This window comes from Mytilus californianus, unplaced genomic scaffold (genome assembly GCF_021869535.1).
Source record: "Mytilus californianus isolate M0D057914Y unplaced genomic scaffold, xbMytCali1.0.p SCAF_6, whole genome shotgun sequence".
In the NCBI taxonomy this organism is placed as follows: Eukaryota; Metazoa; Mollusca; class Bivalvia; order Mytilida; family Mytilidae; genus Mytilus; species Mytilus californianus.
In genome coordinates this window covers 7,928,488-7,989,435 of record NW_026262712.1, presented here as the reverse complement: position 1 = coordinate 7,989,435, position 60,948 = coordinate 7,928,488, and the positions used below count along the sequence as shown (strand labels likewise).

At 32.0% G+C, this 60,948-nt stretch overlaps 1 protein-coding gene and 1 long non-coding RNA gene across 4 annotated transcripts; one reads left to right on the top strand and one right to left on the bottom strand.

The window, feature by feature from the left end:
- Positions 1-1,136: 1,136 nt before the first annotated feature.
- Positions 1,137-16,128, top strand: LOC127706927 (uncharacterized). The gene is made up of 3 exons (XR_007984642.1): positions 1,137-1,324; positions 14,053-14,227; positions 16,011-16,128. It is a non-coding gene; the product is annotated as an uncharacterized LOC127706927 (long non-coding RNA).
- A 9,752-nt stretch (positions 16,129-25,880) lies between these two features.
- On the bottom strand, positions 25,881-38,165 carry LOC127706898 (uncharacterized). Of its 3 annotated transcripts, XM_052211624.1 has the most exons (8): positions 37,966-38,165; positions 37,350-37,577; positions 32,721-32,912; positions 31,756-31,842; positions 28,988-29,787; positions 28,309-28,507; positions 27,618-27,734; positions 25,881-26,821 (listed from the first exon to the last, which is right to left on the bottom strand). In XM_052211624.1, exons 1-8 carry the CDS (start codon positions 37,985-37,987, stop codon positions 26,025-26,027), a joined length of 2,442 nt encoding a protein of 813 aa, XP_052067584.1. In that variant the 5' UTR covers positions 37,988-38,165; the 3' UTR covers positions 25,881-26,024. The 3 variants fall into 3 exon arrangements, with proteins under 3 accessions (XP_052067584.1, XP_052067585.1, XP_052067586.1); XM_052211625.1 differs by lacking the exon at positions 37,350-37,577; XM_052211626.1 differs by lacking the exon at positions 37,350-37,577 and having other exon boundaries at positions 38,053-38,165.
- Positions 38,166-60,948: the final 22,783 nt, after the last annotated feature.

Sequence of the window (60,948 nt, the reverse complement as noted above, 5' to 3'; positions counted from 1 at the left end):
TGTGTTCTTCCAATTAAAAAAAAAAAAAAAAAAAAAAAAAATTCCAAATTGTTGACGCTATCTAGTCATTTAAGTTGAATTTGTAATACGACAACACTATGGCAATAATCTTATATCTAGATACGTAAAATATGAATGAAGTACTTATAACGATAAAGCAAGCGTTTGGGAAGCGCAGCTTATCCTAAATTGCCATTTGACGTATTTGCAAACATGAAATAGTGTCTGACAGACTCAATACACACACACACACACACACACACACACACACTCATACACACACACACACACAGAGAGAGAGAGAGAGAGAGAGAGAAGTTACAAATAATGATTGAGTAGAAGGTTATAACATAATACTTTGTTCTTAATAATTTCATCAGAGATACGTGTGACAATATTTTGAAATTTAGTAGTATATTGAACTATCCAAGATATCGGCAAAAGCTGTCTGACATATCCGGGATTCAATAACAAGTGTAACCAATACAAATGGACGGACTGACAAAAAAATCATATGTAATTGTAATATATCATCCGTTCTATGTTCCACTAGTAGTTAGGTGTAATACCACCAAATCAGAGTACGTCACATCCGGTTGCATATGTAAAAGGGTCGAAAAAAAATTAGTCCATTGAATATGACAGCTATAGGAAATTAATCTTATGTAGGTAAAACATTCTTAGTCATCACCATATATCTTGGGTGTTTCAAAGCACCATAATTTTTTTATTTTGTGTTTCTATAGAATAGTTTGGAAACTTGAGGTTACATGGTTACTAAAGCTTGTAAATTTTATTGGTTAACTTCCAGTGATGGTTATTTTATTATATGCAATGACATATTATGTGAAATTTCGTCTATAATACTGGACAGGATAAAACTTTACTCATGCCATGTATTTTTTTATTTGAAACAAAGATATATTTGCACATTTTTTTGAAAAGTGCCAATTTAAGAAAAGCTAAAAGAGGAAAATCAATGGTGGTATTACACCTATAAGTTTCCCTATATAAAGTAAATATAAATACAGATTGTATACTTTTTTTCCGACTGAATGAGCTGCAATGAGAAAATTGTCAATTTAAAGCCTAAACTCGGTTTTTAAAATTCATATGGGTACAATTTCATCTTTCATTGAATAAATATCCATTATGATGTAATATAATTTAAAATTAAATTGTGTTGATATAAAAGCCGAGTGATTGAGGTTTATGGGTCTTATTAGTTGAATTAAATATAAAGAAAGCCTTGCTTTGACGAAAATGGGAGTAAGAATATGGTTTTGTATGTGTTTATTTGCACTCTGCGTACCACTGGTATCATGTAAGTATAATTCTTTATCTTATTGTATTATTCCCCTATTCTATATTGCATATTCGGAGGCATTTTGGTTGAAAAATATCAAATAGTTGTCTACTTTTTTCAAGGTTATAAAGACATCATACTTAACGGTTTTTTTTTTGCCAATTATTCGATTCCTCATCTCCACCATCCAGAAAAATAGACCACAACATTTTAAATTAATTATAGTGTGTATTACTGATTTATGTCTGAACGTTTTTTCTTTATCATGTGTTAATATCTTTCATATCGAGTCAATAAAGCAAAACATGTACCTGTAATGGAGCAAATTAAGTATTTAAAAAATGTCAAATATGTTATCTTTATTTGGCGACGTTAAATATGACATGAATAAAATGAATTAGTGCGTGTAAACACAGCCTAACACAGTAGCTTAACATTTAAAACTTCGACACAAAACTGCGTCATAGGTTTGGTTTGTTTTGTCTTCATCTGATTTCTTTTGGCTTGTTTTCTTCGATTTGTCTTGAAGCTTTTTTATTTGAAACCACGATTCAAAAGTGTGCAATTTATTTGTTTTGACCTGCTTGCATCTGCTCCATTGTGTCGATTTGTCGTTAAATCTGTTATAGTGTAATGTTTATACATAAACGAATAATGCTCTATCAGCTACTTAATAATAATATTCTGACACCGTGACATTATATGTGTAGTCCACAAACCCGTAATATATCTTGTCGACTACAGTCGTCATTTTGTTATTAGCCGTGTAGTTGTTTGGAGTTATGAAAACATGTCCATAGATCTGTGTTGAAATATTTACGACTTGAATGCATCAAAGAAACGTAAACAATGAAGTAAAATACTGCACGGCGTCTGATACAATTGACTAAGATACTTGTTCGTGCAGTTGTACTGCTATTAACTACATTTGTACCTACCATTTATATTTATAAACAAGCCACACATTAGGAATAAACACAACAGTTATAAACCATTCTTCGAGTTGCCGACAAAATGAACCCATCTTTTACTCTCAATCGATTTATGACTTTGGAACAGCGGTGGAACTTTTTAAACAAGAGGGCCACTTCTGTCTAATAACCTGGGTTATAAAATGTAGATTATAATCAGATTTTTTATTCAATAAATGCATTTCATGTCTTAACAACAAAACACATGAAGTACTCTTAACAATAATGCACGTGTGTTTTATGCAAAGCATATCCTAAATCGTACTTTGAATGTGTCTGCATAGTTTTCGACAGACCAGTAAATGTACACACGCCACAGCATCCCATTGTTTAGAACCTAATAAAGTAGAATATTGTTTTAAATAATATTACATAATTGTGTGACCTTATTTTGAAATTTATCATCATATCGAAATATCCAAGATATCTTCAAAAGGTGTTCGACACATTCAAAACTATTGACCTGCCTATTATATATGAAGACATTCTGTCTTTTTGATTTAATGAAAAGTGTTATCAAAATATTTGTTTGACAGATGGACCAAAACAATTATACTGTAATTGTAATAGACCTGGGTTAAACAGGTACCTTCCTTATCTAACGTTCATGTTGATACTGATTTTATTTGACTTTCCAACAGAATGAGCAATGGGAAATTTATCAATAGTATAGCCTAAGACCGGTTTTTAAACTTCATTTGTGTACACTATCTTTAATTGAAGATAGATCAATTATTATGCCAGGTAATTAAAAATTATATTTTGTTGATATAAACGCCGGGTGATTGAGGTTTACAGCTCTTATAAGTTGAACTGAGCATGATGAAATCCTTGCATGGGAGTAAGAATCTGGTTTTTCCTGAATGTATTACCTCACAGCGTATCACTGGTATTACATATGTATAATTCTATATTGTATTGTAATATTTCTAGTATATTCTATATTTAATATTCTTATAAAAAAAAATATGAAGATGTAGTATGGTTGCAAATGAGACAACTATCGATCAAAGATTTAATTACGTGGATGTAAGTAACCATACGGCCTTCTACAATGAGAACATCCATATCGTATAGTCACATGTAAAACGCTCCGACATTGAAAGATGAAACAATTCAATTGAGAAATCTAACGGTATAATGCATAACAAAACAATTACTTTAAACACATATGATAGACATGAACCAACGGCAACCACAGAACTACAGGCTCCTGACTTGCATGGGACAGACACACAAAGTGGGGGGATTGTGTAAATCACTTTAGTTGAAAATAATATTTGTTTCTTCCTGCCTTCTATCTTTATTGGTGTAAAACGATTTTCCCATAACCCTACATTATATCCAGGTTGTATCAAGTTAAATATATATCAAACCCTAGATAAAAGATGCTTATTACATCATCATGTTATAGCAGAGATAAATTCACCATATATCATACTTCAGATTCGTGCGTACTGACAGATTCCAATATTTGGTGAATCTTTCACAACTAATTTAAAAACTCATATTATTGAAGATGTTTTTATTAATGATACGCATCGAAAACAACAATGGTACTGACAGTATTTGGTCATATAACTGATAGACTATTAGTTGACAGGAAGTTGTCAAAAATGTAAATATGCTAACACAAATACCGAATTCATCCAAAATCATAAGATCTATAGTTGTATGTTGTACGTATACGAACAGGATATTATGGTTTTTTTTAAACAATCATTAAATCAGTCAACACCAAAATGATTATGAAACAGGATATTTTTATGTTTGTTTCGTCTCAGGTTATCCTTGATTGACGAGACAGTTAACAACATGCATTGATTTACTAGGCAGTTTGCTTTGTGGAAAGTTATGAAGAAGTGTCAGAGTTGTAACATGAGTCTCACAATAAAAATAGTGTCTGTAAAATGAAAAGACTATTATGTAAAAATAATTTAATATTTAAACACAATATTACCATATTTATATAAAGAGTATAAAATTACTTTGCAGATTGTTCTGTTCTTTTGTATATGCGCAAAATTGTCATCTAATTTTGATCTCAAGAAGTCAAATGACTGGAATATGAAACTTTATAATTTAAATAATGCATTCCAATTTAAATTAAATATTATAGTCTTATAAGCCGAAGTGTAAATTTCACTTTGTCATACATATGTCCGGGTGTTTTTATAATATATCGATCAATGATAATACAATTCATTTGTTAATTAAACTTACGCTAACTCTACGCATTATTTTCTTTTTATTACAATGTTTAAAATCAGTCAACAAAAAAGTAAATTATACAACAGGATATACTTAGATGTGTTTTTCCTCGTGTCAGTTTTTCTTAATTGATGAGACAGTTAACAATATGTATTTCTTTCCCAGACGATTTTCTTTGTCGAATCCTACGGAGAAGTGTCATATCTTGAATATGAGTCTCCAACATAATTAAAAGTATCTGTAAAATAAAAGAACTGACAAGTACAAATAATTTATTATTTAAACATTATAATACCATAATTTATATAAGGAGTATGGAATTACTTTATAAATTATTCTGCTCTCTATTATATACGCAAACCTGTCATCTCATTTTGATCGTTAGAGGTAAAACGGCTTGAACATGACAACATATCATCTAAATAATGTAATTTTGAATGAAATGAAATATCATCGTTTGATAAGCTGAAGTGAAATACTGCTTTTTCATACAAATGTCCGGGTGTTGGTATGATATTACAATCATTTAAATTGCAATACACGTCTTAACCAAATACTCTAACTCTACGTAAATGTAAGCATAATTTTAGTTACCTAAGAAGGAAATTATGCATGTTATATTCTTCTAATTGAGAGAAAAAAAATGATTGCAGTAGAACTTTAGCTTGTGTATCCGATGTCATGGTAAAATCCTTTAATATATCACTGGGAATACATTTGCTTTAACTATATTCCACGCACAAAGAAGATACATGTGTACTTCTAAAAAGTCCTAATTGGAAGGATATTGTTTTGGTACATGTGTGACTTTTTCTTGAGCGTGGATATCTTTCAAATCTTTCAGATTGATGCATTCTCTCGGTATCTTTTATTTCAGAACATGCATTGAATGACAAGGACCATGTTGTTTTGGAATGTAGATAATTCAATTTAATGTTCGGCATTTGTAAACATAGATTTTGTCATTTTGATTTGGTATGACATGCACATTTCCGATAATTTTATCTTAAACATATTTTTTTTTAGTATATATAAACATTTTCTGTTTGTAAATTATGTGTCGTTTTTTTTAAGGTACTGTTACCAAAAAAAATCCGCTAATTAAATAATTCAGGCTCCTGTCCAGCCTGTAGTACCGAAAATGTTATGAGCAGAAATTACGAAGTCAACGTTTTAGTATAGGAAACATTGAAGATACCTTGACTAGACGTTCAAAACACATGTGCACATTTACTATATTGTAGTTAAATAATACATTTTAAGGTTAATATAATTATGTCAAGCCATTATAAGGAGTTTTAGAGTATTTAATTTGTGTATTTAGTTCTGTATAGAAATATGAAAAGATAGAAAATTGTTTTTGCCACAGCTTGACGCTGTCATGTAACAACATAAAACAAAAATGAAATCAAGGGTATTCGACAATTCTAAAAGCAAACTCATTATGATATACATTCTGATATACAATCAACTGTTCTATACACTGATATATCGGCGGATGTATTTTAACAAACGGTATTATGAAACCAGAGATGCTATTATAGAATATATGCAGTAAGTTTGCATGCATCTGTGTTAACAGTTATGTAGACATTATGATATGGTTTTGTTGTTTGCCAATCGGGAAATACATAAACAGAAAACAATCGGAACTTCAATGTACTACCCCTGACAGTAGGATTATCGTATAACCAAATGATGATTTTGTCCCAGGTTGATCCCATTTGGCCCATTTGCAGAGGAGAACATTTTTTGTAAAACGAACGACAACAAAGACGATAGATGACGCAAGGCGAGTGATTCTGCATACTATAAACTAAAATAATTTGCATTTAGATTAGTCCGTGTAAATGAAACTTTTGGAACCTTTTTTGCGACGTGTCTTCAATTCAAAAGTTACTTTGCTGCATATCAATGAATGCTCTTGATATTCAATGTTTGGATCTGTCTTAATTATCTACTTATATTTATGGAGACTCGGCGTGTTCATAAAAGTAAACAGCAAGTAGAAAAAAAATTTCTGAAAGCTTTCCCATATAACATCGCAAACACATTATACCAAATTCCTGTAATCTGCTGTCCGTATCGATTGGTACATTAGATAAGAAATGTCAATGGCATGAGGTCGATCTGGTTTTATTAGTATTTTGTCATCATTGATACTTGACAGAACGTTTTTTCATGAGACATCATCGTGTATCAAAATCTCAGTGTTTGTAGAGGAAGTAACTTTATGCTAATGAATTTTCCGCCGACTGTTTTATATACCACTTACACATGACTTAGCACCAAAAGTAAGCACTGATTTGGTTTGAAATATTCTTGAAGTTTTGTATATTTTTATTATTTTACTTTTTTATACAAAGCAGCTCGTTCGCTATTCCCGTGACTAGTGTGACGTTTTGGATTTCAATTAGCGTAATCTATGTGTAACTGGTAAATTATTAAGTCCATCATTTCGTAACCCACAAATTACTTAAAATCTGTACTAAATTCTTTCATATATACAACGATTCGGTTTGCTAGTTTGGCTGAAACTGCAAACAAGTTATGTAAGACGGAATAGTACATCCTAAATTGTATGGTGATGTTGTTTACTGAGCCCGGAAATTTATATACGATTCTGGTAAACTGATCAATCCTTCAAATGACTGAATTTAAAATGTTACCAATTCATCAACACTGTACTTTAATCTTTGTATATCACATTCTTTATGCGCCTGTCCCGAGTCTGTATTTCAGTGGTTGACGTTGGTTCATCTGTCGTATTTGTCTTTCGTAAATTGTTTTGTTATAAATTAGACCGTTATTTTTCTTAATTTAATTGTATCATATTTTTCATGACGGAGCCTTCTATAGCCGACTACACGGTATGAGCTTTTCTAATTGCAGAAGGCCGTACGGTTGCCTATACTTGCCAACATTCACTTTATTTGAACTTTGGTGGATAGTTGTCTCATTAGCAATCATACTACATCTCCACATTTTATATTGTTTTTAATGTCATGTTAAACCGAGAAGTAGCATAAACACATAGACATGCTTTTAATCCGGATGACCTGTATAACATGTACATTTTTTGTTTGTTTTCAAGATAGTCGAAAACAGAAATTTATTTTGCTATTTTAGTTAGCTGGAAAAAATTATCACTGCCTCCATCAAATCACAGCTATGTTCAACTGACGTAGTAAAAAATAAAGAGAGTAACATATACCAAAGAGAAAGCAAACTTATCAGTCGAAAATAAACTTACAACACGATGGCAATGGAGAAAAAAAGGACCAAATGCAGACAAACAACCGTATACAAAAGACTATATAGAAAACTAAAAACTGAGCAACATGTAGTCCATCAAAAATCTGGGATGATCTAAGGTACTCCAGAAGAATACGCAAATCCAGTTATACGTGCGACAGTGATCTGTTTCTAATTTTACATTATGTTTGTCTGTAAACTCGGACATACTGTTGATAATAACCACTATAAACATTACTGATATTTTTTTTTTTTTTTTTATATTGTATGGTTGTTGCATTGCTTTTAACCCTACCCAAATGAGTGTTTGTTTTTCCAAAAAATGTTGAAATATAATAGCAAACTTGTTTCCTCCAGTCATGTACATTTCAAATTCCTAGAATTCCCAATATTACTGAGGGGGTCAAATCAACTATTATCTAACAAAAAAAGAAGCATCACTTTTTAATAGCATACCTTCGTTACGGCATTTAATCTTAATCAGTTACAAAGCTGAATATGACATTAGATTAAATATAAGAATGACATACATTAAACCATATCACGTATACACCTGCTGACGTACCTTTAAAAACAATGCATCATTGTCGTAATGTTTTCCGATAGAAAAAAATAAATGAATTTTGTATCACAGGTAATATTTATTTAATTTATACAAAACTTTCAATTTTTTAAATTATTGATGTTTTTTTATGGATTTTTAAAGTTGTATTGTACATGAAATATGCAATACACCGAATAAGTATTGTAAATTAGAAAATAATAATTGCAGAAAAAAAAGCAAATCCTTCTACACACTTCAAACACAGATGTTCTCCGTGTACTATCTCAGATCACGTGTAAGGATTTAAACAGTAGAAAACTGATGTTTGGAATGAATGCAACTCTAAATTAACTTGCAAATGCCTTCTTTAAAAGAATGCAAAGCGTTAAACATACAAAATAAGAATTGACACATGAAGTTCTATGCCACCAAAAGGGAACTTAAATCAGCTAAATTCGTCTAAAGTCTGTATTGCTTCGGGGAGTCAGGACCTTGATTTCTAAATAATTGCTTAATGAATCAAAGGAAATTTTTACAAGCGCTGTACGCTGACTATTGAGTTGATTATACTACAGGGCTACTATCAGTCTACCAGAAGTGGTATCGACTCATTTGTAGTATGCAAATCAACTATTAACTCATTCTCCCGGAAGCTATTATCAGTCTACCTCGCATGCAATTAAAGAAAACGACAATGTATATAATTTTCTAGTAATTTGAAAATACTGTAAAACAGAATTATTCCAACTTCTCTTTTGCATCAGTTTGAGTGATTAAATAAATTGCAATTATCGTTTATTATATAATTGATTCTTATATACATATTTTCGTGCATTTACTTTAAATCAACGTATAACGGATTATCTGATAATTTCAATGTTGTTGTTAAATTGATGAGGTACTTAACTTACCAGAAAGAATAGGTTTTGTAGTTTGATACTGTCTAATATTTTCATTAGTAGATTTTTCAAAAGAAATTCCACCCCCTGATTAAACTGCTCAACAATCTTCTTTAATCTTTTATTTAATCAAGAACAAATATTATTTTAGCTTGCATTATTAACCAACTGAAAGGTGGGTTTAAATATTAAGCTGACACAACAAAACATGGCACCCAACTTAAATGGCAGTTTTTTTACTTAAAATACAATGGTTGGTATCGTTCGAAAAAGGAATTATGGGGGATACCGTAAATGTTTCTAAGTATGTGCGACCTGTCCATCTTTATTTATGTTAAGGTATTACAGATATTTGACATCATTTGGTAACGATATTGATCAACATCTCCTCTTCATTTATACATCTTAAATATTTGTGTTGCAGTGAGTTAACATCAATTAGGTCCTTAATACACCGTTTATGGATTGATCATCTTGGTAAAATGTAATATGCCGGTGAAAATACACCCGTCAGAAATATACGCTTAAGTAAACACAATATTTCGTTTATATTAAAACCCGAAGATTCACGTTTAAATATTCAGCCATTTAAAACTAGATACATTCCTAGTCCTGATGGAAATGAAAGTAAAAGTTTTCGTTTGTTTGTGTGTTTTACTGCAAAGCAAAAAAAAAAAGCATCGTGTAAGTATTTCTGTCTAATGCATGTTTTCCCCTAAACTAAACATAATTGTGAGATCCAGGTCATCCAAATTCTGGTGGATAGTGGAACATTACCAATCATACCAATTATTCTTATTTAATATTTAAGGAATATTGAAGGTAACTTTTTAAGGGATTATACATCAATTACATGTACTTTTTGACTGGTGTATATTGAAAAACGACTTCATAAATTACAGATTCAAGTGAAGTTTCACCCCCATTTTTCGGTGGGGTTCGTGTTGCTCAGTCTTTAGTTTTCTATGTCGTGTTTTGTGCACTTTTGTTTGTCTGTTGGTTGTTTTTTTTCAAAACATTATGATAGTAAATAAACATGCTCAATATTAAATCTATAAGCTAAATCGTGTGTTCCGTCTAGATGTATTGAAAGTACACTGTAGAGATAACAATAGTTTAATTATACGATGAAATCAATTGGTCCGTGTCGTACACCATGCCGGAACTTACTCTTTTACACCAATATACAGCACTAATAAAGACTGTTATACACAGGTTTGGTTTAAGTGGTATGTGTTTTATCACACACTCTACACCATGTTGTAAATTAATGAACGATGAATAATTGTTTTTTTTTATATACAATTGTTGCTACATTCATCAAAAAATTGTTTTCATTAAAAATTAAAGCTGTGAGATTTTCTATCAACCTGAAAACATTTGTTTATATTGACTGCACTAACGATATTAACGTATTAAGATGAACACTTTATAAAAATAATAGATTGTTTTGCATTGCAATATGTATAAATTGTCATTCAATAAAGTGTATATGAAGGATTCCTATTGTATCTAAAGCCAAACGCAGATGAAAACATGTATGTTTGTAGTGGTATGTATGTTCATTTTCTGAAAAAAAAATCTGTTTTAAATGAAGTTAATGATACCTCTATTTACACTTTTGTTTGAGATAAAACAAGTAGATAGTGCAATATTTTATATACACTATAGGGATAGAAATAGTTTATTTTCAAGATTGGATAGATTGGTCTGTTTCGTATATCATGCAACTTGCGTCTTTATACCAATATATGTGAAATGCTTTTATTCAAAAACCTACACCACGTAGAAGTGAACAAAACAATGACAAGTTCCTCGATTGTCTAACAGTATAAGTATAGACGTATGATATAATTATATATGTGAGGGTCTATACAATTATCTGTTTCTCCAAAATATTCAGTAACAAGTAAGCTTTTTTTTTTGACGTCTTATAAAACAAAACTAGAATGACACAAGAATGAGATAGAATAATGAAAAGAGTGACAATGTTCTCATCCACGGAACACAAATTCCAACACCCCCTCCTCCCCCCCCCCCCCTCCCCACCAAAACAAAAGATAAAATAGAAGGGAATACTTACAATCTATAAGTTCATACATATGAACTTATCCGGTGTATACATTCCAAAATGGCAGCCACACTTTTAAATGTTCTTACATGCTCGAAATTCCACTCTACCACAGTCTGAGCTTTAAATAGAGATAGTCCACCGAAAAAAACATTAATTTTTTGAAACTGTAAATAGCGGTATTTCGCTTGTGGCTTTTTTCGGTCCTATGTTATACCGTGATTCTAATGATGTATTTTTAATCAACTTTTAGTAAATGAAACATGATTTTAAAGTTTTTCATCCGAAGTTGTTAAACTTTGGGATATAAGTAATAACCAAAAGAGCTCCTTAATGAAATGTTATTATCCTAGATATCTTAGATAGTTATCATTCGTTTACTAAAAAGGGTTTGTAACAATTGACAGTAAATATACTGAACAAAGTATGCACGATATAAATTTACGCTTACATCAGCATATTATGCTGTTAATATCAAACCTATGCACGGTAATTGCATCATTCAAACACAGTTAAACAAAATCCCGGTAATGACAAAATGGAAGAACAAGTCTGTTAGGGTATGTGCATTCTACTTTACGACATACTACTTGCAGCATTGGAGTACTTTTGCGTAATGCATTATATTCGCATATTCTGCAGCAGTTAAGGAAGTATTTTTGAGACGGCTGACTACCCTTAGTTTTCTTATAAAATCAACAACATATACGACTCTAAGATAGTTGTGTCAATGACATCATACCACATGTTCTTATTTTTTGTTCAAGGACTATTAATTACAAACACGTGTAATTTGTAATAGATGTATGTAGGCGTTAGCCCGAATGGGTGTATCTGATTTACACAAATATCCTATATTCATTGTAGAATGATAGTTTTCAATAATTAAGGAAGATGGTCTTTTGATGATTTGACAATTTGTTTTTGAAAGGCGTGATAAATGCAGGGTTTCCAATTCATTGAACGACATCTTGTTGTAAATTGAGATACGAACTCCTAACGAAATGTTTAAAATGACGTTTCACAATTCTTGTTATAAGTCGTTTTTTCTTCTTCATCAAGGGGACATCGTTTATATCGAATCAATACAAATCTTGTATGGGTAATGAGGGTAGACACTGTTTAAAGAAGAGGTCATGTTTTGTACGTTAACAGGAAATTATAGAAATTACAAAAAAGTTGAAATAAATATAAGAAGATGTGGTATAAGTGCCAATGAGACATCTCTCCATCAAAGTCAAAATTTGTAAAAGTAAACCATTATGGGTCTAAGAACAGCATTCAACACCGAACAACAAGCTATAAAAAGCCCCAAAACTAAATGACTAGTGTAACCATTCAAACAGGAAAACCAATGGTCTTATCTATATAGAAAGACGAGAAACGAGAAGCACTTATAAACAACAGTAACAAACGACAACCACTGAACATCAGGTTCCTGACTTAAAACAAGTACAAATAAATGCAGCGGGTTTAAACGTTTTAATAGACGCAAACCTTTATCCTACCTGCAACAATAGTGTAACATTACAAAATAGAACGACACGCGCTAAAATAGAAGTTGAAAAGGCTTAACTAAATCAAAATACATATTAACAAAACCAAGTGAACACACACTGAACGAATACATTTGATCTATGACACAAGGTAAATACAAAATCAATAAAACAAGAGGGTTGGATGTTAAACAATAAAAAAAGACAACCATAACATTGGACAAAATGCAGGCAAATAAAATAACGTACACATGTAAATTAAATATTTTTTCTGCAAGGTACATGTATACATAGAGTACGGAAATATTACATAATAACTAATTTTGTTGTTCATACTACTAGTACAAAAGTGAACATTTATAGTTATACCAAACACTTAGTGACAAATGTATATCTGAATTGGACGACGAAGATAATGACACAAAGATAAAGAAACAACACGGGAATACAATCAACCATTTTGTTTTAAAGATTTTGTAAAGAAGATCGACTTTTGAAATCACGATACACAAATTGCGTCATTGGTTTGTGTTTGTTGTTTTGATCTGATTTGTTGTGCGTTATATTTGCTTTTCAATAATCTAAGACCTTTGATATTAAACACAAAAATGTTAAAAATAAGAAAATAGACTCAAAATAGGAAAAATACTTGTAGTTCTAAGTTAAGTTCTGTACTCCAATAAAGGTGTAAGCTTATTTGTAATAACATTCCTTAAAGCTTTCTTTTCAATAAGAGTTTGAATTTAAGAGTATAATATATAAAACTGTTGATTCGTCATAATGGTATGTCATCAAAATTAGAAAGAATACAAAATTGTTTTGAGAATGCACCAATGCATTAAAACGTTTGTTCGGTTATAGATGTAGGTATCCCATTTTGACACTAACATGTATATTGTTAATGATTTTGAATAGAGAACAAAGAATACTTAATAACCTTCTTGTTTTTACTAATCAGATGATCAAAGACTTTTAATGAATGAGACACAGACTTTGCTTTGATTTCAATTATGTCACATTAAGTGAGAAATTTAATTCATTATATTGCTCTAGGTTTTAAATTGGTCTCCGTTAGCAGTTTTATAACCTGTAATTTGGGGAATTCCCATTTTTAAAAATTAGCTGAACTAATTCTTGTTCTTTGATTCAGTTAAACATGTTTAACAATTTAAAGAAATACAGCGATCGCGAGTTACGTAAGGCTGTTAGCTAATGTCGTGTCTTGATCCCATTTAGTGTTTTGTAGTATAAAATTGTTTATGAAATGATAAGGATAATAATCATGACATTTTTTTTCAGCTTTCTCAAGCAAAGTATTGTATTCAACCTACAATGCAATTATGGAATTCGATCTTGATACACGCAATGTGACTAAACTGTTAGAGCCTGGAAGTAATCGTGTGTTTGCCATGGACTATGATTACAAACACAGATTCATTTATTTTCCAAGATACGATACCCATGACATCGTTCGGTAGGTAAACGTTTATTCTGATGACGCAAATAGTAAGGAAAACATAGATTGATAATGTTAAATTCACGTATGATGGATAGCATAGACATTTTATATTGATTTATGCAAGTATCTATATACCCATTTACCACAACGTTAAACGAACAATCTTAGATTTGGTCTTAAAGTATCAAAATTCATTTTTAACAGAGTTATTAATATTGAATATTTCTGACATGTAAACATTGCATTGACAAATTGTTTGGCTTCCAGTTGCTTCATTCGGGGTTTAAGTCTACAAATACTGATTGGCTTTGTATAGTGCATGCATCATCTTTCGTTCATAATTTGTATTTTTGTGTTCCTTTGTCATAAGACCGGCAAAATAGCAAAACTCTACGGAAATCGCTATTTTGCCGGAGCCGGTAAAAAACACCTGAGATGCTATATTGCCGGAGCCGGTAAAAATGCACCTAAATTAACCGACATAATATACTAAGAGTATACTTTTCCCAGAAAAGAACTTATTTTACATTTTATTATTAAGTACAAATGAAATCAGACATGTCAGTGTTGGATGATGCAGTCTAATAGTTGTTTTTATACACACGATTCTTAACTACAAACTTAAGAGACGGTTCAATATTATGAATACAGAGACGAAATGCGGACAATCTTAATTGATGTGGAAAGATTTTGCATTCATTGTTTTACAATATTGCTCTCATTTGTATTATACAATCCATACTGACATAAAAAAAAAGATATATGATGCAGCCATAATGATTTACATACTAAAGTGCAAATACGGTCAAATAATTTCATGAATGTTGGCATACGAGTCAACATTAGGTATCGAAACTAATGGAATTTTTCTACGTATCAATATATTGAACAAAGAAAGGACATGCTGGACAAAAGTGTGTAGTCATACTGTTCAAATATTGCTGCCATTCGTGTGATACAATATACAATCCATACTGACATAAAACAATTATTGAATTATTATGCAGCTATATAGATTTACTTAATAAAGTCCAAATATTGACATCTTTAGATGATACGGTCAAACAATTTTGATATACGAGTCAGCCTGTGGTATAAAAACTACTGAAATTTTGTAACGTATCAATATATTGAACACAATGAGGACATGAAAAACAGTGCTCTTACATGAGAAATTGTTTGGTTAAACGGTGAAAGCTTCAAAAACATATAAAAACTGTTCGATAGCATATGCAAACTATCTACGCGACATCTTTTAACATAAAAATACAGCGCATGATAAAAATTAGGCGGAAGAAAGAAAACAGAATAATCAGGACAAAAGCAAAAGGTCTTTTCGCGGAAAAGTGGAAAGACTTAATAATCAGAACAAACACAAAAGGGGATTCTACGGAAAAGTGAATAGACTTAATAATCAGAACAGAAACAAACGGTCTTTCCACGGAAAAGTGAAAAGAACTAAAAATGTGCTTACATATCAAGTATCTTAAAAACATATATTTTTTTCTTAAAATATGTCGAATTTTGCCATCAAAATAGTCGTGGGAAAATCCCCAAGAAAACATTTTTCTTAAAACATCATCAACTTTCAAAGTTTGTTATTAAATGTTTAGTTTTAACACACATTGAAATGAATGATTACATTTAATTTAGAGGATTTTGAGAAAAAGGTTATAAGTGGGATAATTCGTCTCTGTGTGTGTAATATGAATCAGACAGTAGAGACTTTTGTTATAAAATACAAGTTCCGTTAATGAATCATTTTAATATCAATAACTTTTTTTTATGATTTATATAGATTTGCATATCCCTCAACGAACAGAACATTACATACAGTTGTCCAGACTGATCCATATCCAATAGGACTAGCTGTTGATTCAACCAATGAGCATTTCTACTTTGTTGTTATTGCTGCTACTGACACACTTTCAAGATGTAATCTAGATGGAAGCAATTTGACTTTGTTAACTTTTATTAGTGCTCCATATGTGGTACGACTTGATGTTACAAACAGGTATTAAGCTTTATGTTAATAAAAATTGAGAAAGTATGACTGAATGATGTAAACCGAACGATACAGTTGTCTTTTTAAGTCAGAAATTACTCAAGAAACTAATAGCATAATGAATTCTTAACTAAATATATATGAATGGTTATAACGTTATATTTTGTGCTATGACATCGAACCATTTAACAATAATTTTCCTCCTATGTCCATATAAGGCATATCATATAAGGAACCAAATCAGACAAGGAGTGGTGATAATTATTATTCTTGTAAAAGACAATAACAAATTATAGGTAATTATAGGATTTATTTGGCGAATGAAGAAAATTTAAATTATAACAAAAAGCATTTCGATATAACAAAAACCAAATTATAATTTCATTGCTTACAAGGAACCCTCTAGGCGAATAGTTCGTACATGTTATTTCAAACTTCTCTCCACATAAGAATGTCACTTCTGTATATTTAAAAGTAATAAACGATCATACAATTCATGGAGATAATTGTCACTTTTAAGCGCCACTTTTGGACTACTTCATTGCGGTCAGTTTTTATGGGTGGAGGAAGCCGGAGTGCTTAATGTGCTGAAAATTTTCTGGATGTTCATTGTTTAGCAGTAAGACTTCCTGATATACTGAAATTTAACAGTAACAGAGTCATTACAGTAAACGTGTATGTGTTCTATCTTAGTTACGAATATACATTTTATTAATCCCAATTAGACTCCTTCGTCCAAACTAAAAAAGAATGTTTAATACCAAATGGCTCATCGTGCATTGTTAATGTACCAGATCACATGTTTCTGATATCAGTTCAAGAATTTACAGGCGAACCAGAGAAAGTGAACATACTATCATAGTGTAAGATCTTTCAAGATTATGCTTGAATGTTATGTATACAAATCAGACATGACATTATATTTAATTGTTAAAGTAATACAGATAATTTTTAGAATCCTATAATAGAAAAACGAATGCTTTTTGTCTGGTCATAGATATTTTTCTATTTTCGTTCATTTACATATTGAAAACATTCTCAGTATTAAAATAAGAGAGTTAAACCAGTAGTATTAATCAGTTTTGCTTGACTTTGAACAGGCTTTTATTACCTGCCAATTATTTTGAATCAGTAATGTGAATATTGATTTGAAATGTCGGTTGTTGTGTGTTTTGTGTCACTCTTCTGTTTATGTTTGTTCCTATTTCCTACTATAACACATTCGTTTCGTATAAGGGCGAGAGTTGATCGCTTTCAAAACACATTTGGGCTAAACCTATCCTCCAAGTGGTTATTCAAAATAGAGAACCCTTATTTAGAAGTTGTCGTTTGTTTACTGTCTGTCGTATGTGTTTCTGTAATTAAATACACCGCCGATGCATGTTAATAGCTATTACGTACTTGGATATAATACGGTTACAACACTTTCGGAATTAAAAAAGTTATGTAGTTACAACTTTACTAGACGTGGTACATATCGACGCTAAATGAAACTGAAATGTATAGACGCGTATGAAGATGTCCATCTATTTTCAAGTATACGATTTAATGTACTCTGTGGTATAATAAGGTAATTCTGTTTAAGGTGGCTGGGTGGTATAAATATCTAATATAGGATTTGGCTAATTTTTTTTATAAATGAACTTTATCATATGTTAAGTGGAAAAGTAAAATAAAAAAATGGGTTCACCGTCTAGTTAATTGTTTTTGAAGGATTCAAGTTTACTGGTTTTCATTTAAGATTACTATAGAAATGATAGGGAAATGAATGCAAAGCTACCTTTTTTGAAGAATTTCGCATGAAACCTAATATAGGATTTTTTAATGTTTGTGTTTTTTCTGTTGCTGAAATAGTCTTTCTAAATAATAAAAAATAAAATCAACAAGTCACCGTCTAGTTAAGACAAAAAATGAATATTATTAAAAATAATGGTCATTTTTTCAATGGGGGAGATAACTCTGTCTTTTACAATTTTTTTCTAATCATTTGGAACCATATATAACAGACCTGGTTATAGAAACTTGTTATACCTTCTATACATGTAAGACCATATATAGTATTATATAACATTTTCAAACAATTGCAGTTGATTTGCATATTGGTTGCCATGGCAACCATCAGTCAAAATGGAAAATCACTAATTTTTGGCAAATTTTTTAATGTTCAGTTCAAATTCAAGACCATACAATTTGAAAAATGAGCAGACAGTATCAATCATAATAAGAGGTGTGTTTGTTTTAAGAACCTGCATGGGCAAATAGTTCTTAGTTTGTCTGAAGTTCTCTTGCTGAATACCACTGGTTTCAGTGGATAATATTAGCTATTCTCGCTTGATTGTAATGAAACTTGGACAGCTGAAAAGTAAAGGCAGTGCTTACTTACTTATGGGTTTTTTAATGACCGTGACTGGCTATGAAGCCCTGGCACAGTCGGTCATAATGGCAGTTGGAAGGAGACTGTTGATTTAATAGTAAATAGTTGAAAAGGTCAATGTCACTGTTACTAAAAATAGAAATGTAGGAACACTGATATCTTAATGTAACTAGATGTCTTTTGCATTACATATACTAGTGAAAGGTATTAAGAAGTGGATTTCGTCTATTGCATATTGGGTCAGTCTGTTAAAGAATAATGTTAGGAAAAAGATACATAATACACCAATAAGCACATTCATATAAGTTAAAGTCTTCATTTTGTTGCAATGCATACTATTTCAATTACTACACCATTCTAGTAATGTAGTACTCCAACAGTTTTTTAATGGGTCAAGGGATCATCTGTTGCAGATTTCTATTATACTGACTTTTTTTAAAACAAGAGTGCACACGCTGAAATGTCTCGTCTTCTTTATTAATCATTGATATTATGTTGATAGTCCTAAATATAAAGCTTTACTACAACTATCACATAAACTTAACATGATCCAAGAAAATGAGGTCAAGGTCATATAAACCAAACAAGAAATACATGTACACCTTTCAATACACTAAATATAGTTGACCTATTGCTTATTGTTTCTAAGAAACAGACTTAACCAAGAAAACTAATTATTGACCAATGAACCATGAAAATGAGGTCAAGGTCAGATGGACCATGCCAGGCAGACATAGTTGACCTATAGCTATTGCTTATAGTTTAAGAAAAACAGACCAAAACACAAAAACTTAACTATAACCACTGAACCATGAAAATGAGGTCAAGGTCAGTTGACACCTGCCAGTTGGACATGTACACCTTACAGTCTTTCCATACACCGAATATACTAGACCTATTGCTTATAGTATCTGAGATATGGACTTGACCACCAAAACTTAACCTTGTTCACTGATCCATGAAATGAGGTCGAGGTCAAATGAAAACTTTCTGACGGGCATGAGGACCTTTCAAGGTACGCACATACCAAATATATCCTATTACTCATAATAAGAGAGAAATTAACATTACAAAAAATCTTAACTTTTTTTTCAAGGAGTCACTGAACCATGAAAATGAGGTCAAGGACAATGTACATGTGACAGACGGAAACTTCGTAACATAAGGCATCTATATACAAAGTATGAAGCATCAAGGTCTTCCACCTAAAATATTAAGCTTTTAAGAAGTAAGTTAACACCGCCGTTGCCGCCGACGCCGCGGATCACTATCCCTATGTCGAGATTTCTGCGATAAAAATCTCAGGGTCGACAAAAAACCTAGAGACTCACTCAGACACCTGACTTACACTGATTATTCAGTTTACAAGACAATATATCATCTGCAATAAAGGCCACACCCCAGGGACCTCCACCATTAGTATTCCAATTTTGATGAAACTTTGCAAGCAGGTAGAACTTGTAATACTGATCCTTTATGCAATTTTTGTTGTTAGTGGCATTGAACTAGCTGTCAGTAACTGCGAGTACTCTCAGATCAGTAATAAGTGTCTTTTTGTTGTTGGGATATACAAGTAACCGACCACGTTCACTTTGTGTTTTTGTAGGATGTATTTCTATTTGTAACCATCTTTTGAGTTAAGCCTTTTTCAACTGATTTTTATAGTTCGTTCTTATGTCGTGCTGTTACACCACTATCCTAGGTTAGGGGGGGGGGGGGGGGGGGGGGGGGGTTGTGATCCCGCTAATATGTTTAACCCCGCCACATTCTGTATCTTTGTGCCTGTCCCAAGTCAGGAGCCTGTAATTCAGTGGTTGTCGTTTGTTGATGTGTTACATATTTGTTTTTCGTTTATTTTTTGTACATAAATTAGGCCGTTAGTTTTCTCGTTTGAATTATTTGACATTTGTCATTTCAGGGCCTTTTATAGCTGACTATGCGGTATGTGCTTTGCTCATTGTTGAAGGCCGTACGGTGACCTATAGTTGTTAATTTCTGTGTCATTTGGTCTCTTGTGGAGAGTTGTCTCATTGGCAATCATACAACATCTTCTTTTTTATATATATATAGTTAAACAGAAGTTGTCCATCTGAAAAATCTACAGTCGTCATCATGATCTTATTGACTGCTATGAATTATCTGTTTCCAAAATGACTAATGAGCTAATCTTGTCATAGATGTTTTCTCCTTGCCGTACATGACCTTCATTGATCAGCACGACATGTGTCTTGCAAAAAACAGGAACTGCTCATCCTTCCAGAGCATCTAACTTAGAGACTGGTATGTCCCCTACCACTGGCATATTGGATGAGCAAATATATAGTTTTTGGTTAGAGACTGGTATGTCCCCAAACTCTGGCATGTTGGATGAGCAAATATATAGTTTTGTGTTTGAGACTGGTATGTCCCCTACCTATGGCATGTTGGATGAGCAAAAATGTTTTTGGTAAGAGACTGGTATGTACCCTACCACTGACATGTTGGATGAGCAAAAAAGGTTTTGGTTAGAGACTGGTATGTCCCCTACCACTGGCATGTTGGATGAGCAAAAATATAGTTTTTAGTTAGAGACTGGTATGTCCCCTACCTCTGGCATGTTGGATGAGCAAATATATAGTTTTTGGTTAGGGACTGGTATGTCCCCTACCACTGGCATGTTGGATAAGCAAATATATAGATTTTGGTAAAAGACTGGTATGTCCCCTACCTCTGGCATGTTGGATGAGCAAAAATGTTTTTGGTTAGAGACTGGTATGTCCCCTACCACTGGCATGTTGGATGAGCAAATATATAGTTTTTGGTTAGACTGGTATGTCCCCTACCTCTGGCATGTTGGATGAGCAAAAATGTTTTTGGTTAGAGACTGGTATGTCCCCTACCACTGGCATCTTGGATGGGCAAATATATAGTTTTTGGTTAGAGACTGGTATGTCCCCTACCTCTGGCATGTTGGATGAGCAAATATATAGATTTTGGTTAGAGACTGGTATGTTCCCTACCTCTAACATGTTGGATGAGCAAAAATGTTTTTGGTTAGAGACTGGTATGTCCCCTACCACTGGCATGTTGGATGAGCAAATATATAGTTTTTGGTTAGACTGGTATGTCCCCTACCTCTGGCATGTTGGATGAGCAAAAATGTTTTTGGTTAGAGACTGGTATGTCCCCTACCACTGACATGTTGGATGAACAAAAATGTTTTTGGTTAGAGACTGGTATGTCCCCTACAACTGGCATGTTGGATGAGCAAATATATAGTTTTTGGTTAGAGACTGGTATGTCCCCTACCACTGACATGTTGGATGAGCAAAAATGTTGTATTTGGTAAGAGACTGGTATGTCCCCTACCACTGGCATGTTGGATGAGCAAATATATAGTTTTTGGTTAGAGACTGGTATGTCCCCTACCACTGGCATGTTGGATGAGCAAATATATAGTTTTTGGTTAGAGACTGGTATGTCCCCTACCACTGACATGTTGGATGAGCAAAAATGTTTTTTGGTTAGAGACTGGTATGTCCCCTACCACTGGCATGTTGGATGAGCAAAAATGTTTTTGGTTAGAGACTGGTATGTCCCCTACCTCTGGCATGTTAGGATGAGCAAAAATGTTTTTGGTTAGAGACTGGTATGTCCCCTACCTCTGGCATGTTGGATGAGCAAAAATGTTTTTGGCTAGGGACTGGTATGTCCCCTACCACTGGCATGTTGGATGAGCAAATATATAGTTTTTGGTTAGAGACTGGTATGTCCCCTACCTCTGGCATGTTGGGATGAGCAAAAATGTTTTTGGTTAGAGACTGGTATGTCCCCTACCTCTGGCATGTTGGATGAGCAAAAATGTTTTTTGTTAGAAACTGGTATGTCCCCTACCACTGGCATGTTGGATGAGCAAATATATAGATTTTGGTTAGAGACTGGTATGTCCCCTACCTCTAACATGTTGGATGAGCAAAAATGTTTTTTGGTTAGAGACTGGTATGTCCCCTACCACTGGCATGTTGGATGAGCAAATATATAGTTTTTGGTTAGACTGGTATGTCCCCTACCTCTGGCATGTTGGATGAGCAAAAATGTTTTTGGTTAGAGACTGGTATGTCCCCTACCACTGACATGTTGGATGAGCAAAAATGTTTTTGGTTAGAGACTGGTATGTCCCCTACCACTGGCATGTTGGATGAGCAAATATATAGTTTTTGGTTAGAGACTGGTATGTCCCCTACCACTGACATGTTGGATGAGCAAAAATAATGTATTTGGTAAGAGACTGGTATGTCCCCTACCACTGGCATGTTGGATGAGCAAATATATAGTTTTTGGTTAGAGACTGGTATGTCCCCTACCACTGACATGTTGGATGAGCAAAAATGTTTTTTGGTTAGAGACTGGTATGTCCCCTACCACTGGCATGTTGGATGAGCAAAAATGTTTTTGGTTAGAGACTGGTATGTCCCCTACCTCTGGCATGTTGGGATGAGCAAAAATGTTTTTGGTTAGAGACTGGTATGTCCCCTACCTCTGGCATGTTGGATGAGCAAAAATGTTTTTGGCTAGAGACTGGTATGTCCCCTACCACTGGCATGTTGGATGAGCAAATATATAGTTTTTGGTTAGAGACTGGTATGTCCCCTACCTCTGGCATGTTGGATGAGCAAAAATGTTTTTTGTTAGAAACTGGTATGTCCCCTACCACTGGCATGTTGGATGAGCAAATATATAGTTTTTGGTTAGAATGGTATGTCCCCTACCTCTGGCATGTTGGATGAGCAAAAACGTTTTTGGTTAGAGACTGGTATGTCCCCTACCTTTGGCAAGTTGGATGAGCAAAAATGTTTTTGGTTAGAGACTGGTATGTCCCCTACCACTGGCATGTTGGATGAGCAAATATATAGTTTTTGGTTAGACTGGTATGTCCCCTACCTCTGGTATGTGCGATGAGCAAAAATGTTTTTGGTTAGAGACTGGTATGTCCCCTACCACTGGCATGTTGGATGAGCAAATATATAGTTTTTGGTTAGACTGGTATGTCCCCAACCTCTGGCATGTTGGATGAGCAAAAACGTTTTTGGTTAGAGACTGGTATGTCCCCTACCTTTGGCATGTTGGATGAGCAAAAATGTTTTTGGTTAGAGACTGGTATGTCCCCTACCACTGGCATGTTGGATGAGCAATTATATAGTTTTTGGTTAGACTGGTATGTCCCCTACCTCTGGCATGTTGGATGAGCAAAAATGTTTTTGGTTAGAGACTGGTATGTCCCCTACCACTGGCATGTTGGATGAGCAAAAATGTTGTTTTTGGTTAGAGACTGGTATGTCCCCTACCACTGGCATGTTGGATGAGCAAATATATAGTTTTTGGTTAGAGACTGGTATGTCCCCTACCACTGACATGTTGGATGAGCAAAAATGTTTTTTGGTTAGAGACTGGTATGTCCCCTACCACTGGCATGTTGGATGAGCAAATATATAGTTTTTGGTTAGACTGGTATGTCCCCTACCTCTGGCATGTTGGATGAGCAAAAATGTTTTTGGTAAGAGACTGGTATGTACCCTACCACTGACATGTTGGATGAGCAAAAATGTTTTTGGTTAGAGACTGGTATGTCCCCTACCACTGGCATGTTGGATGAGCAAATATATAGTTTTTGGTTAGCGACTGGTATGTCCCCTACCACTGACATGTTGGATGAGCAAAAATGTTGTATTTGGTAAGAGACTGGTATGTCCCCTACCACTGGCATGTTGGATGAGCAAATATATAGTTTTTGGTTAGAGACTGGTATGTCCCCTACCACTGACATGTTGGATGAGCAAAAATGTTTTTTGGTTAGAGACTGGTATGTCCCCTACCACTGGCATGTTGTATGAGCAAAAATGTTTTTGGTTAGAGACTGGTATGTCCCCTACCTCTGGCATGTTGGGATGAGCAAAAATGTTTTTGGTTAGAGACTGGTATGTCCCCTACCTCTGGCATGTTGGATGAGCAAAAATGTTTTTGGTTAGAGACTGGTATGTCCCCTACCACTGGCATGTTGGATGAGCAAATATATAGTTTTTGGTTAGAGACTGGTATGTCCCCTATCTCTGGCATGTTGGGATGAGCAAAAATGATTTTGGTTAGAGACTGGTATGTCCCCTACCTCTGGCATGTTGGATGAGCAAAAATGTTTTTTGTTAGAAACTGGTATGTCCCCTACCACTGGCATGTTGGATGAGCAAATATATCGTTTTTGGTTAGAATGGTATGTCCCCTACCTCTGGCATGTTGGGATGAGCAAATATATAGTTTTTGGTTAGAGACTGGTATGTCCCCAACCTCTGGCATGTTGGATGAGCAAAAATGTTTTTGGTTAGAGACTGGTATGTCCCCTACCACTGGCATGTTGGATGAGCAAATATATAGTTTTTGGTTAGAGACTGGTATGTCCCCTACCACTGACATGTTGGATGAGCAAAAATGTTGTTTTTGGTTAGAGACTGGTATGTCCCCTACCACTGGCATGTTGGATGAGCAAATATATAGTATTTGGTTAGAGACTGGTATGTCCCCTACCACTGACATGTTGGATGAGCAAAAATGTTGTTTTTGGTTAGAGACTGGTATGTCCCCTACCACTGGCATGTTGGATGAGCAAAAATGTTTTTGGTTAGAGACTGGTATGTCCCCTACCACTGGCATGTTGGATGAGCAAATATATAGTTTTTGGTTAGAGACTGGTATGTCCCCTACCACTGGCATGTTGGATGAGCAAATATATAGTTTTTGGTTAGAGACTGGTATGTCCCCTACCACTGACATGTTGGATGAGCAAAAATGTTGTTTTTGGTTAAAGACTGGTATGTCCCCTACCACTGGCATGTTGGATGAGCAAAAATGTTTTTGGTTAGAGACTGGTATGTCCCCTACCACTGACATGTTGGATGAGCAAAAATGTTTTTGGTTAGAGACTGGTATGTCCCCTACCACTGGCATGTTGGATGAGCAAATATATAGTTTTTGGTTAGAGACTGGTATGTCTCCTACCACTGACATGTTGGATGAGCAAAAATGTTGTTTTTGGTTAGAGACTGGTATGTCCCCTACCACTGGCATGTTGGATGAGCAAAAATGTTTTTGGTTAGAGACTGGTATGTCCCCTACCACTGGCATGTTGGATGAGCAAATATATAGTTTTTGGTTAGAGACTGGTATGTCCCCTACCTCTGGCATGTTGGATGAGCAAATATATAGTTTTTGGTTAGAGTCTGGTATGTCCCCTACCTCTGGCATGTTGGATGAGCAAAAATGTTTTTGGTTAGAGACTGGTATGTCCCCTAACACTGACATGTTGGATGAGCAAATATATTGTTATTAAGCCAATCACTTAAAATTTAAAAATATATAAAAAAAAAGAAATTTATCAGTGTAAGTTGGAACTCGCCCAAGCCACCTTAAGTTTCACGGGTCAAAAAGTCATATAGCTTCTGAATAACCTTTTTACAGCTGGTAACAGGCACTTTTCCTTGAATTGTAAGTTCTGACAACAATGCACGTAATCCATCTATTCCATTTCTTTCAATGGACAACTTTAAATGAGACAACCTTAAATTTGAATGTGCAGCTTTCAAGGCTGTTGCTTTAGATACAGCTTTACAGTTAATAGCCTCACTAAAAGTTTTCAAATTATCTTGCTGAATGTGACAGTTATGTGGATAGTTAGGAGAAAAAATAAAACCTGTGATGTTATCAGATATAACATTTCCTTGTGATGTACAAGTAACTAATCTAAACAACAATCTAGTGTCCTCTAGGGCATTATGAGCAGCATAGGTTTCATCAAGAAGTGTGTCAACAAGACTAGTCTGACTATAAGAAGCTAGTCCAGGAACAACATGTTTAAATACATCTAAACTATCCACAAATCCAATAATATGGCTACAAAACTCTGAGTACATGTTATAAAATCTTAATGCATTGTATAAAATATGACAGTCAAATCTTTTTATATTATGACCAACAAGAATTGGTTTGCATGAAAATTCTGACAGAAATGTAATAAAATCAGTAAGAGCTTGATGTGGATATTTAAAGTTGACTGGTTTTGAATTGTACAGCATATTGTTTCCACACACTGTGATCTTTGTAATGTTGGTGGCTTCCTTTGATATTGGTTGGCTTGGCAAGATGTATGTATCAAAAGTGCTGTCCTTTGAATAAGCTGCAAGTTGTATAATATCAGATGATCTACCTGAAAAAAGAAATTATAATGCAATAGGTCCTATTACAGGATTGATTTAGGGGTTGGATAAACTTTTGCTTTATACAGTCAATGACTGCATAAAGTCTCCTGGCACCCTTGGCTTCAACCTTCAAGCTATAAAAAGCAAAACAGTCTCGGTCCCTGAAATCATTATTGCTGCATAACAATGTTATTTTGCTTGTGAAATTATATGCAAGAGAAGTTGGCATCATAATTTACTATGCATATATGAAACACATGTTTCTGCTTTATTTGTGTAATTTTTGAAATATTTTAAATGCAGTATAAAAACAACATGCATTTGGTAAATCTTAAAGCCCGTACCAATCAATTTTGTATTTGCCTATAAGAAATGTATAGTGTCTCATTTTCAAACTATCACCAGCGTTTTTGGGCTTTAGTATTAAAATAATATTGTGAAATTATAATAGCATAAAAGAGTACCAAAAAATCAATCTAAGGGGTTCAGAGGCTTGAAAGTATTTTCTAATCATATAAATGATGATGGAATGTGTAACAATTTTACATACATTAATATATATGGTATATAAAATTATATGGGCATATGTCAGCGTACATTCAGTCAACATTGAAATTTAGAATATTGCAATCAATTGGGTCTCAAATTCCTAAAAATAAGGTCCAGGTCATTAAATATCTTAAACTTGAGACGGACATACAATTACTTTTACAGCAATACAATACAAGACTACCATCCAACAACCTATATTTTAGCCTTTTTCTATTCATTTTATGGTCATAAAAAAAGAAAGTTAAAACTTACTAAGTCCTGTGGTTTCCAAGTCAAACACCAACAAAGGTGCAACTGTCATTGCTTCTTTGTCAACTTCGCCAATCTCCATAACTTCAGGAATTTCTTCTTGATCTGGATGTTCAATTCCTAGTACATGTACAAAAATTGTATGCATGAAGTTTAAAATTTATCAAACGATAACATGACATGGAATTGTATGATTGATGACATCAGAGATACTTACACATGCAAATTTTACCTGCAGTTTCTTAACTTTTATTGTGGTTTCATAAATTTGAACATTTTATCCAATAAAGTAAAAAGACAGTTGTATTATGAAATAACACAATATTGCCATGTGAAAATTTTCTAACCATTTGATGGTGAGGAATAGCAACAGTAAGGTTCTACTGAATTTTTACCACAGAAAATGCTAACTGATACTTTTTTTTTTTATTTTTAAAAAAATTTTCAAATAAATTAATAAATGTATCTACTAAATTATGTAGGATTAGATATCGATCTTATGAATATAATAATGTAAGTGAAAGAACTCAAAACATATATTACACTATCTATTAGTAAAAGCAAGTCCAATTTAGAAAAATTGCATCCAAACAATGATATGAGAAGAAAGACAATGTACATGTATGTGTAAATTTACATGTACTTGTTCTGTGGTAGATGATACAAAGAAAAGCTCAGTATAAAAAATAATCACCTATTTCACTTTCGTAAGTTTTTCCTTCTCTGACTTCCATTCCAGAATTCTTGGAAGTTCTTTTCTTCTTCAGAAGCAGACGTTGTTTTTTCCCCTCTTTTGTCTTCGAAACGGTTGACTTTCTGTCTCTCTTTCTGTTCAATTTCAATGATCTTTTAACTGTTTCACCACCAGGTGATAATCCAGATGATTCATGTACCTGTAATAAGTTTAACATTTAGCAGTTGATGGAAATGGGGAAAACATTTAGGGGATAAGCCAGTCTGATATGATACAACTACAGCATATTAGTAATTATAGAATAGACAGAAGAGTAGACATTCTTAGCCTTATAACATCACTGCTTTAATTTGAAAGCAGGGAGGTAAAAACTATGTATTATGAATTTACACTTATTTGGGAACCTTGCCAGTTATTTTTGTGTTTTCATGTCTAATTGTCTTTTTGGTAATTTAATTGTTATTGAAGATCTTTGGTTTTCTTTAAATCATTCACAATTTTTTAAGAATCTTAGTGATTAACAGCTTGCTATACACATCTTGTAGAGACTTTTTCATTGTTGAATGTCTTATAGTTAGGTATATATGTATATATATGTGTCATTTTCTGTGTTGCTGTTTTGTTAACATTTACACCAAATTTGCTTTTGTACATAATATAAACCTTATTTTACACTAACCTCAGACACATAGCCATAGCCTTCATTTTTCTGCAGTACTGCTGAACTCACTCTGTAGCTTAAGCTGGATGAGGCCGAGTAATGTTTGTATTTTGGTGCTTTAGTAGCTATGGTCATATTCAAACTCTCATTAGCTTGTGAGCTTGCTAGATTCGCCAGTTTCTTTGAGTTTGGCACCAATTTGTCCAGGAACAATTTTTCTAGATCGGACTTCAGGTCTAAAGATTTTAAGTCTTTTCCATGAGGAAGACTAGAATGTTTATAGGTGCTTTTGTCTTTTAAATAGCCACACCAACTTTGCATACAGTGTGCATGTTCACCAAAAATGTGATCAATTGAAGCCCTTAATCCATTTTCTATTCCAGCTTGGTTTCCTTTGTTTTGGTCCAACATATAAGCAAAGTTTCTGGTAATAGCATTAATCACCATCACAGATAATTCCTTATGTTTTGGCTTCAAGCTATACAGTTTATTAACTATATTTTTGGTTACATGGTTACGATCACTGGTTTTAACCATTTGTAAATCTGGCATTTCTTTCATGGCTCTATTGTATCCAGTAGAATCATCATCCCCAGCAAGTTCAGATATTGGGACATTTTGTTCATTTAAATCTCTGATCATCTGGACAACCATGTCAGGCTCCATAGCTTTTGCTGATCCAGTCCAGTTTTTAGTACACTTGTGTTTTCTTGGAACTTCTCCTTTTCTATTAGCAATGGTACATACTCTACAATCCCCAGATCTCATGGTATGATGCAATACTTTTCCAGTCTTTTGCCCGATTAGTGATGCCACTCCTGAAATCAAAATAGCAGTTGCTGATATATGTAAATAATCAAAGTCACTTGACTGTAACAAAGAAGTGGGACCATATCAAATTGTTAAAATCAGTAAGGAGAAACTCAAATTTCTTCGAAAGACGACACAGACATCACCATAACATTATATGATTGTACAAATTTTGCAGTCATATGAAAAAACAAAATATGGATGATGGCATTGATGCCCCAGTTTATCTGCCTCATGCATGAGTATTCACAGATTTTGATAAATAATGATGCAGAACTTTTCATTTCTTTTTTTTTAGTTTCTTTAAAGAAGTTTTTTCTGTAATAGGAAACAAATGATGCACAGGGCCTTACCATAAGAAATCCAAATCAGGGGCATTAATATATGCCTCTCTTTATCACATATTTGATGAAAATCAAAATCCTATGCACATCCTTCATTTTCATGATCATGTGTAAAAACAAATTTTAAAATCCTAAAGCTGTTGTTCTAAAACTGTAGAAGGAGGTAACTGGACAAACCATGTTCACTTGATGTAGCTAGTACAAAAAAGTACAAAAGTCCAACTATCTGTCATGTGAGAATATTTGTTTGAATATGAATTATAGTTCCTGAATCAAATGTGAATGAAGCCAAAAAAAAGGCTTGCTAGCTAGTCATTTTGAATGAGGGTCAGAATGGAGTTTACAGAATGGAGAATGATGGGCAAAATTTGCAGAATAGAGAAAAATAAGGCAAAATACATGTAAATGGATATCTTCACTTGTATATACATGTATGCACGAGTCAACTTCCACATACAGATGCATGATTCATGTAGTTAAGGTTTTGTTATTATAAGAATTGTGTATAAGTTTCATGACTTTTGGTTGAGGCAAACTGAAGTTGGAGAACTGAATACAAAAATTCAGCAATTTTAATATTTATAAAAGGGGCATAATTCGTGAATTGTAAAAGTGACGCTACCCAAATTCAAACTTGATCTGTGTTTCGTGGTAATAAGCATTGTGTATAAGTTTTATAATATTTGGTTGAGGCAAACTAAAGGACGGACAGGACGGACAAGGGTAGCACTTAACGACCCCTCCGCTACAGTGGGGACATATACATAAAGAATAGAGAATATTGGGGTGGTAAAATAAAGAATAGAGAAAAAATGACCTAAATATTAAAGAATACAGAAATAAAGGACCCCCATCCATACCCTTTTGAGCTTAAGGTGGCTGGAGCGTCTTAATTAAAATTGACAGAAGTTTTTAATAATTTGTCAAAATGAAGTTTTTATCATGCTTTTTTTCAAAAATATAATAAAAAGTATGGGTCACGCTACAGGTTGTGCAAAATTGTCAGATTTTGTATAGATTATGCATGGAAAATCAAATTTTGTGTGATAAAAAGAAAACTACCTGATAGAATTTTAAGATATAATGTGAGGTGATAGCTCTTATAACATGCTTTCAGATAAGAAAAAGAAAAATGGGGTCACCGAACTTGTTTTCTTGCTACAGATTAAAATAGGTAAATTCACAACACTTTGTATTATAAATATTACTTTATCTGAGTTATCTCCCCTTATTTGGCAAAGTTGAAAAAAAATGAATCAAACACAAATAAGGTGTTTTTGAGAAATTGCAGCCGTAATTATGATAAAACACACATTTTTTATATTTACATCAAAAGTCTTACACATAAATTACATACTACTCTCAAAATTTGCACATTTCATCAAAGATCTAGACCAACGTTATCTGCTTCTTCAAAATCCAAGATGGAGGAAGACACCCGAGCCACCTTAATGTATTAGGGGCCAGTACCCGTTCGTATATATATTTTCATATGCATCTAGACAAAGATTTTTTAGTCAACATTATACAGACAAAGAAATTCCATGCCCCCTTTAGAATATATTTTTGTATATAATAGAATCAAACTGTATTTACAGGCATACTATAGTAATTTGTTTGATCAAAACAAACCTGATAAACTGTTATATGCTCTTCCTGAACCCTTCTTCTGCCAGCATGTATCTGTTGAGGCATTTATACCCTTTTGTTGTTGACTATCTGAAAAGAAATGAGCCAATTTAAATTCCTAAATTAAAAATGCAGTTTTCAGAAATAATGTCAAGTTTTAATTTAGTAACATGAACATTTTGATTGCTGCTAATTAGGAAATAACAGTATTGTATTTAAAGATTTGCAGGTATGATAATTGTTGATTTAATGGTCACCTATCGAGTTAACTGATGATGCATTACAGAGCCTTAATAACTTTTAACTTCAGCACAAGATGTTGTCAGACAGATACAGTCTGCACCATAAAATCTTTTCCGACTTCTAGCCTGAAGACCAATATTCAACATTCTTATGTGGCTTAAAACAAAGTTTTGCAAGAACTAACTAGTCAAAATTAAATTTTACTAGTCTGGGGCATCAGATTAGAAGCTAACGTTGCAGACTGTTAGATTTACAGAGGAAATGTGATATATATATAGAATAAAAGTTGCTTTTGTTTTAGAAAAAAAAAGGTTTGAGGTTTTATGAAGTGTAAGCTGTAAAAGTACATGTATGTTATATCATATACTGTAACCAGTTTATAAGTTAAAAACAATCCTTATATATACTCCCATATAATAAAAAAAAATGAGTTACTCCTGACAAATGTTTTTATTCACTTTTTTCCTCCACGCAGTTGAATGTTGTATATTTAAAGGAAATGCTTTCCGAGTAAATTCATGTTATTTTATCTATTGCCCAAAAAAAATGCATTAAAAAACATATATTCTCCTTTTATTTTCAATAAGATTACAGTTCTAACTTTAACTTTCATAGTAAGTATAGCCAGGGATCTCCATGGATGAAAATTTAATGATGGAGGAACTCTGACCAGAACAAAACCATAGTAAAAGCTGCATTTATTTTATATATTTGTGTGGTCTAACCTTCATCAAGTGTTATTGCTTCAATGGCTTCCTCTAATAAAAAATTCTTTTCTGAGGCCTCTGCATTGCTTTCAAGGACTTCTCCAATTTCCATTTCTCTTTCCTTTAGGGTCTTTGGGTTAATACAATGGATGTTCATTGCTGCAAGTAGGTTGTTCAGTTGGGTTTCCCCAATTCCAGCATGGATCATCCCTGAAATTTTTAAAGTAAAACATGCATATAGTTACGATACTGTTGTCAGGTCATTAAAGATTGCATATTTTGGCTTTAATATTGATTCACTTATAGGGTCTTTGCATCGGAATTAAACATATTTATTCTAAAACCAGTTGTTGGCATGACACGGGTTGTGTTCTTCTCATATATTTTATGACGGTATAATACTAAACCCCTAACAGGAGGGATTGTGCCTGATATTCATATGATGAAGACATAATCTTTCAATCAGTTTAATTGAGGTCTGGAGCTGGCATGTCAGTAACTGCTAGTAGTCTGTTGTTATTTATGTATTATTGTCATTTTGTTTAATTTCTTTTGTTTCCTATTCTGACATCGGACTCGGACTTCTCTTAAACTGAGTTTTACTGTGCGTACTGTTGTACGTTTGTTTTTTCTACATTGGCTAGAGGTATAGGGGGAGGGTTGAGATCTCAAAAAACATGTTTAACTCCGCCGCATTTTTGCGCCTGTCCCAAGTCAGGAGCCTCTGGCCTTTGTTAGTCTTGTATCATTTTTAATTTTAGTTTCTTGTGTATAATATGGAGTTTAGTATGACGTCCATTATCACTGAACTAGTATACATATTTGTTTAGGGGCCAGCTGAAGGACGCCTCCGGGTGCGGTAGTTTCTCGCTGCATTGAAGACCCATTGGTGGCCTTCGGCTGTTGTCTGCTCTATGGTCGGGTTGTTGTCTCTTTGACACATTCCCCATTTCCATTCTCAATTTTATCTATATCTATATAAACAAATACACTATACATTATTCATGGACATTGGTTATTGTCGAAAAATATACAATTTATTTGTGCAAACATTAGAAAAAGGCTTGATGATTGCAAGATATACATGTACATATAATTAGAGGTTCCCATGAGAATGCAATGCTCACCTGGAAACCTAGACTTGATACCTTATTGGTATGATATATATGTTCTGCTGATCTTTTTTTAATGTATGCTTGATAGAACTGCTCCAGATTTAGTTATGACATTTTGAGAGGCAATAACTCCTAAATTGGTCTTATGATTTTCATGAAAATTTTATGGAGGCAAATAATGTATAGTGGATTGGCCAGAACTGTTTTTTGATGAAAGAAAATCATTCTATAAATTTTGTCAGATTGTAAGAAAATTTTTTTGCAGGCACAAAAACTTATTTTATAAAAAAATATGATTTTAATGTTACATTTATATAGCTTATTACATGTATCAGTATTCGATCTTTTACAGATCTTAATTATAAGACTTCTGTTGAGTAAAAAGAAGAAAATATCATTTTTAATATATTATCCAGTTTCTCAAGATAATTTTGTGCAATGAAACATATTGAAGCTTGAAATTCCATATGCATCTTCAAGTTTTTTTTGTAGATATTGACCATTCTGATGACTGAACTTGATAACAAAATGCACACTGAGCCTTGAAAACACCTTTTTTTCCATTTTTTTTTAGTGAAAAAAACTGAGCTTTACTCCATCTTTAATAAACTCCTATAGTGTGTAATAAGCATTTTCAAGCTTCTCATGGGGTGCACAGATAAAATCTCAATTTTCAAAAAAAATAATTGAAAGAATAGTAAATACAAATATATCACCCTCCATTAATGTTGAATACATATATATATATGTACATTAGTATCATTGCAATAAAAGAAATATGTACAGATTTGGACAAAAAGAGCCTTCTTTTAGTGGTCAATATTGAAACTAGAGGCTCTAAAGAGCGGGTGTTGCTCACCTTGGTCTATGTGCATATTCAACAAAGGACACTCTCCAACATTGTAGATGAGAATAGAATTCATGACAAAAATCTCAGTTTTGTTGATCTTATAATGCTGATCATTTATTCATTTTAGTTTCTCTCTATCTTCTTTAGTTTTTGCTCAAAACACAAAAGAGAGGTAAAGAAATCATCATTTTAGGGGATGGGCAATCACTCCTATAAAAAGTGACAGCATACTACCTATATCAAGAATGTGACTTGTTAGTAGATCTTATCTGTTGCTGATAATTTTTGTGATTTAAACTGTCTATTCTTCTATTATTTTTGCTTATTTATGTTTCTATCTATCTATTATAATTTCTAAGATATAAGGCAGTAACACAAAAACATGGCAAAAATCATCATCAAAGGGCAATAACTCTAATAAGGAGTCGGCTGACGATTTCGACAATGCAATCTTATTTGTAGAACTTGTCATGCTGCTCATTTTTGAAATTTAATATTTCTCTGTATCTATTATAATTTTCAAGATAGTTTGCAAAAATTTAAAAAATGGTAAAATTTGTCATGTAAGGGCAATAACTCCATAAGAAGTCGTCTGACAATTTTGACAAATAAGAACAAAAGGTAGTGCTCAACATTCTAAACATTTTTGCTCATGTCAGATTTTCTCTATTCATAACAGTTTTCGAAATAATAGACAAAACTTGCATTTTTAACCATATGTTCTATTTTGAGCCATGTTGGTTGGCAAGCAGGGTAATCTGACACAATTTTTAAACTAGATACCCCAATATTAATTGTGGCCAAGTTTAATGAAATTCTGCCCAGTAGTTTCAGAGAAGATTTTTGTAAAAGTTAACGGAAGACTATGGAAGACCAACGACGGACGCCAAGTGATGAGAAAACCTCACTTGGCCTATTGAGCCAGGTGAGCTAAAAAGTGCTTTCACTGTACTTTCAATATGGTACGCTTAAGAAACTGCAATATAGTCAGGCTAATGTTTTTGTGACAAAAAAGCTTAAGAACTTATAAATGGTATACATTTCTGAATAAAGAGTTTTCACTGTGAATGGGTTATACATGTACTGAAATACATTTCAGTAATAGTAATCATAATTAAAGCAACATTTCCAGAAAAGATTACCTTCTTCTTCTCAGATTTTCATGAAAAAATAGATGTTTTCTTAAAAATGCCAGAATTGCAATGTTGTTTGATACTAAATGGCTAATTTTGGTGAAACTATGTGCAGAATCTGTCAATTTCTGCTTGTTCAATGTGGTTTTAACAAAAGCATTTTGTATTCTGTATTTATGCACCGGCCTATCCCTCTGAAAAATGTTGAGTTAGTTTGGAGGATGTTGGTGGTTAAACCTGACAGTAAATTCTTGTTTTTCATCATATATTGTTCTTTAATCTTTGTGATAATTTAGCAATGTTGACAGAGATTGAAGAGTTTACATGTTATACTAGGCAATTTTCGAAAGTGTAATTGAAAATTGTCATAAGAAACCAACCCAACACTTTTTATAATCTGCAAAAGAATTGACTTGGAGGATAAAAAACAGACCAGGCAAGGTTACAGGAAACAACAAAAATGTTTGCATGGCCTAATCTGACTGAAGACATTTGACCTTTAATTAAATTTTTAAAATAAAAAAAGGAGCCATATATTACCCACCTACCCCTCAAAGTGAAATGGACTAATTATACATGTAAAGTCATTTTGTACCCTAGGAAAAACCATTTCGTACCCTGACAAGTATGAAAGATCTTTCCTTTTTTTAATTATACCTAGCAGGAAAAGTGGTGAATGAAAACAATTAACAAAAATTTCAATGATTTACAAAAAATATATATGATACAAAACAGTTAACATGTAATTAGTCTAGGAGGTATGCAATCAGTTAATGCAGTAGGCTTATAGGGGACGAAATGGCTTTGGTCATGGGTACGAAATGGTTATGGTACGAAATGACTACATGTAGCTACCAAATGGACAGTCCCTTTAGGGAGCAACCATTTAACTTCAAAGGGGGGAGGGGGGATAATGGTTTTTTTTAGTCAGAAAATTTGTTTCGCACATACATGTAGCGCGAACAAATTTATTTACTTTTTCGACGCAATCAATCAGATTATTTTTTTCAAAAGTTAACACTATAAGGTATGGGGGGAATTTGCATTCAGAATATTTTTTTGGGTCATCTGCTTGACCAGAATATATTTTTGGAAAAAACCATAACCTCCCCTGAAAGTTAAATGGTCGTTCCCTTATACATTTGTTGATGTGGTTCATAAGTGTTTCTCGTTTTTTATATACATTAGACCGTTGGTTTTCCCGTTTGAATGGTTTTACACATGTCATTTTTGGGGCCCTTTATAGCTTGCTGTTCGGTGTGAGACAAAGCTCTGTGTTGAAGACCGGACTTTGATATATAATGGTTTACTTTTACAAATTGTGACTTGGATGAGAGAGTTGTCTCATTGGCACTCATAGTCATACCACATCTTCTTATATCTCATTCTTCTTCCTGGTACGGGAAAAACTCCGGTGCCAGAGTGTGGAATATCCCGGATATATCTATGTTCTTATTTCAGGGAAAGTCTCCATATGACTGGCTCAATGCCATACATTGTTAGTCATTTATAATGGAAAAGTGAATAATAAAGAAACACATTAAAGTACCTGTAGCCACTTTAGTATTTATATCAAAAATACCATTTCCTCTCTTTACTTCAGTACGATAGTGAGTTTTGCCCAATTTGATTCTGTCAATATTTCCACATTCAGTACACTGAACAAACAAAATTCCTGACAAGCCAAGGGGTCTGACTCCAAGTGAGTTATGCAGGTGCAAAGGAATGAAACACTTAGTGCATTGCTGTAATTGTTTGGCAAGGACATCAAGTTCTACTACAAAACGACAATAACTTAAATCAACAAGATCTGATGGAATGTTTGTGAAGTCAAAGTCAAAATCTACATTTAAATCTTTTTCTGCCAAATCAATAACTATTTCATTTTCGAAAACAGGATCAAGACAGTCAGGAGTTGTGGTTTCTTTGACATAAGGATGGTCAATAGAAATATCAGGGACAACATATACATCATCTTCATCTTCAACATTTTGTGTTAAACAATTCTGTCGGTTGTACACCAAGTTTTCTATTCTTTTAGTTTTCTGTATTTGTCTTTTCTTTGCAAACTTCCCTCGCTCATTTCTCAATACAGACATACTTATACAGCAGACGATATTCTGCTAATAATTCAGTTTACGGTTGTTCCGATTTATTTTACTTACCATTTTTCTCGAGTACTTTCATGTGCACGGGACTTTGACTGGTCCATTTCGTGGGTTAAACAGTATAAAAAAAACATAAAAATATACCGAAATATAGATCGGATTCCGTCGTTTTCGGTTATCATTTCTGTATCTACCATAACCGACTCAAATCGTACAAACTGCATCAACAATTTTCGTTTTTGACTTCCTTGTTGACATATTTACAAAACCGGAAGTGCAAAATTTAATAACAAAATAACTCAGGAGATAAAAATAAATATAAATAAACGTATTTTAAGCTACAGTATCAATAAACAAGTGTTTCATTTTGTCAAAACTACATTTAATACGCTAAATAATAATGTATGAATTATTGTGACAACAGACCGGTTTCCGTCTTGGATACCGTAACTATGCGCAACAAGTTGCGCAGTGGGCGCGAAAATTTAAACCCGTGAGCCCCCTTAAGTTTCATTATAAAATACAGTCTGAACACAAAAAACAAGATTAGGTTTGATTGAATTCAATGTTTTATCTCTTGTAAACCTGGATACCACCCATGTTATCATTTACAAACAGATCTACTGTGCCCACCTTCCAAAAAAGACGTCATCATTTTGCCAGAAAGCTGTTTGATAAATGATTATTATGTAAACAAAGTAAATTCAAAACAGAATTACTGCATAATGCCATTCTTGTTAATTGTTTGATACAAATCTATTCACGGGTTTACTCAATATAGAAATATTGAATCAATTCATCAAACGCGCCGTCCTCACTAGTACGGTGAACGAGTAAGGAGAAGTCGCTTATTTACAGAGTTTAGTTGTGATTTGGACTATACGGCTATAAATCACAGTATTGGTAGTTCGATGATATGACTTTACATTTTGGCTGTCGTCAAAATATTGAACGGTGCAATGTTTTGTAAAAAGGGCTTTTAACATGTTAAAGTAAGTTAACTTACATTAAAAAGAAAAAAAAAATGACATTGAAAAGTGTGTAGGTCTGCATTCTTTCAGAACATTCGTAATATGCTTTCTGTTATTATATAAATTGTTGTTACACCTTGTTTTAACGAATTCAAATAAAATAAAGCCAAAATTATCCGTTATTGAAGATTTTTAGTAAAAGTTTAGTACTAGGAATATTTACATTTAAAAGAGTACGCTTCAATTCAATTTCATAATTGATGTTTTCGCTAAATGTAAAATAATCGACATCTATATAATATTCCAAACCTTAATTAAACAATAAATTCACATTTTGAAAAAAGGTGTCGTTTGTCAGAGAAGTAGCAATGAATCAGTCCATTTATTTACAGCTAAAAGTAAATAAAGCTTTTTTTGTCAGTTGAAAGTCGTTATGATGGAATCACTTGTACTTTAAGATAAAAAGGATGAGAAGTTCTCTTCTAGTAAAGTTATACTGTTAGTACAGTATGTCGGTTGATTATTTTGTTGGTAGGTAAACAGCAAGTTGCAAATATTTTTTGGACGTCCCAGATATCATGTATAATCCGAAAATGACAAACCTGACGAAAATGACGATTGTTTATAAATGTACCACACATTATGTAGAATAAAACTGTTCAAATTTCTTTTGAACATTTTGTCGAAAACGTAAATCAAAGGCAAATAAGGTGAATTGCGATGAAATATTCATGCAATGCATAGAGTTTAATTTAGGAAGAGACCGTAAAAAATGTGGAACGAAGCAACGTCAACAATGAAGTTGATATCCCATGATTTAAAAATATTGTTCCGATGCGTTCTATCAGCTTTCTACTTAAACAACAGTCTTTTCTTTTTAGATAGCTGCATGTGATCACAAAAGTGTACATTTATATCCATTCATTAATGTATATAAGAATATAAACTAAAAACAAAAGAAATGTTTAATGTCTATAATGTCTATATATAGAGAGTCTAACGAGTAAAGTCATTTGCTTTATTGGGAAACAAGTACAATACGATTCTCGTGTACATAATAAAAGGTCAGGTCTAATATGAAAAGTCTAAATCACGGTAATCGGTCATTATCAGACCTATCATTAAGTCTGGTCAGTAGCAGACCTGTCCACAGGTCTGATCGGGACAGACCTATCCTCAGGACTGGTCAATAGCAGACTTGTTCACAGGTGTGGTCTGGTGCAGACGTGTAAATATGTCTGCAGCAGTCCAAAAAAACAGGCGTCAGATCTGGTTTACCAACGACGAAGTTAACTTGGATGTCTGCTTAGAATTTCTCAAGTTAACTTTGAAAACAGTAAACAAGTTTGCTCCATGTGAACTTGTGTACAGGTCAGGACTGCACCCATCTGCACCATAAAACATTTTGCCCGCTTAATTCCATTTTTTTTTTTCAAAAACAATTTCCATGCACAATATATCATGGACACGTTTTAGTTCTCAAAAACTATTAAAATAAAACAAGGATAAAAATATAAAGACATTTATAAAAAAAAAATCCTTGTTATATTTTGATACTCTTTGAGAACAAAAACATGTCAATCATAAAGATATGAAAATTGAAGAGAGAACATAAGATTTTGTACCCGCTAAAATATCATTGGCTAATGTCTAGAAAAAAAACCCACACAAATCTTTATTATTTTTGTTGCTCTTTTTGCTCCTTTATCAATCCCCTTTCAAAGAGTAACAAGGTATTGAACAGATTGCTATTTTGGAACTGAGAAGCAAACCTTATGCTTCTTCTATTTTTAGGCTTTTGGACTACTTCATTGCGGTCAGTTTTTATGGGTGGAGGAAGCCGGAGTGCTTAATGTGCTGACAATTTTCTGGATGTTCATTGTTTAGCAGTAAGACTTCCTGATATACTGAAATTTTACAGTAACAGAGTCATTACAGTAAACGTGTATGTGTTCTATCTTAGTTACGAATATACATTTTATTAATCCCAATTAGACTCCATTCCATTTTTTTTTTCAAAAACAATTTCCATGCACAATATATCATGGACACGTTTTAGTTCTCAAAAACTATTAAAATAAGACAAGGATAAAAATATAAAGACATTTATAAAAAAAAAATCCTTGTTATATTTTGATACTCTTTGAGAACAAAAACATGTCAATCATAAAGATATGAAAATTGAAGAGAGAACATAAGATTTTGTACCCGCTAAAATATCATTGGCTAATGTCTAGAAAAAAAACCCACACAAATCTTTATTATTTTTGTTGCTCTTTTTGCTCCTTTATCAATCCCCTTTCAAAGAGTAACAAGGTATTGAACAGATTGCTATTTTGGAACTGAGAAGCAAACCTTATGCTTCTTCTATTTTTGGGCTTTTAGATTTATTACATGTATATATATATATATTCAAATAAACGATCAACGGTACATATATCGGTGATTTCTCAGTTGATGACCAGTGGCGGAACCATAATTGTTTGAATAGAGGGGAGGATGAAACATGTTTTGATTCTATAAGCAGGGGGCTCGGACACAATTTTGTTAAAACACCTTGTTAGTTTTAAAGACGTCATTGCATTGATAGCATTAAACTGGCACACGTTTCTTGCTTGAATAGACTACTGGACGGGTAATTTGAGGACCATATTCATTTACTATTCGCCAATAATCTTAATATTAAATTATCTTTACAACCGTTAAATTTCTAGTCCGGGGTGCAGTCGGGGAAAAAAGGAAATTTGTATTGTTCCGGTTGCACTTCTTGGATACTTTCGCAAAACCTTTCCCAGGATAAAGTTTAGACATTCAAACTTATTATATTTTAACTTTATAATTATATCACGCGCAACACAAAGTGAAGAGCATAATGAAATTTATGTTTTAGCTTTTTTTCAATTTGTTTTTGGTTGTTTGTAGTTTTTTATTATTTTGCTTCTATACTTTATGGTAACACAGTCATCGTTATCATAATTCATTTAATTACTCGCCAATATGTTCAAGGGGTAGAGGAAACGGGGGTGGGGGGTCTCTTATATGAAGGTTTATACATATGTCCCGCTTTAATGGGTCCCTTTGTATATGTCAAATATATCAATGGGTTGCTACTTCAGCATGGTAGTATGACATTGGGTCAGTAACACAATAAATTCTTTTGATCTCCTTAATTATTTATGACTGTAAAAGTATATATCATTGATGCGTTTTGTTTTTTTTATCTGTGTTTAAAAGGTGTTAGTACATAAGGTAATGAGTGTTGGCACATACTGTAATGATTGTTGGTCATTAACGGTATATGTGTTTGCAGGTTACATAATATGTATAAATATTTGCAAATAACCTAAAAGGTGCTTGTACAAAACATTGTGGCGACGTCATATTATTGTTGTACCCGTTCTTTATTTCAGTGATTGGACTGTCCAATATTTTAAAGAATAGGCCTCCTATTTCTTAAAAATATTGGACAACTGAAGGTAGCATAATGGTTTCTTACAGTTAAGTGATAGTCCAAACACTGAAAAAAAAAACTATCAATTCCGTGAAATTTGTTCTTCATGTGAAAAAAATACAACCAAAAAACAAATGACAATTAAAAAAACATTTTATAAAAGTCACCTTCCAAAACAATAGTTTTGTCAATCATCATAACAGTTTCTTGAGATAAAAAAAAACACTTTCAAATTTATTTTAACACTCCCAATACTTATATCACAGCCATTTTTCTCATGTTTTGAGTTGTATCCTTAAGCACTAATTCAATTGGTTGATACTGCTTGTTATTTATATAAAAAAAATGTGGTATGCTTGCCAATGAGAAAACTCTCTACAAGAGACCAAATACAGAAATAAACAACTATAGGTCACTGTATGGCCTTCAACAGTGAGCAAAGCCCATACTGCATAGTCAGTTATAAACGGCCCCGAAATGACAATGTAAAACAGTTCAAACGAGAGAACTAACGGCCTACGTTTTGTACAAAAAATGAACGAAAAACAAATATGTAACGCGTAAAAAAACGGAAACCACTGAATTACAGGCTCCTGAATTCTGTAAGTCTCGTTCTTTGTTGCTTTTATGTATTTATTTTTGCAAAAGATATTTTTATATTTACATACTTCTTTGGTAATCAAAATTGACCTCTGGTGTTGTAATTATAAGTAGGTAATGCTTCTAACGAATGATAGATCATACCGCAATACAACGCCCATAAACAACCTTAACCTCATCCTGTGTACAAAGTGCAAATCTAAAACTTGCTTCATGAACTAGGGGACTACAGTAGTTTTTATAAATTTATGTTTTTCGTCCTGAACATGCATGACATATTTACCACTGGCCCTTAATCAACCAATAATTAATCAATCAATAAATTTAGGTGTCGGCTTTAAATATAAGTTGTTGTAATTTAAGTCTGATATGACTGCTTGAATGTGAATATAATGCAACACTTCGCTTATGAACGACGATTAATATGGGAGGCAGAATAAATAAAGACGTTACCGCATATTATCTGTTAAACAAACCAATCGTGTATCTGATTCGCACTGATCGTTTTATGTTATAAAAGAAAATGAGAAAGAGTGTTTTGCAAAAGGAAATCGAGAGACAAAATTATGTTTTGGTAACATTGAACAAAAAAAAACCACAAGCGACATCAAAACACAAATAAACGAAAAAAGAGCGACACGACTTTGCAGAAGAAGAAAAAAGGGGGAAGGGGTTATCAGGTGGTACCGTTTTGGGAAACAACATTATCCATTAGTCCATTCTGTCAAATATTGAACAGGTCCTCGGTCTGCGGCCTCTGACCTGTCCAATATTTCATAATAGACAGTTATCGGCTTATATCCCTTACGTAAGAGGTGTTAGAACATAACATTAAAGGTGTATGCACATAACGTTATACGTGTTTACACATACTGTGATAGGCATTTGCACTTAACTTTAAAAAATGTTTGCACATAATGTTACACGGCTGCCACATTTGGAGCAGGATCTGCTTCCCCTTCCGTAGCACCTGAAATAATTCCTAGTTTTTGGTGGGGTCCGTGTTGTTTGTGTATCTATATTTGTGACATTTTGTTCATGCTTCATTGTCAATATAATAGAAATTGATGCGACTGTCGTACAAGTGAGATGTTTAGCGCTATAAAATAGTTACCAAAGGTACCAGGATTATAATGTAATACGCCAGACGCGCGGTTCGTCGACATAAGACTCATCAGTGACGCTCAAATCAAAATAGTTGTAAAGCCAAACAAGTACAAAGTTGAAGAGCACTGAAGACCCAAAATTCCCAAAAGTTGTGCCAAATACGGCTAAGGTAATCTATTCCTGGGATAAGAAAATCCTTAGTTTTTCGAAAAATTCTAAGTTTTGTAACAGGAAATTTATAAAAATGACCATATACTTGATATTCATGTCAACACCGCAGTGCTGACTACTGGGCTGGTGATACCCTCGGGGACGAAACGTCTACCAGCAGTGGCATCGACCCAGTGGTGTAAATAGTTATCAAAGGTACCAGAATTATAATTGTATACGCCAGACGCGCGTTTCGTCTACATAAGACTCATCAGTGACGCTCAAATCAAAATAGTTGTAAAGCCAAACAAGTACAAAGTTGAAGAGCATTGAGGACCCGAAATTCCCTAAAGTTGTGCCAAATACGGCTAAGGTAATCTATTCCTGGGATAAGAAAATCCTTAGTTTTTCGAAAAAATCAAAGTTTTGTAACAGGACATTTATAAAAATGACCATATAATTGACATTCATGTCAACACCGAAGTGCTGACTACTAGGCTGGTGATACCCTCTGGGACGAAGCGTCTACCAGCAGTACAAGTACACAGTTGAAGAGCATTGAGGTTCAATCGACCATTTTCTACAGTTGAAAATGCCTGTACCAAGTCAGGAATATGACAGTTGTTGTCCATTCGTTTGATGTGTTTTATCATTTGATTTTGGAATTTGATTAAGGAATTTCCGTTTTGAATTTTCCTCAGCGTTAAGTATTTTTTGGTTTTACTTTTTATAGGCATCAGTATAGAACGTCATAGGTGTTTGCACATTATGGAATATGTGTTTACACATATCGTATCATAAGATTCACATGACATCTTGAAATGACAGAGCGATAAAACACATTGAATATTTACACTATAAGTCAGTTACGGCGTTTCATATATTAACATTAACACTAGTAACTGTTTTTATTACTGAAACGGTCATTTTAAACTGAACAACTCTGAAGTGCCTGAAATTACCGCAAGGAAAAATGTCAAGATCTTTTTCAGTTGTATAGCACATGTTCAGTACACCAACTGTCGCGGTCGATTAAGTACCCGTCAGAACTGGTTCAGGTAATTAAGAAAAAACGCCTAGCATTAAATCCAGTACTGTCATGTACATTTTAGTACACGTCAGTTCATCGAAAGAATCGTTGTATAGTACTTTTCAGTGCATTAATACTGCATGAGGATTGCTTCCCTTTGATTAGTAGAGGAATCGATATCATAAAAAACATGGTAAAAAATGAATAACATTGAATAATAACGAGACATAATCGACTACTGGACTGTAGATACACGTCGGTGTTAACATGCGTTTCTCTACCATAAATAAATAAAAGATAACATGAATAATAACTGTTAAAATATTTGTATAGAAATAGCAATAACTAAGGATTACTATACAAATCCTTGCAATAATCAAGGACGTATAACTAACTAATATACGACCTTGCAATAATCAAATAAAATCCTGATAATTATTCTTTAATGGTTACGTAAATACAAAATATTGATGACTGTAAACTGAGACTACTACAGTACTATCCAGCGGGGTATACAGCTGTACGTATAAAGATTAGAATGGTGAAAAACCCCGATAGCTTTCGAGTTCATTACGCTATGATTTCGCGCCATTTGTCTGCTGTGTCCGATTGAAAGTGTTCGATCAAAGTAACGTAAGTATATATTTTGAAGACATTTTGACAGTTTCGATTGATATTTATATACATTCCTCACTTTGCAAGCAAGACTTTTTGTTTGATTTGTGAACCTTGAATGATCATTAACTGTTGATATCGACGACTTTCATAAAAAGGGGGGTTGCTGTGCATTGAAATTCCCGTTCCTCGACATTTACATTTGAAACAAAATAATCTAAAACTAGCAGCTGATGATGGTATAAAATTAAGCCTTAGAATAAAAGTAATCATGGACAGCAGGAGCAGAACCAGCCATACCAAAGAGGGGGTCAAAACCCAGGATAAAAAGGGGGCTCCAACCATATGCCCAATTCAAAAGTATAATATTGATCGTCAAAAAAGGGGGGTTCCAACCCCTGGGAACCCTCCTGGATCTGCCACTGGGCAGGTCAGTGGGGTAACTATATTGACAAGCATCAGAAGGAAGCTGCCTGTTGGACCTAGACTAATATATATGTATAGGTGTCATAGTCTTTAATCGAATGGATATAATTTAACATTGTTTTGTGGAAAAAGTAAAGCATTCGCTTGAAATGGTTTTACAACAATTTATTGGTACAATCAGAAGTTAAAGTTTAATCTTTATACACCATGTACACCAGTATCAAGTTGTTTTTTATGAAGGAGTTATATTACTACACTTTTGGTTCCTACTGTGACATATTAACATAGGCATTGACATATGAAATTTACTAGAAAGTGCACAGGAACTTGAAGGTGGACTATTTTGAGCTAAAAAAATGGCACTTAGTTATATTTAAGTGGCACATGTGTCTCTTTCGGTTTGAAAATTCCCTATTAAAAGATATGTTTTTTTCCTATACAGCTTAACTGAATTCAAAGATGAAGTGTGGTAGGAAAAAAATATAAAAAAAAATGATTGGTCAAACATTATTTTGTCATATCTCATAATATTTCTTAACACTTTCTCGTTCTGAAAGATACATGTCTAAAACTGCAATAACGGGTGTATTGCATGTCACTCCAACTTCCTCCACCAATATACACAGACCTCTAGGAAATAGCACAATTATAGTCATGATAGTGCTGAAAGTGGAGTTAAACACCAATCAATCAAAATACATATATATAATGCTTTTCAGAAACTTGTTTATCTATTTTGCTGGTTAATCTATATAAAATAATGTGTTTTCAATACTTGTTGATTTTTTAATTAGCTTTGAAAAACAACCAACTATGATACACAGAAGAAGACAAGACTGTACAGTTTATTGAAGAATTAAGCGTCTGACACACCTAATGCTTAATATGTTTTTGAAATATATGAATTTTAATTAATGGTCAGATCATATGATAATGTTTTCGTACGTCCTATGAATTCGTACTATGCATGCTTTTTCAATGGAAATTGTGACGTTACAGTGCATTCTTAATAGAACGAAAACCCATGAGACGAGGATAAGTTGTACTTTACATCAATCTGTTGACTAGCTAGTAAATGATCAGCGTGGAAGATAGTCTCATTAGAAGCCTTACCACATCTCTTTACTTTTTTAATAGTGCACCCGAGATAAATTATGATTTTGATTAATTATGAAATAATCTCAAAGCTCGAGATTTGCAATTATCAATGTTAAGTCTTGTTTATGACTTAAAGTCAGTCGGATGACTGAAACAGTATAGGTACGCCTATATTTTCGTTTTCCTGCCAAAAGAACCCAAACTGAATAATCATAAGCGAGGATGACAAATGGGACTATGCATGTGGTACCTATAAGATATAGAAGCTTGATGATTAATTTAATGAGGAAGGAAGAGAAGCAACACACAAAATGAGGTCTTCTCATTTAACAGTATAGAAGATAAGGCCTTTTGTTTTCTCTTAATATCTTTAAACTGTTTCAAATTTTTTATGTTGGACATTTTATAACTGACTATACATTACGGGAGTTTTCATTGTTGAAGCACAGACGAAGACCTATCATTGCTTATATTTTTGTCATTTGAACTCTGGTGTATAGTTGTCTCATTGGCAATCATGCCACATCTCCTGATTTTCAAATAAATAAGAACATAACTAATGCTTATCGTATAAGTTTTCTCTTTTGACAATTTCAGAATTTGTCATGCTGGGCATTTTATTCTCACCGACCAAAACTGTATGGGTTATGGTCATTGTTGAATATTGTTCAGAGCCTTAAAATTTTAAACATCCTCGTCCTTTAGTCTTGGGTGGATAGTTTTAATTTACAATCATACAACATCTCCTTATCTATTATATCCATGTTTATTGCCAGTTGGGGAATTTGGGACAGAAGCCCATAAACAAAAGGGTACAGGAAAAGTGATCATAAAGTTTGAGATAAATTTGTCTTTCATTTACAATATTTATATGTTTTAAGTTACATTTTGTATTTTCTTGAACCATTATATGTAAAAACAACTTTCATATCAACTTAATTGTCATAAAATTCATAATGTTTTAATGATCTAGAAAATAAGCTAATACAACATTAAGTACCATGTCTGTTTCAATATTAATTCTAAAGTTAATTTGTTCCTCAAAAATATTTTTATTTATAATACATGTACATATATATATAAGATATATTATATATTTACTTAAAATAAATTCATGACCATGCAAATGTGAAATAGAATAGCTAATAATCAGGATGTATTTGTAATAATCAAAATTTAAAACATGTAGAATATACATGTACATACTATAATGCTCTATGTAATATACAGATGTCAACAAAACAGTAAAGTGTCTTGAGGGCGAATTTCAAAGTGTCATTCATACATGTAGGTATCACACATGACTTTATGATGTCCACAAATGTTAATTGCACCGTTTATCATGTACCTGTTCTCTTACTCGTAATTTTACTTGATAAGCAAAACAATTTGAAAAAGAAGTATGAAGCAACATGCTATATATATATTGTATTCTGTTAAGAATTGCATTTCTAAAGGTTATATTGGGTATTTATTGATCATTTTAAACATTGATAAAAACTGCAAAACATTTGAATTATTACAAAATGTAATGAGAAAAGAAATTAAAACTCAAATGTCAAATAAAACCCAGGGTTTACTACTAAATTTTAGAAGGAAATGGTACATGTAACTATTGTAGTTAAGATTATTTACAATATTTGTTACTACAAAGAAATCAAAGAAACAAGTTCATTCTCAATATATATATATATATATACAGTACTTGCAACCTTAGGCGTTTCTGTTTGACGTGAACTTGACTGATCGGTGAATAATCGGTGACGGATGTTTGACTGATCGATGACTGATCGGTGATCGATGACCGATAGAATCCGTCAGATACGTCAAATAGGCTATGTGAGAGTTACCGTGACAACGGTCAGCGATAGATCAGTAAATTAATTGTATGCACGGATCGGACGAATACGTATATAATTAAAATTCTTATGTAAAACGAACTCCACAGTATTTACAGTCGATAAACGCGGACCTCTACGAAGACACCTTTACTCGTTAATTATGTACCACTAAAAAGCGATAAAATGTTGTCATTTAAAATAAGTACTCTATTTGTTGTAGTTAGATGATGAAAATAAAAATAGTAGAACAGTAAAGATACATACAGCTTTGTTTGGATTAATTAATTTAGAGTGTTGTTTTAATTTTTGTTCTAGATTACCAATATTTCTTCTTCTTATAACATATAATGCAATGTCATTACTGATTAGTCATTTAAAAGGCCTCAAGAAAATTTCTTTGATAGAATTTAAAAAAAATAAGTATTAAAATACTTAAACTTTAATTTGTATTGATTAAAGATGCAATCATTTCATTATTTTGTACTTTTTGTACATCAGGATTGGTCGTTTTTCATAAAATATGCTGAATTTCAGGAAAAAGATACTAAATTTTTGTTCGAGTTGCTTAAAAATGCAGATATTTCTTCTTTTATATCAGAAATAATGCACGTCAATAGCAATCAGTCATAATTAATGCATTCAGATAATTAATTTTGTATAAGATATGAAAAATTTAAGGATAAATATACATACACTTTTGTTTTTATTAAATGAGAATTCAATTATTTCTCTTTTTTAATGGAAATTATTGGAACGCCTATGGTTTTTTGTACTTTTTATGGTTCAGGATTGGTTGTTTTTTTATAAAATCAAAATAATATCTGAGAAAAGATACTTAAATGTTGTTCGCATTGTTTAAAATTACCAATTTTTCTTCTTTCGATAACAAATAATGAAATAATATTTTTAACTAGTTATTTCAAAGTTCTCCAATCACATCTTTTTGTAAGGATTTTGATAATGTAAGGAGAATTTTACTTAAACGTTTGTTTTGTGTTGAATACAAATTAAATAATTTCTTTATTTTGATAGAAATTATGAACCGTCATTTGATTTCGGTACATTTTGTACATCAGGATTGGTTGTTTTTCATAAAATATGCTGAATTTCAGGGAAAATATACTAAATTTTTGTTCGCGTTGCTTAATTATGCAAATATTTCTTCTTTTATATCAGAAATAATGCAACTTCAATTGCAATCAGTCATAGTTAATGCATTCAGATAATTACTTTTGTATAAGATATGAATAATTTAAGGATAAATATACATACACTATTGTTTTTATTAAATAAGAATTCAATTATTTCTCTTTTTTAATGGAAGTTATTGGAATGCCTATGGTTTTTTGTACTGTTTATGGTTCAGGATTGGTTGTTTTTTATGAAATCAAAATAATATCTGAGAAAAGATACTAAAATGTTGTTCGCATTGTTTAAAATTACCAATTTTTCTTCTTTCGATAAAAAATAATGCAATGTTATTTGTAACTAGTTATTTCAAAGTTCTCCAATCAGATTTTTTTGTAAGAATTTTGATAATGTAAGGAGAATAATACTTAAAATTTGTTTTGTGTTGAAAAGGAATGCAATAATGTCTTTATATTAATAGAAATTATGAACCGTCATTTGATTTCGGTAGATTTTGTACATCATGATTGGTTGTTTTTCATAAAATATGCTGAATTTCAGGGAAAAGATACTAAAAGTTTGTTAGCATTGCTAAAATATGCAAATATTTCTTCTTTTATATCAGAAATAATGCAACTTCAATTGCAATCAGTCATTATAAATGCCTTTAGATAAGTAATTTTGTATAAAATGTGAATCATTGAAGGATAAATATGCATAAGCTTTTGTTTTTGTTAGAAAGAATGCAACAATTTCTTTATTTTGATAAAAAATTATGAAGCGTCATTTGATTTTGGTTCTTTTTGTACATCAGGATTGGTTGTTTTTCATAAAATAGGCAGAATTTCAGGGAAAATATACTAAATTTTTGTTCGCGTTGCTTAAATATGCAAATATTTCTTCTTTTATATCAGAAATAATGCAACTTCAATTGCAATCAGTCATAGTTAATGCATTCAGATAATTACTTTTGTATAAGATATGAATAATTTAAGGATAAATATACATACACTATTGTTTTTATTAAATAAGAATTCAATTATTTCTCTTTTTTAATGGAAGTTATTGGAACGCCTATGGTTTTTTGTACTTTTTATGGTTCAGGATTGGTTGTTTTTTATAAAATCAAAATAATATCTGAGAAAAGATATTAAAATGTTGTTCGCATTGTTTAAAATTACCAATTTTTCTTCTTTCGATAAAAAATAATGCAATTTTATTTGTAACTAGTTATTTCAAAGTTCTCCAATCAGAATTTTTTGTAAGAATTTTGATAATGTAAGGAGAATTTTACTTAAACTTTTGTTTTGTGTTGAATACAAATTAAATAATTTCTTTATTTTGATAGAAATTATTAACCGTCATTTGATTTCGGTACATTTTGTACATCAGGATTGGTTGTTTTTCATAAAATATGCTGAATTTCAGGGAAAATATACTAAATTTTTGTTCGCGTTACTTAATTATGCAAATATTTCTTCTTTTATATCAGAAATAATGCAACTTCAATTGCAATCAGTCATAGTTAATGCATTCAGATAATTACTTTTGTATAAGATATGAATAATTTAAGGATAAATATACATACACTATTGTTTTTATTAAATAAGAATTCAATTATTTCTCTTTTTTAATGGAAGTTATTGGAATGCCTATGGTTTTTTGTACTGTTTATGGTTCAGGATTGGTTGTTTTTTATGAAATCAAAATAATATCTGAGAAAAGATACTAAAATGTTGTTCGCATTGTTTAAAATTACCAATTTTTCTTCTTTCGATAAAAAATAATGCAATGTTATTTGTAACTAGTTATTTCAAAGTTCTCCAATCAGATTTTTTTGTAAGAATTTTGATAATGTAAGGAGAATTTTACTTAAACTTTTGTTTTGTGTTGAATACAATTTAAATAATTTCTTTATTTTGATAGAAATTATGAACAGTCATTTGATTTCGGTACATTTTGTACATCAGGATTGGTTGTTTTTCATAAAATATGCTGAATTTCAGGGAAAATATACTAAATTTTTGTTCGAGTTGCCTAAAAATGCAGATATTTCTTCTTTTATATCAGAAATAATGCAACTTCAATTGCAATCAGTCATAGTTAATGCATTCAGATAATTACTTTTGTATAAGATATGAATAATTCAAGGATAAATATACATACACTATTGTTTTTATTAAATAGGAATTCAGTTTTTTCTCTTTTTTAATGGAAGTTATTGGAACGCCTATGGTTTTTTGTACTTTTTATAGTTCAGGATTGGTTGTTTTTTATAAAATCAAAATAATATCTGAGAAAAGATACTAAAATGTTGTTCGCATTGTTTAAAATTACCAATTTTTCTTCTTTCGATAAAAAATAATGCAATGTTATTTGTATCTAGTTATTTCAAAGTTCTCCAATAAGATTTTTTTGTAAGAATTTTGATAATGTAAGAAGAATTTTACTTAAATTTTTGTTTTGTGTTGAATATAAATTAAATAAATTCTTTATTTTGATAGAAATTATGAACCGTCATTTGATTTCGGTACATTTTGTACATCAGGATTGGTTGTTTTTCATAAAATATACTGAGTTTCAGGGAAAAGATACTAAATTTTTGTTCGCATTGCTTAAATATGCAAATATTACTTCTTTTATATCAGAAATAATGCAACTTCAATTGCAATCAGTCATAGTTAATGCATTCAGATAATTACTTTTGTATAAGATATGAATAATTTAAGGATAAATATGCATACACTTTTGTTTTTGTTAAATAAGATTTCAATTATTTCTCTATTTTAATGGAAATTATTGACCTCCTATGGTTTTTTGTACTTTTTATGGTTCAGGATTGGTTGTTTTTTATAAAATCAAAATAATATCTGAGAAAATATACTAAAATGTTGTTCGCATTGATTAAAATTACCAATGTTTCTTCTTTTGATAAAAAATAATGCAATGTTATTTGTAACTTGTTATTTCAAAGTCCTCCAATACAATTTTTTGTAAGAATTTTGATAATGTAAGGGGAATAATACTTAAAATTTGTTTTGTGTTGAAAAGGAATGCAATAATGTCTTTATATTAATAGAAATTATGAACCGTCATTTGATTTCGGTAGATTTTGTACATCATGATTGGTTGTTTTTCATAAAATATGCTGAATTTCAGGGAAAAGATACTAAAATTTTGTTAGCATTGCTAAAATATGCAAATATTTCTTCTTTTATATCAGAAATAATGCAACTTCAATTGCAATCAGTCATTATAAATGCCTTGAGATAAGTAATTTTGTATAAAATGTGAATCATTGAAGGATAAATATGCATAAGCTTTTGTTTTTGTTAGAAAGAATGCAACAATTTCTTTATTTTGATAAAAAATTATGAAGCGTCATTTGATTTTGGTTCTTTTTGTACATCAGGATTGGTTGTTTTTCATAAAATAGGCAGAATTTCAGGGAAAATATACTAAATTTTTGTTCGGGTTGCTTAAATATGCAGATATTTCTTCTTTTATATCAGAAATAATGCAACTTCAATTGCAATCAGTCATAGTTAATGCATTCAGATAATTACTTTTGTATAAGATATGAATAATTTAAGGATAAATATACATACACTATTGTTTTTATTAAATAAGAATTCAATTATTTCTCTTTTTTAATGGAAGTTATTGGAACGCCTATGGTTTTTTGTACTTTTTATGGTTCAGGATTGGTTGTTTTTTATAAAATCAAAATAATATCTGAGAAAAGATACTAAAATATTGTTCGCATTGTTTAAAATTACCAATTTTTCTTCTTTCGATAAAAAATAATGCAATGTTATTTGTAACTAGTTATTTCAAAGTTCTCCAATCAGAATTTTTTGTAAGAATTTTGATAATGTAAGGAGAATTTTACTTAAACTTTTGTTTTGTGTTGAATACAAATTAAATAATTTCTTTATTTTGATAGAAATTATGAACCGTCATTTGATTTCGGTACATTTTGTACATCAGGATTGGTTGTTTTTCATAAAATATGCTGAATTTCAGGGAAAATATACTAAATTTTTGTTCGAGTTGCCTAAAAATGCAGATATTTCTTCTTTTATATCAGAAATAATGCAACTTCAATTGCAATCAGTCATAGTTAATGCATTCAGATAATTACTTTTGTATAAGATATGAATAATTTAAGGATAAATATACATACACTATTGTTTTTATTAAATAAGAATTTAGTTATTTCTCTTTTTTAATGGAAGTTATTTGAACGCCTATGGTTTTTTGTACTTTTTATAGTTCAGGATTGGTTGTTTTTTATAAAATCAAAATAATATCTGAGAAAAGATACTAAAATGTTGTTCGCATTGTTTAAAATTACCAATTTTTCTTCTTTCGATAAAAAATAATGCAATGTTATTTGTATCTAGTTATTTCAAAGTTCTCCAATAAGATTTTTTTGTAAGAATTTTGATAATGTAAGGAGAATTTTACTTAAACTTTTGTTTTGTGTTGAATATAAATTAAATAATTTCTTTATTTTGATAGAAATTATGAACCGTCATTTGATTTCGGTACATTTTGTACATCAGGATTGGTTGTTTTTCATAAAATATGCTGAGTTTCTAAATTTTTGTTCGCATTACTTAAAAATGCAAATATTTCTTCTTTTATATCAGAAATAATTCAACGTCAATTGCAATCAGTCATAAGTAATGCATTCAGATAAGTACTTTTATATAAGATATGAATAATTTAAGGATAAATATACATAAACTTTTGTTTTTATTAAATAAGAATTCAACAATTTCTCTTTTTTAATGGAAATTGTTGAACGCCTATGGCTTTTTGTACTTTTTTTGGTTCAGGATTTGTTGTATTTTATAAAATATGTTGAATTTAAGGGAAAAGATTCTAAATGTAATGTTCGCATTGCTTAAAAATACAAATATTTCTTCTTTTATATCAGAAATAATGCAACGTCAATTGCTATTAGTCATTATAAATGCCTTTATATAAGTATTTTTTAATAAAATGTGAATAAATGAAGGATAAATATGCATAAACTTTTGTTTTTTGCTGAACAAGAATGCAATAATTTCTTTATTTGAATGGAAATTATTGACTGTCATTAGATGTTTGTACTTTTCATAGTTTAGTATTGATTGTTTTTCATAAAAGTAAAAGAAGATCATAGAAAATATCCTTAAAAAAAGAGGGACGAAAGATACCAGAGGGACAGTCAAACTCATAGATCGAAAACAAATTGACAACGTCATGGCCAAAAATAAAAAAGACAAACAGACAAATAATAGTACAGATGACACAACATAGAAAACTAAAGACTAAGCAACACGAACCCCACAAAAAACTGGGGGTGATCTCAGGTGCTCCGGAAGGGTAAGCAGATCCTGCTCCACATGTGGCACCCGTCGTGTTGCTTATGTTATTACAAATCCGGTAAATAGTCTAATTCGGTAAGTCACATTCGTGAAAAGGGAAGGGTATTGTAGTTACGACATAAGGAACATATCCGATATCATCTGTGAAACGGTTATTCCATAACGGTCAACCAACTCGTGATGGCGTCCGTAAAATTTACGAAGGGATGACTTCAACTTCACCATTTGAAACTCTTGGTTTAATAGCTTCCTTGTGAGCAGCAATCCTCTATCAAGGAAATCATGATAGGAAACACAAGCCCGGGAATATCGTATCAATTGGGAGATATATACTCCGTATGCAGGCGCTGCTGGAATGTTGCTACATAGAAATGGAAAGTTCACAATTGGGAAGCTGAAATCATCTCTTTTGTCGTAAAGTTTTGTTTTCAACCGACCCTCATTGTCAATTTCTAGATGTTAGTCAAGATATGATGCAGACTTAACTGTATCTGTAGTATCCTTTATCTCTAGTTCGATTGGATAGATTCGTTCAACATATTCACCAAATTTTGTATTATTTAGTGAGAGAACATCATCTATATAGCGGAACGTAGAGTTAAAGGATATTGCTAACTTCTTATCTCTCTTCCTAAGAAGCTTAAATGTTGTTCGCATTGTTCAAAATTACCAATTTATCTTGTTTTGTTAAAAAATAATGCAATGTTATTTGTAACTAGTTATTTCAAAGGCTTTAAGATTATTTTTTTTATATGAATTTTAATATTGTAAGTAGAATAAGGTTTAAACTTTTGTTGGTGTTGAAAATGAATGCATTCATATCTTCATTTTGATAGAAATAATGAATTACCATTTGATTTCAGTACTTTTTGTACATCAGGATTGGTTGCATTTCATAAAATATGTTGAATTGAAGGGATCAGATACTAAATTTAATATTCACATTGCATAAAAATACAAATATTTCTTCATTTATATCAGAAATAGTGCAATGCAATTGCTATCAGTCATTATAAATGCCTTTAGACTAGTAATTTTTAATAAAATGTGAATAAAGAAGGATAGATATGCATAAACTTTTGTTTTTGTTGAAATAGAATGCAATAATTCCTCTTTTTGAATGGAAATTATTGACCGTCATTGGATTTTTGTACTTTTTATAGCTTAGGATTGATTATTTTTTATTAAGTTAAAAGACTATCAGAAAAAATATACTATAATGTTGTTCTCGTTGTTTAAAATTACCAATATTTTTTTTATTTTTAAGAGAATTTGCAGCATTTTTATTTTCATTTGTGATTTGTTATTTTCATGGCCTCGAGATAAGTTTGTTTAAAGAATTTTAAGATTATAAGGATAAAATACTTAAAAATATTTAAAAATAATACATCGAAATTTGCAATAAATAATCATTTAATTTTATTTTCAAGAGCATTTTCGGAAAATGATAAAATCACTGAAAATCGCGATCAACACCGTTTTAGAAATGTCCAGGTTTGAAAAAATATAACCTAAATTAAAACGAAAATGGCCATTCTTTAATAATGATATTTAAATTTAGATTGATATGCATATTTCTTTTCTTTTCAAATTCTTAAAACTGTGCTGAATAATTAATAAAAAAAGATGTTGATCATTTGTACTTGAATGTTTTGTATTTTCCATGTCGCCATTTAAATAAAATGAAACGAAACTAAGATTTCGTAATTTGTATTAGTTTATCATGTGACGTAGTAGAGTTCAATCCGTCAGAAAGGTCGATCGGTCCTATCCGTCCGATCCGTCCGACCAGTCAAAAACTTTGATGGATTGGTGACATGAGTTTGACGCGAACTTGACTGATCGGTGACTGATCGATGACCGCTGATTGATCGCTAAAACAGTAACGCCTAAGGTTGCAAGTACTGTATATATGTAATTTTTTTTTTGTAGAAGATTCCAAGCTTGAAAAAGGAAGTAATTCTATGATTTGTAGGAAATATAAATGCAAATCGCTGATAGTTGCAAGTTATGAAAGAGAGGATGCATTCATAATTTAAAGTAATTCATTGATTTTAGAAAAAAATGAGTAGCTCAAACAGCATTGTTCTGTAACTGCTACCATGAAGTGATGTTGGGATTAAACTGGACAAGAAGCAAATAATGCATTGAATAAATAGCAAATTCATAATTTCTAAGAAAGATCATTCAACTCTAGACATGCTAGATGGCTGTTAATACCTTGGATAATTATTCACTTGAAATAGCAATTTGAAATTATTGAAATAGGAAGTCTTAGTGCATATATTTGTATTGCATCACACATGTATCTGAATTTGATGAGTGCCTTGGAAAAATATTCGTTTGAAATAGCAATTTGGAATAACAAGATTTCATAGATTCAGTGAATATTCATATTATAGTAAACTTTAATTTTCTGGATATGTTGCAATTGTTTACAACCAATTGACTGCTTAAAGTCTCAATGTGAACATTTATTAATGATAATCTTAACTACAAATGGAATTTTATTCTAGTCAAGCATATTAAACAATACTTCAAAGTATCATTTGATTTATATGACCATTGAGCTGATTTTGCTATTAAAAAAATTCAGTTAACAATAAACTTTCAATTATATGTTCATTTAATTATACATTTAATTGTATTCATGATATTGTACTAAGTCTTGTATGATATTAAATAAGAGATGTGGTTGGAGTGCCAGTGAGGTAACCATCAACTAGAGACCAAATGAGATAGATGTTACATGTAGCAACATATGGTCAATGTACAATCTCTGGTTTAATAATCACAATTTACATAAATCATGTAAATACTGTTACAGATCGGATCATCATCCGGACAAGTGTCAAACTGCCACTTTCAAATTTAATTTTACTTCTTTATAAGAGTACACATTTGATTTTACAACTTTATAAGAGAAGAAAGGCGAAGGATACCAAAGGGGGCATTCAAACTCATACATGCAAGTTGAAAAATAAACTGCCAATGCCATGGCTATAAAAAAGACATCAGACAAACAACAGCATCGAATTTATGTGACAATTTGAAATTTTCTAAATAGGGTAAAATTGTTCGTTTGTTGTTTAACATGTTTAACAGGATGAATAATATATCGGTATAAGGTAGTTCAGCATTTCTGTGGGTTACACGTCAGTATGACCTGTATGACAGCAGCCGAACGAAAAAAAAAAACAACAACCAAAACATGCAAATGCCATACGCGTAGCAAGTAGTATTCAACAAAATACTGGATTATATAAACATGATAGAATATACAGATATAGCAAGCTCTAAATAGTCCAAACTTTATAAAAAAAATTAAAACAACACGTTAATAATTTCATGTGTGATTATGCTATATCAAATTGTGAATAAGTTAAACAAATGAGACGACGGTCAATTCTTTCTCTATCAAAATCCCTGACAAGAGTTTTTTGTCGGACATCTATTTGTATCAATCCAAGAAAGGTATAGGCACATAATAAATATGGCGTTGTTTATTTAAATCGAAATAGCAAATAAATTAATGCAGATATAATATTTCATTTACCTGTATATTTTTACCTATATCAAACTGTCAAACATGTAACATGTACTATAAATAGCCTATCCACTTTAGATTATTTACATGAAACTAATACTCAGAAACAAGAAAGACAGATTTTAATTGAGAACAGGTCAGCATGCAAACGAAAAAGCAACTGTTATGTTATCTGAGCCACATTCTACAATAATTGATTGAGAGCTCTTCAAAATTGACGAAGAACATTTAGGAAAAAAAAAGAAAAAAAATTTGAAATATCTTCGTCAATCCATGTTCAGAGAAAGAAGGAAATTTCATCCAGCTCTTTCATACATATAAATGTTGTATCCACTGTATGCTGTTCGTCGTCTGTTGTTTATGGCAGTCAGGCCTCGGTATTTACATTTTAGCCCCCACTAAGGTGACGACCAATCATAAGGAGGAGGGGGGGGGGGGTATTTTTTTTTCAGGGTAAAAATATGGTTGTATTTCTGGTTCAATCCAATATTGAAGAGACATTGTCAAGGTCATCAATTGAATGCATAAATAAGTTCAACAAGTTCAAATATCAAAACATATTTCCATTCTCAAAATTGTGTGCACGATAGTATAACCAGCGCCGTATGTGAGCGTTCATATAGGCTGTTGCGTCTATTTTTTATGTACATTCTGATTTTTTTTTTGTACCACACAAGCATTACTTTTTGTCGCGATTTTTTTTTATAAATTTAATGGCAAAAGACTCACATTACGAAATATATTCCTCTTTTACCTGATCAGATATTTAAAATAAAAAAAAAAAAATCAACTTACAGTTGAATGGTCGTTCCCAAAGACCTAATTACGTTAAGAGCTATATGAAAAGAAAAGAGGACCAAATATATATATAAATTTGAAATGCAAGTAGTATGATTGCCAAAATGAGACAAATCTCCGCAAGTGACCAAACGACACGGTAATAAAAAAAATATAAGTCAGCGTATATACTGGGAGGACCTATAGAAATATTCAATTCATATTCCAATGATTTAATATGTTCAAAATATTCTAAATACATGTACAGTTAAAGATAAATGTAGCAACTCAAAATTAGTGTATACTGACAATTGAAGAAACACGATATATTGTTTGGTTCAAAATTAATCCAAGTGCTGTATATCGATTACTATTATTTTTCAATTTTTCGAATACTGTTGACTTCAAGTCCAGGTGTTTGGTGTTTGGTGACCCGTGTCGGTTCACTCTATACACGTACGACTGTCGTCTTAACAAATTAACGAAAACCGTTAATTGCCATTCCAATCACACTAGAACACACCTGCGAAATCGCAGGCATTTAGAGCATGGTTGAAAGTATGTAAACTGTTGTAGGGTGAATTTTTGTAAAAGAATTTATGACTGGAGAATTTCAGGAAAGTAATCAAAAGTCCAAAGGTACTTATGGAAAGGACGATTTTTTTTAGCCGTCCCCGTTTTTCCAAAATCCGTTTTCTATTATGTTTTCAGTAAATGTCAAGTATTTTCGCGTTTTCTGTACACTATGAACATACATATACTATAAATAAAGAGTATTTGCCATTTACTACAAATTGCAAGTTTAGAGAGTCTCTATATAATATATCAGTGAACACTGTGGAAAGTAAACTTGGAATTGACTGTAAATAGCTAATACACTTTATTTTTAGTATATGTAAGCACGATCATATTAGTATAGTA

What these genes read in the sequence shown, in the direction of transcription:
- LOC127706898 (XM_052211624.1), bottom strand. Translation starts at nt 37,987, where the DNA reads ATGAAAGTACTCGAGAAAAATG. An exon ending in AGCAATAACACTTGATGAAG is followed by an intron (nt 31,843 to 32,720) that starts GTTAGACCACAC and finishes ATTTCTTTTCAG; the next exon opens with ATAGTCAACAACAAAAGGGT. An exon ending in AGCATATAACAGTTTATCAG is followed by an intron (nt 29,788 to 31,755) that starts GTTTGTTTTGAT and finishes TTTTGATTTCAG; the next exon opens with GAGTGGCATCACTAATCGGG.